Source organism: Globicephala melas, chromosome 7 (genome assembly GCF_963455315.2).
Source record: "Globicephala melas chromosome 7, mGloMel1.2, whole genome shotgun sequence".
NCBI classification, from domain to species: domain Eukaryota; kingdom Metazoa; phylum Chordata; class Mammalia; order Artiodactyla; family Delphinidae; genus Globicephala; species Globicephala melas.
The window spans coordinates 96,211,841-96,283,929 of record NC_083320.1 but is presented as its reverse complement, the minus strand read 5'-3'; the positions used below and the strand labels follow the sequence as shown (position 1 = coordinate 96,283,929).

The following is a 72,089-nucleotide window of genomic DNA, read 5'->3' as shown; positions in this document are numbered from 1 at the left end:
GATGGTTTTAGTAAATCCTAGGTGTGTGGCTATTGTTCTTTGACCTCTTTAAAGCTTTGACTGATCTTTATATAATAATAAGTATTGAAAAGATACAGGCATGATCTTAATTCCACATTCTGTATACCCCTCACCATTCAGTAGGACTAGAGAAAGTTTCCAGTATTTTCTCTGCAATTTGAAGTCTTTTGGGATTTAAATAGTTGTAGGTCAGCTCAGCAACTTGTCTATAAAACACAAAATTGAATATGTTCAAATGCTGTATTTTTCAAGACTATTAAGTTCCAATGTTATTAAACTCAAACTTGAACTAGCGCTGTAGGGTGAAATGCAAAAAACACACTCATAAATTCTCTGTGAATTCAGTAGCATTCTCTTGGACAGTCTGCATACTTCTTGAATATTCTCAACAGGCTTGTTCCTGCTTTGGATTTTTCCAATATATGTATACTTACTTATAAATTTTATGTATATGCAAGTCTACTCATATAATATACATTTTAAATACCAGAAAAAAAGATGTTTTTAAAACATGAAATAAGGATGAAATCAGCCATGTTTTAAAAAATAATTATTTTATGTATTATTGGAACAAGTAACCTTGTTATTGTCACTAAAAATGTATCACTATGATTCAAAGGTCTGGCTCTTAGTTGAACTTATTTCAACACTGGGTTTTAGTCACCAGTATAACTAAACAAGCTCTCTCTCACAACACAGAATTCTAAAAGGGGGAGAAAATGCATCATCAGCTTGCTAAATAAGTCATGATGTTCATTTACTAATCACATAGGGTCCACTTCATGTCTCGGATGTATCATTTTTAAATACCTTGCTAAAGGGATGATTTCATACAAGCTTTAGTCAATATCTCAAGGCAAAATAAACAGAATGTGGTATATTAATAACCGTACCTGTTAATCATATACCAGGTAGTTTCCTAGAAAATTTCTTTTTTTTTTTTTCCAGTTTACTTCTTCTTTGACTTGATTAGCTTGTTGTTTTTGACCTCACTGTGTACTCCAACAGGCTTGTACTGGAGGCGGAAGGAATGCGGCTCTATCATTTTCTTGTGTTTGTTTTTCTCTTGCATTACTGATATAACTTAAAATTCACGATTTCTTTGCAGTAATCAGTAATCACTTTTAACAGCTTTACTGAGGTATAATTGACATACGGTAAATTGCACATATTTAAAAGTGTACAATTTGATTAGTTTTAACATATGTATACACTCGGGAAACCATCATCACACTGTCTTGATTATGCAACTTTATATTAAGTCTTGAAATCAGGTAGGATAAGTCCTGCAACTTTATTCTTTCTCAAAAAAGTTTTGGCTATGCTAAGTCCTTTGCATTTCCATGTGAATTTTAGAATCAGTTTGTCTATTTTGACACACAGACCACTGGGGGTTTTGGCTGGGACTGCATTGGATCTATTAGATAAATTGGGGATAATTTACATCTTAATTTTGAGTCTTCTTTACCAGATTTCTGTCTATTCTCCTATCAAGTATTAAGAGAGATGTATTCAAATCTATAACTAAGGGACTTCCCTGGTGGTGCAGTGGTTAACAATCCGCCTGCCAATGCAGGGGACACGGGTTCGATCCCTGGTCTGGAAAGATCCCACATGCCATGGAGCAACTAAGCCCGTGTGCCACAACTACTGAGGCCTGCGCACCTAGAGCCTGTGCTCTGCAACAAGAGAAGCCACTTCAGTGAGAAGCCTGTGCACCACAAGGAAGAGTAGCCCCCGCTCGCCACAACTAGAGAAAGCCCGTGTGCAGCAATGAAGACCCAAAGCAGCAAAAAATAAATTTATTTATTTTTTAAAAATCTATAACTAAAATTGTGGATTTATCTATTAGTTACAATTATATCAGTTTGTAGTGACATGTATTCTGAAAATCTGTTATTAGGTGCATAAACATTTAGAATTATTATGTCCTCTTGATAAACTGACCCCTTTATCATTATGAAATCACCTTTTACCCTGGTAAAGTCTTTTCTCTGAAATTTACTTTGTCTGATATTAAAATAGTCACTCCAGATTTCTTTTAATCAATGTTAGCATGGTATATGCTTCCATTCTTTTACTTTTAACCTACTTGTTACTTGAGATAGAGTATTTACATCTAATGCTATTATTCATATGATTCGGTTTCAGTCTTACTATTTGTTTTCTATTAGTCCTATTTTTTATGTTCCTTTTCTTCTGCCTTCTTTTGTAAAAATTATTTTTATTAATCTATTTTATCCCCTTTATTGTTTTATTAGCCATAATTTTGTTTTGTTATTTTAGTGGGGTTTTTTTTTAATTGCTTTGAGGTTTATGGTATTCATCTTTATCACAGTTTACCTGCAAGTGATATTATACTCTCTATATAGTATAATATTCTTACAATAGTATACTTTCATTTCTTCACTTCCCCTTTTACACTATTGTTACCATATTTTTGTATTTTTACATGTATATTATAAACCCATACACAATTCAACTCATTCCTTCCCCAGGGAGAAGCTGGGATCTGGGGTTTTTCACCTGCTTGCTCTGTGTGGAACCTGAGGGAGGGGCTATGGTGACTGCTTGCTTTTACTTCAAACCACCATTTTTGTTCCCCCTGGCCCCCAGGGCACCTAGAATATGCCAGGTCCCATGAGCTCTCCAAGAACACAGGTGAGATAGAAGCCAGTACCTTGGGAAGCCCCCCCAAAAAGCAGGAGTGTTGGACACATCGTCCAACTCTTTCCCTCTCCACGAAGAAGTGGGCACTAGGGGTTTCCTTCTGATTGTATGGTGCTGTGCCAGGGGTAGGGATTATGGTTAGAGGATTCTCAGCTTTTCCTACTGACTTCAAAGTGGGTGCAGGAGCCTCTAGATTTGTTTCTGGATTTCTCATAAGGGGGGTTGTCCATTTACTGTTGTTGAATCAATGTGTTCATGGGGGAAAGGAGGGTCCAGGGATTCCAATTCCACCATCTTGCTGACGTCACCCCTCCTTTTCTCTTAAATGGTAATGTGAATCTTTGGGTGATGGTCAAAAAATGTACAGAAAACATTATGAACTGAGTTAAATGTTATGAAGCAATACAGTGAACCACTTAGAGCATTTAACCAAGGAAACTGTTGACTCTATGAGAAGGAAACACTTTCTTGAGAAAGTTAATAGATAAGTAGTGGAAAACTTCTCCAAGCAAAAGAAGTGTTCCTTTATAGCAGGGGTCCCCAAGCCCCGCAGTACCGGTCCACAGCCTGTTAGGAACCGGGTCACACAACAGGAGGTGAGCAGTGGGCGAGTGAGCAAAGCTTCATCTGCTGCTTGCTCCCCATCTCTCGCATTGCCGCCTGAACCATTGCTCGCATTACATCCTGAACCGTCCCCCCCCCAGCGCCCGCCCATGGAAAAATTGTCTTCCACAAAACCAGCCCCCAGTGCCAAAAAGGGAGGGGACCGCTGCTTTATAGGACCTATAACAAGAAGAAGTGTGGAGCACCGGAACAAGAGCAAGTTTGAGGCCAGGGAGGTGTCAGGGGTCTGATCATGCAAAGTTTGAAAACCTTAATAAGTCATTTTAGACTTTATTCTGAGAGCAATCAGAAACCACTAAATGACTTTAAGCAGAAAATAACACAGTAAGATATGTGTTTTGAAGAGACTTTTTTTTTCAATTCCTTCCAGAAAATCAAAAAGAAAGGGAAGAAGCAGTATGAAGATCTAGTTGTCCTTGACCTAGATTAGTATGTTGGAAAGATTCTCAAACAAATATGGGAAGGGAGAAGAAAGAATGCACCAAGTATCAGTCCACAGAATACATAGGGTTGGGAGGCCCTGACCATGGAAGGGTATGGGAGAAAATCAACATGAGGAAGTACTGTATGGGGTTAAAAGTGCCCTAGACTGTAGGGTACAACAGATTTGAATTCAATTCCTGACTTGGCCACTTACTAGTCATGAAATTCTAGGCAATTATCCCCATTCTACAGATTAAGAAGCTTAAACTCAAAGAGGCTAATCGTACCTACCTCATACAGTTGTAGTATGACATGTAAACCTCTCAGTATAATGCTAGCCTCATAATAAGTGCACCAAAAAAAAGTTAACTCTTAGGTGTGGTGGTATTGTAACTAAACTGACTTAAAAAGATTAAGTGATGTATGCTCTAGGTCACACAGCTGGTAGCTATAAAATTGTTTTTTAAAAAATTACTTTTCAATTCACATAGATTATTTGGCATAAGAATTATACTGACAGCCTTGCAAAAAATGCCAATTTCCCACTCTGATACCAATGTTAAAAACTGTCATTTAAAAAAAAAGTTATTTTATTTGACAAGATTTTAAATGGTTGTGTTCTATTTCTGGATTTCCTAACAAAAAAGATTTATTTCATACACAAATGTTAATTTCTGTTGTATTATATAAGTGTAAAATTCTAGATCAAAGGTTATGCTAAGAAACAGAATGTAGACTACAATATTATAAAGTCAAAATATTCTGTTATAATGTGCTTTATTATCTATTGTTATTTTGCTTTCATTCTTTGACTTGAGTTGGTAAGGGCTGTATTTTTATTCAAAATAACACATATTTGCAACGTTAAATAGGAAACATGGAGATTACACATATATAACATCCTTAAGGTATCATTTATATGTGGAATCTAAAAATAAAATGATACAAATGAACTTATTTACAAAAGAGAAACAGGCTCACAGACCTCGAAAACAAACTTATGGTTACCAAAGTGGATAACGGAGGGTATGGGGAGATAAATGAGGAGTTTGGGATTAACAAATAACAAATTAACAAATTAACACTACTATTATATAAAATAATCAACAAGGACCCACTGTATAGCACAAGGAACTCAATATCCTGTAATAACCTATATGGGAAGAGAATCTGAAAAAGAATGGATATATGTACATGTATAGCTGAGTCACTTGGCTGTACACCTGAAACTAACACAACATTGTAAATCAACTATACTCCAATATAAAATAAAAATTCACACACAAAAATAAACTCAAAATGGATTAGAGACCTAAATGTTAAGACCAGACACTATAAAACTCTTAGAGGAAAACATAGGAAGAACACTCTGACATAAATCACAGCAAGATCTTTTTTGATCCACCTCTTAGAGTAACAGAAATAAAAACAAAAATAAACAAATGGGACCTAATAAAACTTCAAAGGGTTTGCACAGCAAAGGAAACCATAAACAAGACGAAAAGACAACCCTGAGAATGGCGGAAAATATTTGCAAACCAATCAACAGACAAAGGATTAATCTCCAAAATATATAAAGAGCTCATGCAGCTCAACATTAAAAAAACAGGCTGGGAGCTGAGGCTCGGGCTTCAGTCGGAGCGCAGGGAGAGGACTGGGGTTGGTGGCGTGAACACAGCCTGAAAGGGTTAGTGCACCACGGCTAGCCGGGAGGGAGTCCGGGGAAAAGTCTGGAGGTGCCGAAGAGGCAAGAGACTTTTTCTTCCCTCTTTGTTTCTTGGTGCGCGAGGAGAGGGGATTAAGAGCGCTGCTTAAAGGAGCTCCAGAGAAGGGCGCGAACCGCGTCTAAAAGCGCGGACCCCAGAGACGGGCATGAGACGCTAGGGCTGCTGCTGCCGCCACCAAGAAGCCTGTGTGTGACCACAGGTCACTATCCACACCCCACTTCAGGGGAGCCTGTGCAGCCCACCACTGCCAGGGTCCCGGAATCCAGGGACAACTTCCCCGGGAGAACGCACGAAGCGCCTCAGGCTGGTGCAACGTCAGGCCGGCCTCTGCCGCCACAGGCTCGCCCCGCACTCCGTGCCCCTCCCTCCCCCAGGCCTGAGTGAGCCAGAGTCCCCGAATGAGCTGCTCCTTTAACCCCGTCCTGTCTGAGCGAAAAACAGATGCCCTCTGACGACCTACATGCAGAGGCGGGGCCAAATCCAAAGCTGAACCCCGGCAGCTGTGCGAACAAAGAAGAGAAAGGGAAATCTCTCCCAGCAGCCTCAGAAGCAGCGGATTAAATCTCCACAATCACCTTGATGTACCTGCATCTGTGGAATACATGAATAGACAACGAGTCATCCCAAATTGAGGAGGTGGACTTAGAGAGCAAGATTTATGATTTTTTCCCCTTTTCCTCTTTTGGTGAGTGTGTATGTGTATGCTTCTGTGTGAGATTTTGTCTGTATAGCTTTGCTTCCACCATTTGTCCTAGGATTCTATCTGTCCTTTTTTTTTTTTGCTGTTATTTGTTTTTACTTTAAAAAATTTTTTCCTTAATAATCATTTTTTATTTTAATAACTATTTTATCTTTATTTTATTTTATCTTCTTTCTTTCTTCCCTCCTCCTTTCTTCCTTTCTTCCTTCCTTTCTTTCTTTCTCTCTTTCTCTTTTTCTCTCTCTCTTTCTTTCTTTCTTTTTTTCTTTCTTTCTTCTTTTTCTCCCTTTTATTCTGAGCCGTGTGGATGAAAGGCTCTTGGTGCTGTAGCCAGGAGTCAGTGCTGTGCCTCTGAGGTGGGAGAGCCAACTTCAGGACACTGGTCCAGAAGAGACCTCCCAGCTCCACATAATATCAAATGGCGAAAATCTCCCAGAGATCTCCATCTCAACACCAGCATCCAGCTTCACTCAACGGCCAGCAAGCTACAGTGCTGGTCACCCTATGCCAAACAACTAGCAAGACAGGAACACAACCCCACCCATTAGCAGAGAGGCTGCCTAAAATCATAATAAGTCCACAGACACCTCAAAACACCACCAGACGTGGACCTGCCCACCAGAAAGACAAGATCCAGCCTCATCCACCAGAACACAGGCACTAGTCCCCTCCACCAGGCAGCCTACACAACCCACTGAACCAACTTTAGCCACTGGGGACAGAGAGCAAAAACAATGGAAACTACAAACCTACAGCCTGCAAAAAGGAGACCCCAAACACAGTAAAATAAGCAAAATGAGAAGACAGAAAAACACACAGCAGATGAAGGAGCAAGATAAAAATGCACCAGACCTAACAAATGAAGAGGAAATAGGCAGTCTACCTGAAAAAGAATTCAGAATAATGATAGTAAAGATGATCCAAAATCTTGGAAATAGAATAGAGAAAATGCAAGAAACATTTAACAAGGATCTAGAAGATATAAAGAAGAAACAAGCAATGATGAACAACACAATAAATGAAATTAAAAATACTCTAGGGCTTCCCTGGTGGTGCAGTGGTTGAGAGTCCGCCTACCAATGCAGGGGACACGGGTTCATGCCCCGGTCCGGGAAGATCTTACATGCCGCGGAGCGGCTGGGCCCATGAGCCATGGCCGCTGAGCCTGCATGTCCGAAGCCTGTGCTCTGCAACGGGAGAGGCCACAGCAGTGCGTACCACAAAAAAAAAAAAAAAATACTCTAGATGGGATCAATAGCAGAATAACTGAGGCAGAAGAACGGATAAGTGACCTGGAAGATAAAATAGTGGAAATAACTACTGCAGAGCAGAATAAAGAAAAAAGAATGAAAAGAAATGAAGACAGTCTGAGAGACCTCTGGGACAATATTAAACACACCAATATTCGAATTATAGGGGTTCCAGAAGAAGAGGAAAAGAAAGGGACTGAGAAAATATTTGAAGAGATTATAGTTGAAAACTTCCCTAATATGGGAAAGGAAATAGTTAATCAAGTCCAGGAAGCACAGAGAGTCCCATACAGGATAAATCCAAGGAGAAATATGCCAAGACACATAATAATCAAACTGTCAAAAGTGAAATACAAAGCAAACACATTAAAAGCAGCAAGGGAAAAACAACAAATAACACACAAGGGAATCCCCATAAGGTTAACAGCTGATCTTTCAGCAGAAACTCTGCAAGCCAGAAGGGACTGGCAGGACATATTTAAAGTGATGAAGGAGAAAAACCTGCAACCAAGATTACTCTACCCAGCAAGGATATCATTCAGATTTGATGGAGAAATTAAAACCTTTACAGACAAGCAAAAGCTGAAAGAGCTCAACACCATGAAACCAGCTTTACAACAAATGCTAAAGGAACTTCTGTAGGCAAGAAACACAAGAGAAGGAAAAGACCTACACTAACGAACCCAAAACAATTAAGAAAATGGGAAAAGGAACATACATATTTGATAATTACCTTAAATGTAAATGGACTAAATGCTCCCACCAAAAGATACAGATTGGCTGAATGGATACAAAAACGAGACCCATATATATGCTGTCTACAAGAGACCCACTTCAGACCTAGAGACACATACAGACTGAAACTAAGGGGATGGAAAAAGATATTCCATGCAAATGGAAACCAAAAGAAAGCTGGAGTAGCAATTCTCATATCAGACAAAATAGACTTTAAAATAAAGACTATTAGAAGAGGCAAAGAAGGACACTACATAATGATCAAGGGATCAATCCAAGAAGAAGGTATAACAATTGTAAATATTTATGCACCCAACATAGAAGCACCTCAATACATAAGGCAAATACTAAAAGCCATAAAAGGGGAAATCGACAGTAACACATTCATAGTTGGGGACTTGAACACCCCACTTTCACCATTGGAAAGATCATACAAAATGAAAATAAATAAGGAAACACAAGCTTTAAATGATACATTAAACAAGATGGACTTAATTGATATTTATAGGACATTCCATCCAAAAACAACAGAATACACGTTTCTCTCAAGTGCTCATGGAACATTCTCCAGGATAGATCATATCTTGGGTCACAAATCAAGCCCTGGTAAATTTAAGAAAATTGAAATTGTATCAATTATCTTTTCTGACCACAACACTATGAGACTAGATATCAAGTACAGGAAAAGATCTGTAAAAAATACAAACACATGGAGGCCAAACAATACACTACTTAATAACGAAGTGATCACTGAAGAAATCAAAGAGGAAATAAAAAAATACCTAGAGAAAAATGACAATGGAGACACGATGACCCAAAACCTATGGCATGCAGCAAAAGCAGTTCTAAGAGGGAAGTTTATAGCAATACAATCCTACCTTAAGAAACAGGAAACATCTCGAATAAACAACCTAACCTTGCACCTAAAGCAATTAGAGAAAGAAGAAAAAAAAACCCCAAAGTTAGCAGAAGGAAAGAAATTATAAAAATCAGACCAGAAATAAATGAAAAAGAAATGAAGGAAATGATAGCAAAGATCAATAAAACTAAAAGCTGGTTCTTTGAGAAGGTAAATAAAATTGATAAACCATTAGCCAGATTCATCAAGAAAAAAAGGGAGAAGACTCAAATCAATAGAATTAGAAATGAAAAAGGAGAAGTAACAACTGACACTGCAGAAATACAAAAGATCATGAGAGATTACTACAAGCAACTCTATGCCAATAAAATGGACAAACTGGAAGAAATGGACAAATTCTTAGAAATGTACAGCCTACCAAGACTGAATCAGGAAGAAATAGAAAATATGAAAGCATTTCCACTAAGATCAGGAATAAGATAAGGTTGCCCACTCTCACCACACTTATTCAACATAGTTTTGGACGTTTTAGCCACAGCAGTCAGAGAAGAAAAGGAAATAAAAGGAATCCAAATCAGAAAAGAAGAAGTAAAGCTGTCACTGTTTGCAGATGACATGATACTATACATAGAGAATCCTAAAGATGCTACCAGAAAACTACTAGAGCTAATCAATGAATTTGGTAAAGTAGCAGGATACAAAATTAATGCACAGAAATCTCTGGCATTCCTATACACTAATGATGAAAAATCTGAAAGTGAAATCAAGAAAACACTCCCATTTACCACTGCAACAGAATAAAATATAAATAAAATAAAATATCTAGGAGTAAACCTACCTAAGGAGACAAAAGACCTGTATGCAGAAAATTATAAGACGCTGATGAAAGAAATTAAAAATGATACAAATAGATGGAGAGATATACCATGTTCTTGGACTGGAAGAATCAACATTGTGAAAATGACTATACTACCCAAAGCAATCTACAGATTCAATGCAATCCCTATCAAACTACCACTGGCATTTTTCACAGAACTAGAACAAAAAATTTCACAATTTGTATGGAAACACAAAACACCCCGAATAGCCAAAGCAATCTTGAAAACGAAAAACGGAGCTGGAGGAATCAGGCTCCCTGACTTCAGACTATACTACAAAGCTACTGTAGTCAAGACAGTATGGTAGGGGCTTCCCTGGTGGCGCAGTGGTTGACAGTCTGCCTGCCGATGCAGGGGGCACGGGTTCATGCCCCAGTCCAGGGGGATCCCACATGCTGCGGAAAGGCTGGGCCCGTGAGCCATGGCCGCTGAGCCTGCGCTTCCAGAGCCTGTGCTCCATGATGGGAGAGGCCACAACAGTGACAGGCCCGCGTACCACAAAAACAAAAAAACAAAACAAAACAAAAAGACAGTATGGTACTGGCACAGAAACAGAAAGATAGATGAATGGAACAGGATACAAAGCCCAGAGATAAACCCACGCACATATGGTCACCTTATCTTTGATAAAGGAGGCAAGAATGTACAGTGGAGAAAGGACAGCCTTTTCAATAAGTGGTACTGGGAAAATTGGACAGGTACATGTAAAAGTATGAGATTAGATCACTCCCTAACACCATACACAAAAATAAGCTCAAAATGGATTAAAAACCTAAATGTAAGGCCAGAAACTATCAACCTCTTAGAGGAAAACATAGGGAGAACACTCTATGACATAAATCACAGCAAGGTCCTTTTTGACCCACCTCCTAGAGAAATGGAAATAAAAACAAAAATAAACAAATGGGACCTAATGAAACCTCAAAGCTTTTGCACAGCAAAGGAAACCGTAAACAAGACCAAAAGACAACCCTCAGAATGGGAGAAAATATTTGCAAATGAAGCAACTGACAAAAGATTAATCTCCAAAATTTATAAGCAGCTCATGCAGCTCAATAATAAAAAAACAAACAACCCAATCCAAAAATGGGCAGAAGACCTAAATAGACATTTCTCCAAAGAAGATATACAGACTGCCAACAAACACATGAAAGAATGCTCAACATCATTAATCATTAGAGAAATGCAAGTCAAAACTACAATGAGATATCATCTCACACCAGTCAGAATGGCCATCATCAAAAAATCTAGAAACAATAAATGCTGGAGAGGGTGTGGAGAAAAGGGAACACACTTGCACTGCTGGTGGGAATGTGAATTGATACAGCCACTGTGGAGAACAGTATGGAGGTTCCTTAAAAAGCTACAAATAGAACTACCATATGACCCAGCAATCCCACTACTGGGCATATATCCTGAGAAAACCATAATTCAAAAAGAGTCATGTACCAAAATGTTCATTGCAGCTCTATTTACAATAGCCCAGAGATGGAAACAACCTAAGTGTCCATCATCGGATGAATGGATAAAGAAGATGTGGCACATATATACAATGGAATATTACTCAGCCATAAAAAGAAATGAAATTGAACTCTTTGTAATGAGGTGGATAGACCTAGAGTCTGTCATACAGAGTGAAGTAAGTCAGAAAGAGAGAGACAAATACCGTATGCTAACACATATATATGGAATTTAAGGAAAAAAATGTCATGAAGAACCTAGGGGTAAGACAGGGATAAAGATACAGACCTACTAGAAAATGGACTTGAGGATATGGGGAGGGGGAAGGGTAAGCTGTGACTAAGCGAGAGAGAGGCATGGACATATATACACTACCAAACGTAAGGTAGATAGCTAGTGGGAAGCAGCCGCATAGCACAGGGAGATCAGCTTGGTGCTTTGTGACCACCTGGAAGGGTGGGATAGGGAGGGTGGGAGGGAGAGACGCAAGATGGAAAAGATATGGGAACATATGTTATGTATAACTGATTCACTTCGTTATAAAGCAGAAACTAACACACCATTGTAAAGCAGTTATACTCCAATAAAGATGTAAAACAAACAAACAAGCAAACAAACAACCTAATCCAAAAATGGGCAGAAGACCTAAACAGACATTTCTCCAAAGAAGACATAGAGATGGCCAAGACGCACATGAAAAGCTGCTCAACATGACTGATTATTAGAGAAATGCAAATCAAAACTACAGTGAGGTATCACCTCACACCAGTTAGAATGGGCATCATCAAAAAATCTACAAACAACAAATGCTGGAGAGGGTATGCAGAAAAGGGAACTCTCTTGCACTGTTGGTGGGAATATAAATTGATACAGTCACTATGGAGAACAGTATGGAGGTTCCTTAAAAAATTAAAAATAGAATTACCATATGACCCAGCAATCCCACTACTGGGCATATACCCTGAGAAAACCATAATTCAAAAAGACACATGCACTCCAACATTCACTTCAGCTCTATTTACAATAGCCAGGTCATGGAAGCAACCTAAATGCCCATCGACAGACGAATGGATAAAGTAGATGTGGTACATATATACAATGGAATATTACTCAGCCATAAAAAGAAAAGAAATTGAGTTATTTGTAGTGAGGTGGATGGACCTAGAGTCTGTCATACAGAGTAAGTAAGTTAGAAAGAGAAAAACAAACATCGTATATTAACGCATATATGTGGAACCTAGAAAAATGGTATAGATGAACCGGATTGCAGGGCAGAAATTGAGACACAGTTGTAGAGAACAAATGTATGGACACCAAGTGGGGAAAGCGGCGGGGGGTGGTGGTGGTGGTGTGATGAACTGGGCGATTGGGATCGACATGTATACACTGATGTGTATAAAGTGGATGACTAATAAGACCCTGCTGTATAAATATATATATATATAATTTAAATTTAATTTAAAAATATCCTTAAAAAGCATATGCATGTTTAATTGACCTACTCAGTGCACATTACAATTTTTCCTACTAACATGCTGCCCATCATCGAATAGACCTTCTGTGGAAGATTTGGGGGGAACAGCAGTTTCAGGTGGTGATGCTCCCAACTTTCAGTCTATCTCATCTCTATACAGTATGTCAAGTTCCTTGGAGATATTCCAGAAATTGAATACTATAAAAAATGTTTAGAATGAAAATGACTGTCATCTCTGATTAAAATCTCAGTAGATGTGCCTTTTAGGGAGAAAATTTTTTTGAGTGCAGTTATAATTGGACATGTTTTAAGTTTCTTAATAATTTACATTTCCTATGCTTTAACCAATGTAATGACAAAACTAAATGACAGCTAAACAGCTCCTTTTTATTTGAGTGTAAGGATCAAATTCCATGAGGATGAACAGGGCCCACATAGTGCCCTGTGTTTCTACTTCAACTCATTTTGCTGCCTCTTTAGACAAATCACATAAAGCCAAAAATTCACCCTGTTTGTAATCAACAGCTCAGTCTCTAATAACATCACAGTTTTCTCTGCAAATGTTGCCTGGGTACTTGAAAAATCATCTTAAAATATATTTCTTCAAGTGTCAAGCATAATTGGTGAAACATAAATTAGTCCGACTAATATTCAGACTAATGATGTTTATTTTGATCTCGTTCAGGCAGTCATCACACTCTTATGTGTAACAGGGATGTGGAAAAAGCTGATTAGTGGTAATGGGAGATCTAACTTTCAAAGTTCAATGCTGACCCTGACCCTTGAATTTTTCTTTTAGTTCGAAAAATTGACTTCAGCTCTTTGAGTCAAGGTTAAGTAAATGAGGTTATTATTTGGACCAGGTGTGGTCTAGGGAAGTTTTCAGTTGATGTTTTATGAATCCCTGACCAAGGTCATGTTGATAATAAGAGCTATGTCCCTACAATGGGGGTAATATAGGCTTATGCAAAGGTGAACCTATCCTTAAAGGTTTTTGGAAGCGAGTATGGGAGATACAAGTATATTAAAATAGATATGTCTCAAGGTGGTTTTTGAATTGTACAGGTAATTTTTTTTCTTTTAATGTGCTTTATTGCCTCAGAATTAAACATGCTCTTCAATTGTTCTATGCAAAGCCCTTCTCTTGTTTTACTTTATTTTTGTTTTTATTTTCCCTTTTATCTTCAGTGCCCATTTTCTTTCTCCTCCCTACCCACAGTCTTGCCTATATATGTAACTTTGTAAAACATATGTTATTTGATGTGTCTTTGTGTTTTCAGCTTATGTAAAGGATGCTTAATTTCCTTAATTTATAATTTAAAACTATGTATTTAAAATCTATCTCCAAGTTTTACTATATATATATCCCATTCAATGACTGTGATATTTTACTTATTTTACCAGAAATAGACATATAGGTTACCTCAGATTTTTCACTGTCACAAGTCCTCTGAATCCCAATTAAAATCTAAAAAAGATCAACAGAAAAACCATGTTAGCAGGACTTGGAGAAGGGACAGTATGCCAATGTTGGGCATATACCCTTTATAGACCTCTGTGACATTTTCAGTGGGGTAGATTCCTAGTCCATAGATCATGTCCTTCTTAATTTCATTACTAACTTCCAAACTGCTCTCCAAAATTACTTTATCATCTTTTAGTATCTCTACCAGCAATGCAAGAAGATTTGTGTTTGTCCACATCTTATCAGTTTGGTATTTTCTGACTTTTCTTTTTTTTTCAACAATAAGTGAAACTATAATAGGTGAAATGGTATCTCATTGTTTTAATTTGCCTTTTTTCCCATTATCATAATTTTGTGTATCTTTTCTTATACTTGTTTATCATTATAACAGGATAAGCTAGGCCATGCTGAAACATCAGTGGCAAAATTCAACAAACTTCTACCTTTTATGTTGGGCAAGGCTCCAGGGCAACTCTCCTTGTGGTTGCTATAGGCAGCTCCCATCTCATGACTCACTGCCTCAGCTGATAGCCTCCAATGCTGCCACTGAGCGGGAGAGAGGATGCAGGAGGCATCCCAGATCTTTCCCACCTTAGCCTAGAGGTGGCTTTGTCACTCAGAGACTGTCGGCCAGAACAAGTTATATAACTCCAAGAATGCCTAGGAAATGTAGAGGACTGGATGTACTGTCTGCCGCAGTGATTTAACTTTCCAACAAGTCTGTGTGCTTTGGGTTGTTACAATACTTTTTATGCCTTTATAATAAAGAAAAAAAACATGGCAGCAATGATCAAGAAATCAATTTTGTATGTCACTGCCAGATGTAATCATGTCAGTCCTCTGTTCACAAGCTTTCAATGGAGCCCCACTGCCTAAGAGGCTAAATAAACTTCTTGGCCTAGGTTTCTCTCCAGTAATAGCAGATAAAATTTAGGATGACCATTCAATCCCATAAATATTTGATCAGTTTTTATTCAATCTTTGTGTAAATTGGAAGATAGTGATGGTCCCTTAAGAATTGGTATAGATCTGAATGAAATTAAATAAGGTGCTTGAGGGCTTCCCTGGTGGCGCAGTGGTTGGGAGTCCGCCTGCTGACGCAGGGGATGTGGGTTCGTGCCCCAGTCCGGGAGGATTCCGCATGCCGCGGGGCAGCTGGGCCCGTGGTCCATGGCCGCTGGGCCTGCGTGTCCGGAGCCTGTGCTCCGCGTTGGGAGAGGCTGCAGCAGTGCTTGACAGTTATGTGATTGTGATTTGTAGAGCTTTCATTTTATAACCTTGAGCAATATTGACCTCAGAGAAGACTAGACAGAATGAGGGACAAAACGAATGAATACGTTATTCATCTTTGTTCTAATACTGCTACTTGCTAACTGCCCCAATAAAGTCTAAATTAATTTCTGAATTACCATTGCCAATACATTTCATACACAATACGCAAGAACAGATGATGGGTAAATGGATTTTACAATAAGCACATTGACAGATACTATGAAGGTATAGAAATGAACAAAAAATAAGTGTCATTGGGTGATTCTCAAAGGACAGCCTATGGGATTTGGGAGGTCCCTTTAACATACCTGGGTTTACTTTGAACCCCAAGAGATGGCCTTGATTCTCTCAAGCAGAAAGAACACATTTTGAAACTATGTTCTTCAATTATTTCAGTAGAGCGAATAGCTCTTAGGGTGAGCTGAAGTATCTGGAAGCTTGCAAGCCTGTTTTTAAAAAATTTACCTCTGCTAGATTTTGTGAAATGTCATGTCAATTATTTTTGCACAGTAGCACTGGAGAAACAACATTTCCTCTGATTAGCTTGACACGTGGTAATTTGGGTACAGTTTAACTTTATTTATCTTTGACTAGAACAAATTGTCTCTCTGCCCTTGTTTATACAAAATGCTGTTATGTTTCCTCCTTTCATTTGTATAATCTGTGGCTCGGTTTCATCTTAAACGTTTATAATTGTACACTGAGGCAGGCTTTCATGGCATCAAACTCATAGCTAAGAAAGCAAAATGATGTGCAGAGGAGAGGTGGGGGAAGATTCAGCACAAATGTAAGACTTGTTAACCAAAAGCCAAGGATAATTTTTTTTAATCCTCTGACAGAACAATGAACTAGCAAGGAGTTTCCAACTTAAAAAAAAAAAAACAAAAAAACAGGAAAAAGGAAAACTGAAGAGGAAGCATTTCCAATGCAACTTGGTTTCAATTCTACTTTACATTGAAGACTGTTTCCTTACTCTCAAATTTACATCTATAAGTTTAGATCAGGAAGACTCTAATAATTTGGTCTCATCCTAACAGGAAAAGTTCACATGGGAAGTTATAAGGCCTCTTTAAAGAGTGCTGGCACATTAAATGATGTTCAGAAATGGCAATTAGCCTTGAGAACATGTAAACACATATACTTATGAATATGTGTAGCATATTCCCTTAATTATGCTACATTTAATTGGATGATTCTGGAGTAGATCATAGAATCAGACAAAACCTAGATTTTAAATGTTGTCTCAGAGGCTACTTCAACCCACAAAGCCTATTTCTTTTCTCTCTCCAACACACTTTATTTTGATTCTGTTGACTTAAATTTTATTCAATGTCAATTTGGCCTTTGTATTTAATATCCAGACAAATTATTTTCATATAAGGGCTCAGCACTGAACATAGGAAATAAACAGAAAAGGAAACTTATTGAGCACCTAAAACTGGCCACTCTTTTAAGCCTTTTATATGTATTAACTCTCACAATTACCACAATATTCACAATTATCAAAATTTATACCTATTTAATTAAATAATTTTATATTTATTGCTTTTACATATTATTTTTTTATAAGATTAATAATGTTCCTCATAGAAACTGTCGAAAGATGTTCAGAGGAAACTATAAATCATTCATAATCTACAGTCTAGATATTATCGCTATTAAGCTTCTATTCATTTTCCACATGGAAGTCTTAGTTTTTAATGTAATTGGAATAACACAGGTTATATAGTTTCTTGCCCTTCAATTTTTACTGAAACTATATCATCAACATTTTCCTATGTCATTATAAACTCTCCAACCATGACTTCGAAGGGCCCACTATGTTTCATCATTGAATGCACCATAATTAGTCTAACCTCTTTGATATTGCGGGGATTGCGGCGGGGGGGGGGGTTAATTTGCTTAGAATCTTACTTTCTATGAAACCAGGTTGCATCTACAATAGTAATATCATGAACTACTGTGGCCACAGCCTCCCTCTGAGGTTACTGCTGTAACACATTTGAAATCTAAAGGTCGGCACAAAAAGTATGTTAGCAGGAGATGAAGAGCTAGGGATAGTTTAGAGAGATATTTAAGAGTCAGCAGGATATACTGTGCTCTGCTCTCTTATTTACTCTATTATTTCAGCCAGAATTTAAAAGGGTTAGGTTCAAGATATTTAGGCATTTGCATTGGGCTCCAGATCTTCCTGAAGGCTAGTCAAATTGTGCACACCTTAGTAAACTCCTAATATAAATTCTTCTTTTTTGGTTGTTGTTGTTGTTGTTTTTTTAGTTAGTTTTTTAGTTAGACTGTTTTACAACTTTCAACCAAAAGAGGTCTAATACATATTTACTAATGAACAAACATATTTAGTGTCTATAACAAAAGTGGTAACGGTCCCATTCTCTTCTGAGCAGACCACACTGGGATTAAAATAAGTTAGTTCATTTAAAACAAATATTGAAAAAGTAGGGTCCCTCTACCCCAACAAGAGACAAGCATATGATAGTTTCCAACCCAGTTCCTACAAGGAATGGTAAAAATAAATGGGATGGTTAGCATAGTGAGAATTATCCATAAATGTTGAAATGTTGTCTTAGGAGATAGATTTGCTCTGTGTGGGTGCATGGCTTAGAATTTAAACCAATGAAATATAATTTTGTTTAACAGAAGGAAGAACATTCCAAAAGAGTGGAATAAAAATGGACTGGGCTACCTCAGGAAGTACTTAGTTCTCTGTAACTGGAAAACGTAGGTATATACTTAATAACCATTTGATGGATATGTTAAGAAGAGAAATCAAAATATTGGCTTCTTAAAAAACTGCTCGGGCTTCCCTGGTGGCGCAGTGGTTAAGAATCTGCTGCCAATGCAGGGGACACGGGTTCAAGCCCTGGTCCAGGAAGATCCCACCTGCCGCAGAGCAACTAAGCCTGTGCGCCACAACTACTGAGCCTGCGTTCTAGAGCCCGCGAGCCACAACTACTGAGCCCATGTGCCACAACTACTGAAGCCCGCATGCCTAGAGCCCATGCTCCACAACGAGAAGCCACCACGATGAGAAGCCCGCGCACCGCAACGAAGAGTAGCCCCCCCTCGCCGCAACTAGAGAAAGCCCATGTGCAGCAACGAAGACCCAACGCAGCCAAAAATAAAATTAATTAATTAATTAAAAAAAAAACTGCTCTAGGGACTTCCCTGGTGGTCCAGTGGGCTAAGGCTCCACGCTCCCAATACAGGGGGTCTGGGTTCGATCCCTGGTCAGGGAGCTAGATCTCACATACCACAACTAAGAGGAGTTCGCATACTGCAACTAAAGATTCCTCATGCCGCAACTAAAAAGATCCTGCATTCCATAGCTAAAGATCTTGCGTGCTGCAACTAAGACTTGGCACAGCCAAATGAATGAATGAATGAATGAATAAGTATTTTTTTAACTGCTCTATTATTGACATTCCAACTGACATACAAATTTGATGTTTGTTTCCTTTCCTTATTATACTATAGGTTATTATAACAGGAAGTTACCTTCTTAAAGTTTAAAATTTTTTTTTGTTTTTTACTTTTTTTCAGACTGACTTTTCTTTGAGGGTCCAGGACAAAAGCTTGGTAGGAATGTTACCTACTGATGTGCCACCAAGATTATTTTTCCAAGAAAGTATGAGAAAGTGTCACTGAGTGAACACAAATTACAGTTTAGAGGGAAGGAAGTCAGTATCCAGGGAAACAGTGTCAAGTCTGAGGGTGAGAAGAAGCAAGAAATGTGAGAACTAATAACACAATCAGGAAACTTTGAGAAAAAGTCAGAAACCAGTGAAGGGAATGGGACAAGGTAAGTGGTTCAGAAATAGCATAGTGAACAGTGAGCAAGTGTTACCTTCCACGGTGCTTTAAGCCAGGCATGGGTCTTAATGGAAGAGTGACGGCCTCGAAAAAGAGGAAACGTGTTTATGGAGACCCTAGGTTGGTTGTATTTTCATCTCAAGCATTTACATAAAAGAAAACTTTAAGAAATTTGATATATCAATAAAGACAGAATATGTGACAGAAGTTCAAAATACTCAAGAAAAAAACAACTGAATTTCTTAAAATTTCAATGTAAGTGCAAACTTACAGAAATAAAAACCTGGATGAGAAAAAACAATCACACTGCAGTATTTGTCTTTTGTAGTATTTAATGCTTGAGCTCTCAATTAGAGAATCTCTTGCTAGAAGACATTTCATGCTTCTTTCAGTCAAATTGAACCCACACAACAGTCATGGGTTCATGAGACGGAGGCAAAAAGCATGAGCTTTGCAAATATACAGGCATGAGGTCAAAATCCAGCTTGGCTTTTACTACATTACCTTGTGGAAAATGGCATGACTTCTCTTGTGTTTCAACTTTCCCATTTGTAAATTGAGAGTGGTTCTGAGGGTTAAATGAGAAAATATATTTGATGTGTCTAGCATAGTTCTTGGAAAATTGTAAGTGTACATTATAAGTGTAGCTATAGTTATGAGTTCTTTAAAGGTCTGATGCATACATCTGTTCATTAATTAAAAGTTTACTGGCTCTCAAAGTTTGGCCTCATCTATTCAACCATCACCATTACAGAGGCTAGAGATTTTCACAAAATTCAAGCAAAAGGTGAACTCAATGATGGCATCCAAATAAGAAGCAACATCCCAAGTTAGAATTTGGAGCTGTGATGAACTTTTAATTCTGCCTTCTGAGGAGTAAAACCAAAATGGTCTTTGTTGTAAACAGATCTCTGTGTGTTGCAGTGTTGCAGTGTCAAGTGAGTGATGGTGTTGTCCTAGGGTTCATTGGTATAAACCAAGAGCCCAACAGAATTTGGGTTTCTCTGGATCAGCTGAGTTTCCTCTAAACCTATTACCTACAACTGAGTTAAAGAGCAGCCAAAATTTTTTAATTCAGATTATTTATTTTGATAAAATGTCTTCCTAATTCACTTCCCGGGGTTAAGACAGTCACTTTACCTAATTTACAACTCTGTTAGCTTGACAGCATACCAAAGAGAGAGCAAGACTTGGTAGGCGACCAGGGAAACTGTGCACGTGCTGGGTCAATTTTCAAAAAATGTTTTCAAATTGCAGTGAATCCATGTTGTACTTCCTGGCATATAATGATTGCAATGGACTCATAAACAGGAAATTTGGGAGGGGAGCAAGATGGAAAATGTAGGATTTGAGAGAAAATTCTTAACCTTCCACAGAAGGGTGGGATGAAAGAGGAGGAGATGTAAAAGAGGCACTTCAGCCAGAGAAAGAAGTGCACAGCCAAAATCCGAGACCCTCAACCACCATATAATCTATAAATTACTAGAATGACAGTGATGTAAATAGGTTGTTTAAATATCTAGTTCAATTTCTGTATGACAGATAAGCAAAAGGAAATCCCAAGAAGTAAAACGGCTCACTGCTTTCCAAAGTATATATCTTCTTGCAGTACCAGAGACAGAACTATAGTTTCCTCAATTTTATGCTATTTCCATGTTACATTTTAAAAGTGATATTACATCATGAAGACCATACCTTAGAAATGCACCTTCAGAAAAAAATATAGCATAGACAGAGACGTAGTAGAAAGTAGAGTCTACTGGTTAAAGCATTAATACCAGCAACAAACCAAACTAGATCTGATTTTTTTTAACATTGCTAGTTGTATGGTCTCGAGTAGTTTGCTTACTTTTTCTGAATGCTGCTTTGGTTTTATTTTTCTCGTTATTTCTAAAAGATTTGTATATTAGTTGGTTGGACGGTAAGTGTTATTAAATCCGACCATTGCAATTTTTGCCCATCTAGACCCTAAATCTGAATCAAGTGTTTGCCAGGGAAGCACAGGCTTTTGTTATTATTGTTGACGATTTTTTTTCTTTCAGTACAAACTTGGAAAAACAAAAGGAAGTGGAAAAAAAATGTTCCTTTTTTTTTTTTTTTTGAGTTACATTCCTGCTCCTCATTTGGAGAATGATCCTGAAGGAACTATGTCAATGTGTTCTCCAGAGCTAAGCCATGGAATTATCATGAGCAAAACTAAGTTTTAAAAGCCTGTATACTGGGACTTCACTAGTGACGCAATGGTTAAGAATCCACCTGCCAATGCAAGGGACACGAGTTCGAGCCCTGGTCTGGGAAGATCCCACATGTCTCGGAGCAACTAAGCCCATGCACCACAACTACTGAGCCTGTGCTCTAGAGCCCGTAAGCCACAACTACTGAGCCCACGTGCCACAACTACTGAAATCCGTGCACCTAGAACCCATGCTCTGCAACAAGGTAAGCCACCGCAATGAGAAGCCCACATGCCACAACAAAGAGTAGCCCCCACTCACCACAACTAGAGGAAGCCCACATGCAGCAACAAAGACCCAATACAGCCAAAAATAAATAAATTTATTTATTTTTTAAAAATGCCTATATACCGAAGAGAGGTTTAGAGGAATCACTCTTGATAGATGTGGAATTTTCTCTTTTTACTATTTGAAGCTGATAGGTAAAAGGGAGGAAAAAGTATATACAACCTTTGTTTTCTTAATATTCTACATTTTCAGAAGTCAAGACGGAAACAGAGGCAGGGGCAACAAATTGGTCAATGGCTCTGTTTTAGATGACATTACATAGTGACTTCTGAATTCCCTCACCTCTTTGTCTGTCCCAGCCACCAAAGCCAAAAATCCATTCTCTGAACCTCCCATCTCTGTCTCTCTAGCTTAACCCCTCATAATATTCATTTTAAAGGCTACTGACAGGAAAAAAAAAAGAAAAAAACCTCACCTCTTATTTAAAGTGGGGTTCTTAAAAAATTTTTTAAATAAAAATAAAGTGGGGTTCTTGCTTGTACATTGTTGGTTGAGAATGTAAATTGGTGCAGCCACTATGGAAAACAGCCCGGAGGTTCCTCAAAAGACTAACAGTAGAGCTACCATGTGATCCAGCAATTCCACACCTGGGTATATATCTGGAAAAAATGAAAACGCTAATTCAAAAAGACACATGCACCCCAATGTTCAAAGCAGCACTATTTATAATAGCCAAGACATAGACGCGCGTGTGCGCACACACACACACGTACACGCACGATGGAATATTACTCAGCCATAAAAAAATGAAATTATGCCATTTGCAGCAGTATGGATGGACCTAAAGAATGTTATGCTTAGTGAAATAAGCCAGCCAGAGAAAGACAAATATGGTATGACATCACTTATATGTGGAATCTAAAAAATAATACAAATGAATGTATATGCAAAATAGAAACAGACTCACAGATATAGAAAACAAACTTGTGGTTACCAAAGGGGAGAGGGAAGGGGGGAAGGACAAATTAGGGGTATGGGATTAACAGATACAAGCTACTATATATAGAACAGATAAACAACAAGGATATAGTATACAGCACAGGGAATTATACCCATTATCTTGCAATAGCCTATAATGGAGTATAATCTGCAAAAATACTAAATCACTATGCTGTACACCTGCAACTAACACAATATTATAAATCAACTATACTTCAATTAAATAAATAAATAAATTTGGCAAATTTTAATTAATTAATTAATTAAGGTGGGTTTCGTGGAATTAATTGGCAGCTTGCTAGAAATACAGATTCTTGGGCCCCACTCAGAATCTGCATTTTAACAAGATCCCCAGGTGATCCCATGCACATGAAAGGTTGAATAGCCCTATTCTAGATATTTCCATCATCCAGAGAAACACAGCAAAGTCTTCTGCCTGTTCGTCTATTATGTCCAAACAGAGCACTGGCAGCCCAAATTGCAAAATGATTATGTGCTAATCGTGCAGGCATTAGACAAGCCCAGCAAGCATCCTGATTCAAATGCATCCGAAATGACTCTGCTCATCAGTAAGAGCACAATTTGTGAATTTACACCTGGCTTGTGGAAACCGTAACTATTAATCATTTGCACATCTCTCCTATGTGGAGAGCCCTGCAAATGAGAGGCTGTGCATTCATGATGATCATGGTCTGATGGTCTGTTAACATCCATATTCTGAATTCTGAACTAACCTTACAATAGCAGGCCTATTTTTCCCAGAGTCAAGCTTGTGCCAGCAACCATCATTCTTACTCACTAACCTAGTACCTCACTTCTCGAAACATCTATCTTACGTGATACAGGATATGTCTAGGATTTGCTCACAAGCTTCGATCATGCATATGTTGTAGGTGTCTATGAAAAGGCACTCTGGAAAAAATTCCAATGCTTATAGAAGAGAAAAGGTATTACTCATACATCCCTACATTTGTTTCTTTTTTTCAATATTTACTTACTTATTTTGGCTTCACTGGGTCTTAGTTGCAGCACGCAGGACCTTCATTGCAGCATGGAGATCTTTAGTTGCGGCATGCGGACTTCTTAGTTGTGGCATGCAGACTCTTAGATGCAGCATGCGGGTTTCTTAGTTATGGTATGCATGCAGGATCTATTTCCCCAACTGGGGATCGAACCCGGGCCCCCTGCATTGGGAGCACAGAGTGTTACCCACTCTACCACCAGGGAAGTTCCCCTACATTTGTTTCTTGAATAGTAAATGTTTCTTTTTCTCTCTCTCTCTTTTTTCTCTTACTAGCTTACTTTGAATGGTAAATATTTCTTGAATGGTTTTTATATGCCATGTTGGTGACAAAACACATCCAGGCTTACAATTAACCTCGGGGAGAATAGGATAAACTAACAGACATTATGATGCTCAATTATATGCACTAACTAGGGAAAACTCAGGGTAATGTAAGTACAAAAAAAGATTCCCTAATAAAATCCTGAGAGATCAGGGCGTGTTACCTAGAGAAGAAGACATTTAGGTCAATGTGGACAAATAGCAACTATTTGATGAACACAGAGAGGAGAGAAAAGAATGTACCAGATTGGGGGGTGGGAGGCAGAATGTACAAAGGCCTAGAAGGAAGAGGGAACATTAAACAACTGGGGGAATCCCTGGCGGTCCAGTGGTTAAGACTTCATGCTTTCACAGCCAAGGGTGCGGGTTCAAACCCTGGTCAGGGAACTAAGATCCTGCAAGCCACATGGCACAGCCAAAAAATAATAACAACAACTGGGAAGCTAAATGGAGTAATCCACTATGTCTACAGTAATAGGAAGGGGTCACAGACAAGGGGCACAAAGGATGAAATCAGAGGAGTAAGCAGGAGACACATCATGAAGAACCTCCCAAGCCATATTAATGAGTTTGGATATTGAATGCAGTGGGAGTTGGTGCCTCAGACTAACTTCTTGGGTTTCTTTGGTTGCTGTTTGGGGAATATATTGGAGAAGGGTAGGACTAGAGGTAGGGAGACTAGATAAGAGACACACAGGTTCAGAGGTAAGGAGGGGCCCCTGACATCTGTCTGCAGAGCTCTACAGAAGGCTCAAGAGATAAGATCAGTAATAAGGAAATGAAGCAGAGATTCTGAAGCCCAGAGGGATCTGATTAGTGCATCCCATGAAGAGATCAGGCAAAGTCAGAATGGAAAGGGAGAAAGACCAACAATGAAGATGGTGAAGAAAAGGGAGAAGTTGGTGAAACAAGGCAACAGACACTAGCTGTTTTTTCAGGGCAATATGCACTTCTCCAGGCCACAGAAACCTTCCAAGAGGACAAAGAGGGATGAAGAGGGAGCCTAATCAATTTTTTAAAATACCACCTGTCATCACTACCAAAGGGTAATTTGAAGCATTTAGTAAAGTATACACACAAACACACTGCACTTTGGATGTAATACCAAAGCTGATGAAAATATGTTAATCTACTATGGATTAGTCTGTCATGGAACACATAGGCAAATACAAAGTATTGAATAGCCAAGGCTGAGGAAAGTTTCAGTTCCAAATATCCAAATATTTGAACCTTGCATCTTAATGGAAAGTGGAAAAAATCAAATCCAAGCAAATTCAGCATGTGGATGGACACATGTGATTTGTTAAGGTGCGCCTGATTTTCCACAGTAGAAGTTGTCTGTGAACTGAATTTAGGGCTATTGTCCAAATATTAAATACATCTTATTGGCATAAAAAACTTTGCTCATTTATTAACCCTTTGGTATTATGAATTCTCTCTAATCACACCCTCCCGCGCAGACTGGTCAGACCAACATATGTCGTGTGTGTGTGTGTGTGCATGCACGCGCCCTGTTCTGTTTGTCTTTATAGAGCAGAGAATATATGCCTTGGAATAGTTCTTGTGATGGCAGGGAGGTAAGTAGTAACTTCCAAATCCAACATTCTATAACTCTAAATTAGTCACTATCTCCTTTGGTAACATAATAAAACCAAAATTTTTGTTCTATTGCCTTAAAATATTATGAAATATTTCAGTAAGGTTTGAGAGTTAAATCTCATCCATTTTGGCTTAGTACCACATAGACAAAAACCATACATTAGGTGTTTAACTGAGGAAACCACCATGAATTTGGATAATATTTTGAAGTTTCCTTAGGTGCCTTATCTTTCCAAACCTACAGTAAGAACCAAACATCACATCTGTACTGGGTTGAATAGGGTCCCCCAAAATTCATGCCCATCCAGAACCTCAGAATGTGACCTTATTTGGAAATAGGGACTTCACTTTGTCAAGTTAAAGTGAGGTCATACTGTAGTAGGGTAACCCCTAATCCAATGATGATGTCCTTACAAGAAGAAGGAAATTTGGACACAAACATAGAGAAAGGAGAATGCCATGTGAAGACATGCAGAACACCATGTGACAACGGGGACAGAGATGAAATGATAGGTCTATAAACCAAGGAATGACAAGGTTGCCGGCAACCCCCAGGAGCTAGGAAGAGACAAGGAAAGAAGCACCCTTAAACCCTTCAGAGAGAGCAATGTCCCTATTAACACCTTGACTTCAAACTCCTAGCCTCCAAAACCAGAATAAGACATAAATTTTTTTTTTTTTTTTCCTGTACGCGGGCCTCTCACTGCTGTGGCCTCTCCCATTGCGGAGCACAGGCTCCGGACGCGCAGGCTCAGCGGCCATGGCTCACGGGCCCAGCCGCTCCGCGGCATGTGGGATCTTCCCGGACCGGGGCACGAACCCGTGCCCCCTGCCTCGGCAGGCAGACTCTCAACCACTGCGCCACCAGGGAAGTCCCAAGACATAAATTTTTGAGACAATAAATTTCTGTTGTTTTAACCACCCAGTTTGTGGTAATTTGTTACAGAAGCCCTAGGAAACTAACACACAGTCTTTTTACTATTGCACTGGACCCATCAAATAACAATTCTCTAGAGATTTCCTGAAGTACCCACTGTCCCGACTTTGAGAACTAACCTTTCAGAGTCTGCTGAGTGGAAAATAAGGTGGAGAGAAGAACCTCAGTCACGGTAAGTCCATCCAAATAAAACTCTGACTCAATGTGCATTTTATTACTCCCTCCACACTCAAACAAAATAATTGCGGCTCTTAATTGGAATCTCTGAAAAGTGATCCAAAAAGAGTGCCTCATCCTAAAACCTGAAAAAGTGAGATTGAAAATGTCACAGAAAGTCCCCATCACAAGAGATTTGTATTAATTTTCTACTGCCACAAAACAAATTACCACAAATATACTAGCTTAAAACACCACCTATTTATTATATAATGGTTCTGTAGATCAGAAACCTGATGGGCTCAGCTCTGCTTGAAGTCTTGGAAGACTGGAATCAAGGTGTCAGCAGGGCTGTGTTCCTTTCTGGGGATTCTAGGGGAGACTTGGGTCTAGGCTCATTCAGTTATTGGCTGAATTTAGTTCCATACAGTTTTCTTGTTTTCTTGGTGGCGGTCAGCGGGGGACCACCCTTAGTTTGCAGAGGCCTTTCTCTAGTCCTTGCACATAGCCCCCTACATGTTAGAACCAGCAGTGGTAAGACAAATCCTTCTCACACTGCCCGTCTCTTCTGTCTCCTATTCATCTGCAGCATCTCTCTGACTGGCTCTTCTGCCTTCCTCTTCTGCTGGCTTTTATGGGCTCATGTGATTACACTGGACCCACCCTGATACCCCCATGATAATCTCCGTATTTTAAAGTCAGCTGATTAGTAATCTTAACTGCACCTGCAAAAAATCCTTCACAGCAGTACCTAGATTCATGTTTCATTAATAAACAGAGGACAGGAATCTTGGGAGACACCTTTAGAATTCTGCCTACCACAACATAATAAAATAACTCAGACAGCATGAACAGATTCTGGCACGATGAAAGCTGTGCTGTCTATCTTGTGGTTGGTCAGGTCGGTGAATTTGAATGCCCTTGGGAATCCTGGGTTCCAGTAGCATTAATGCCAATCACACCATAGACAGCTCCAGAATTCCCTGTTAAACACTCCAGGGCCCTATCTAAGTCCTTCTGACACACTGGAGCTTCACATAATCTAACTACCAGCTATAAAAATGCAATAAACTAAGAAAATAACCAAACAAAAAAGGGCGGGAGTAATTTTCTGCAAACCTAATATGATATAGTTAGGCAGTATGCTCTCATTCCTGGATCACAAGGGCCTAGGGTTCTGCTCTGGGCCTAGGGTTCTGCTTTTCTTTCTGATACACCAGGATATCACCACCCAGGTGCTAAGAGAAGAAAACCCGATATGTGCGCTCAGGTTGTTATTACTTAACTGCAATTATGCTTTCAAGAGAGTGTTGCTTTAAGAACCGCCCATTTAATTTCTTAGACTTTGAAAACCTTCAGGTAGAGTAATTCCCTGACACAGAACACCTAGGAAGCAAACTGAAATAAAAAGCCTTTTACTGAGTGGCAAAAAGAAAGCATTAAATGCTTGATTAGAAGCTCTGTGTCGCTAATAGTGAATGCAAAAAAAAAAGCCAGGTGAATGCTCCTCTCTTACATCCCATCTTCCTAACCTGACTTTCTCTTCTCTGTCATTGTGGAATGTGCAAATTCCCATTCTACATTGGATAACCCAAACTGGCTTTGAAATTTTGTTTTCCTTACTGAAAAAAAGGCAATTCATTCAATTGGTCTGTTGAGTATTTTTCTCGCTGAAATCTCTTCCTTAAAAGATTGCTTTATAATGCTCCAGCTTCATTAATGTAAAGACTTTGAGCCTGACATACCTGGGTTCTGCCACTTTCTACCATTATGACCTTAAGAAAGTCATGGGAACTTCCTGAGCCTCAGATTTCTCAACGATGATATGGGAATAAAAACATGCATTTCTTGGATAGTTCAGAGAATTAAAACACAGAAAATTATCTGGTACCTATTTGATGCTCAAATGTTACATCTCTCTTCCCTGTTCTCCTGCATCCTTGTTTATGCTCTAATTAATCTCTGGCTTGTGCTTGCAGGAGTACTGCAAATAGATCATAAGTCCTCTAAAAGCAAGAACAATACCAATGGGATTCCATGAAGAGATTCTTTGATTGGCATTGAGGAGATTTAAGCCCAGGAGTGCAAACGCGACCTTGATTAAGCCAATTGCCCTCTCTATGTTACAATTTCCGCAGGTATAAAAGGCTATTTAACCAAATGGATTGCCCAGCTCTAAAATGTCATGTTAACACCTATTTTTTTACCTCTTTAAAGACCCTCCTGAGCAGGCAGTGGGCATTCAATTAATGCTTGCTTACTGTTGCCGAATGAAAGTACTCAATATGTTAGGCTTAGTGGCAATAGATAGTGGGTAGTAATGGGAATAGATCCAAGGCAAATCACTCTTAATTTTAACTAAATATTTCTAAGAGAATCTGAAAACAAAACAAAATTTCGCTGTGGGAGTTAGAAGATAATGAATTGTAGCTAATGCACAATTTTCTCACAAACTGGGTTTGGATACAGCCCTGTATCTCCAGCTTCTTTTTGCTCCCAGTGATGTCATTGATCATTTCTCACTTCAGACATGAATTGCTATTCACCACAGAGAATTACACATAGGAAGAAACGATGAAGAATTCCTAAAGGTTATGAAATCTTATACAAAGTTCTTATAGATTGTGATCTCACATGAACTTCTGAGATAGTAAGGAGGAGACCTGGCGCATTTTCTTGGGAGTTATTTTTTATTGAATTTTAATTTACGTAAAATTAAATGCTCATTTTTTAAGTGTTTATTTTGATGTGTTTTGACACTGTATACACTTTTGTAACTACCATTCCAATCAAGATATAGAATATTTCCCGTCATCCCAAAGTTCCCAGCGCACCTCTCCAGTGAACCCTCCCCCTAAGGCAACTACTGCTCCAATTTCTATTACATTAGCTTAGTTTTGTCAGTTTCAGAAATTCATTTACAGACTATACAATAAGCAACTTTTGTGTGTGGTTTCTTTTGCTCAACATAATGTTTTGAGATATATCCATGTTATTGTACACATCAGGAGTTCATTCCTTTTTATTACTGATTAATATCTTATTGTATGAAAATATCACAATTTGTATGTCCATTCACGTGTTGGTAGACATCTGAGTTGTTTCAAGTTTTAGGCTTTTATGAATAAAGCTGTGAGGAAAATTCTTGCCCATTTTGGACATATTTTGTATTTCTCATTGGTGAATGACCAGGACTAAAATTGCTAGGTCATAGGGTGGATATATGTCCCAACGCATTTTTGTTCTTTTATTCCTCAGAATGAAGTTCACAAAACATTTTTCCTTCTTCTGGCCTCCATCCCATTACAAGAAAGTTCATATTAATCTCCAAAAATAAGTAATACGTATTTAGTGTTCACTATGTGCTAGGACCAGGGATAAGCTTTCTGTATGCATTACCTCATTTAATCTTAATAAAACCCTTTAATGATCATCATTTACAAGGCCCTAGGAGGTTAATAAGGCTGTTAATAAGGCTGTTGATCTTATGTAAGAGTTGAGAGCCAATAGAAAATAAATCCAGGACCAGCATTCTCTCCCATTTTACTGTATTACCACCTGCTTTCTTCCACAAAGTATTTTCTTCTCAGCAAGAAGAACTATGGAGGGTTTTGGAGATCAAGATGGTGAAGTAGGAGGATACTGGGCTCACCTCCCCTCGTGTACACACCAAAACTACCCACAGAGAGATTCTCACTGAAATAGACCTGGGAACTGGCTAAACAGCTCTTCTACAACCAAGGCTGTAAAGAAAGATATACACAGATTCTGCTAGGAAGCACGGAGAAAGAAACTGGTTGGGAGACAGAGAAGTGCAGGAGGATATCACAGGATCGGAGCTCTTCCCTGGGGAGCGAGGGGTTTGAGCCACATATTAGGCACCCCAGCCTTGGAGTCTGACACCAGGAAGATGAGACCCCTTATCTGGTTTGAAAACCAGTGGGGCTTACCAAAGGACTGTGCTCCTGAAGAGCACACGCACTGACTTACAGTCACAGTGTGGTGGCAGCAGACTGAAATCTGCCTGGGGCTCTGGCCAGCTTGCCAGAACCACCCCAGGACACATCCCAGGCTCCTGCCCCAGCCCCTCTTGCTCCAGCACTGCTCCCCACTAAGGTGGAGATTTCCGTTGCCAACAAGAGTGCGCAGAACTGGAGGAAACAAAGACAGCCCGAACCCCAGCCCTGACTCTGACCAGGACAGACACAAGCATTGCCAGCTCACATGTCCCTGCACACAACCTGAAGCTAGCTCCAGGGCAGAGACCACCTTTGCTGGAGAACCTGTTCCCATACACACTTGGGAAGGGGTATGGCCAGCTCAGTGATGTGGCACCAACCCCTCCAGCCCTGACCCAGCCTCTAACCAAGGCACACACACTGGGGAAAAAGTGAAACCAGCACAGAAGTGCAGCCCCAAGCCCTCAGGCTCTGCCACATACCCAGAAGAAACCCAACTCCCTCAAGGCTCCTGCTCCAGCCCCTCAGCCCCCAACCCCACCCCAACAGGGTGGTGGCAGCCACTGAACATAGGAGAAGCCCCAGCTTGCTCCTGGCTCTGGCTGTGGCCCCTCCATCTCCAGCCCTATCTCCCACCAAGATGGTGGCTGCAGCACTCCCTGGGGGAAGACACAGTCCATGCTCACTTCAGATCCAGCTCTCCCACCAAAGCCACTGGGTACATGCAGACTACATGGGACACTAGTTCACTGTTGGTGGGATGTAAATTGGTACAACCACTACGGAAAACAGTATGAAGGTTCCTCAAAATGTTAAAAATAGAACTACATATTATCCAGAACTCCACTCCTGGGTAGATATCCAAAGAAAACAAAAATACTAATTTGAAAAGATATATACACCCCTATGTTCATAGTAGCATTATTTACAATAGCCCAGATATGGAAACAATCTAAGTGTCCATCAACAGATGAATGGATAAAGAAGATGTGGTATAAAAGGGGAAATATGGGGGGGAGGGATAAACTAGGAGCTTGGGATTAACATACACACACTACCATATATAAGATAGATAACCAACAAGGACCTACTATATAGCACAGGGAACTCTACTCAATATTCTCTAATAACCTATATGGGAAATGAATCTGAAAAAGAATGAATATATGTATATGTATAACTAAATCACTATGGTGTATACCTGAAACAAACACAACATTGTAAATCAACTATACTCCAATAAAATTTTTTTAAAAAAGAAGGTGTGGTATATATATAATGGAATGTTGGAATATAATGGAATATTACTCAGCCATAATTTTGCCATTTGCAGTAACATAGATGGACCTAGAGGATATTATGCTTAGTGAAGTAAGTCAGAGAAATACAATACTATATATTATCACTTCTATGTGGAATCTAAAAAATAAAACAAACAAATGAATAAAACAAAAATAAAAAACAGACTCATAGACACAGAGAACAAATCAGTGGTTACCAATGGGGAGAAGGGTGGGGAAGGGGCACGATAGGGAAAAGGGATTAAGAGGTACAAACTACTAGGTATAAAATAAATAAGATAGAAGGATGTAATGTACAGAACAGGGAATATAACCAACATTTTTGTAATAACATTAAATGGAGTATAATTTATAAAAATATTGAATCACTGTATTATACTCCTGAAACTAATATAACATTGTAAATCAACTATACTTTAATTAAAAAAAAACAAAAAAAACTACTGATTCTTTGAGGCAAAACAATTAGTGCCTTCTCACCAAGTGGGAATGTTTCATCTCCCAGAGCCTCCAAACTGAAAGGCACCAAGGTCCACAAGAAGTTGACCCACAAAGAGCCATTTACTCCCCCAGATATTATGGTTACCAAGTGAGAGAGTATTGATAGCTCAGTGGGATACCCAATTCCTCTAACAAGAGTAAAATTTACAATGAAATACTCTGGTTCTAAATCAAGAGCATCATTTCTGTGGGACAGATTAGTACTAATACCCAATCTTTAGAGTGTATCAGAATCACCTGGAGAACTTGCTAAACTACATGTATGTGGGCCCCTCCATCAGAATATCTAACTCAGTAGGTCTGGGGTGGAGCCTGAGATCTTGCATTTTTAATAAGCTCCTAAGTGATGTTGATGTTGCTGGTCCTCAGACCTTTGTGTAGCACTGGGCCGGACTATCCACATCACTGTATTAAATCTCTGGTGAGAAACTGAGTTTTAGTTAGAGAAAATGACTAAGAAGGTTATCTAGCCAATTAACAGTAGGCCTGGAGCTGCAAGGTAATCTTTGAAGTCTTGACTCTACATCACTGGTATATAGAATTAGAGTTTCAAGGACCAATTAAATTGCAAAGTTAAATGAGAATGATCTAGACTTGTCTCTGCATTTTGAGATAAACAGGTAGATGATGATGATGATGAAGAAGATACATAGGTAGTGATGAAATAACATTCATATTTTATAGCAAGACAAGACAAATTTAAACATAAAATTTTTCTCTGCCTGTTTGGGTCTCCTCCCTCCCCTTTACTGTGTATTGTGAATCTGCATTAACCAGAACTCCTTAGAAGGTAACATTCCTTCTTAATCTTGTAAGGAATCAGGTTGACCCACTACTTGCTTTGTACATGAGGATCTGGATTGTGTAAAGTATCAATATGTCATCTGACATATAACCCTTTGTCTCAAAAACTTATATAACTGTACTTTGACCTCTAATGGGTGGAACAGTCCTCAGAGCTTTCTGGAAGACTGTCTCCTAGGTTATAATCCTCAGGTTGGCTCAAATAAAATTTTCCATATCTTTCTTAGATCAACCACTGATTTTTTTTTTCACTTATAGTAGATAGATGATAGACGGACAGATACATATAGAATGTTATAATTTCAGAATGTGTGCCTTTTAAATAAATCAAAAATCGTTTTCAGAAAAAGTCACTACGCTGCTCTAATTTTTATGCTTTTACCACAAAACAGGGAAACCTCTAAGGGGATTCAGCGTTCTATGGGACCATACATCAATATTCCTTTCTGAAATGCTTTTTCAGTGGCCACATAGACCCAGCTCTACATGAACCCTTAATCTGATTTCCAGATTGAATATTTAATTTCTTTACCAAAGCAAAAGTTGGCAATTGCTTGATTAATTTAACCTCATTCTTCTTTGTCATTAGAACAAATCTAAACGTCTCAGCTGACAACACCACTTTAGAAACATCCTGATTCTGATAAATGGCTTCCTTAAATGCCTTAAAAGTATTATTAGCGTAGATGCTTGTTTGATTCTGAACTCCTGCTCTCCTGAGAGCCATGGGGTGGGAACTGAATTCAGATTGGGAGGGGATTGCCCTGCCCTCAGGCAGAGTTTTAGATTAGTATGCAGAACCTGTATGTGTGACTGTGTGAATTTTTTAAGTTTTTTTTTTTCCTACTTTTCCATTTTCAGGTTCCAAAAGGGGAGCTCAATTATTCACTGTTCAAAAATGGCCATTGAGGGCTTCCCTGGTGGCGCAGTGGTTGAGAGTCCGCCTGCCGATGCAGGGGACACGAGTTCGTGCCCCGGTCCGGGACAGTCCCGCAAGCCGCAGAGCGTGGCCTCTGAGCCGTGGCCTCTTGGCCTGCGCGTCTGGAGCTTGTGCTCCACAAAGGGAGAGGCTGCAGCATTGAGAGGCCCGCGTACCGCAAAAAAAAAAAAAAAAAATGGCCATTGATTATCTTGAAAATCCAGGCCAAGTAAAGGTAAAGATACTGATGCTCAGCTGCTTAAGTAGTCAGTTTTTGTTAATAGATATAATTATTTGTCACACCTTACTAAAGAACATGAAGAGCAGTAAAGAAACAGTATTATTGGTAATTTTTAATCAGGTTTCTATAAGACCCAGTCAGAAAGTAATTATTCAAACAAATGAAGACAGCATAATCCATCACTGTACTAAATATCTATTAAATTAATAACGTCTCATTTTAAGATAAAGTACATAAGTGATATACAATTCAAGTAAAGCATCTTTTTTTTTTTTGTGGTACGCCTGCCTCTCACTGTTGTGGCCTCCCCCGTTGCGGAGCACGGGCTGCGGACGCGCAGGCTCAGCAGCCATGGCTCACAGGCCTAGCCGCTCCACGGCATGTGGTATCTTCCCGGACCGGGGCACAAACCTGTGTCCCCTGCATCGGCAGGCGGACTCTCAATCACTGTGCCACCAGGGAAGCCCCAAGTAAAGCATCTTTGTTATGCACTTTACCACTTCATAAAAAGCAAATTACAAGTAATTCTATTTAATGATTACATGTTATGTATAAAATAATGCACCATTACTACTTCTAATATCTTTATCATTACAAAGACATTAGAAATATTTTTAATCATTACAAATTATTATTGTTAACATTAATAATATTATTAACTATAACTATAGCTCATTTTATAAAGCACCTTTTTCTGTGTAAAGCGTTTTGCAGCATTACTGAAGTTAGTCCACAAAACACTAGAGTTAGATATTCTTCATTTCTTATTGAAGAAACTGAAACCAAGCAAGACCCTGAGTCCCAAAGGGCAGATTTGAACAGTTCCTAATCAGGGAAGGGAGGGGATGCAGAGACAAGGGAGGAGCAGTCAAGAAACAATAGTGCAGCTTTGGGGGGGGGGGTCCTGGTTCCACCTCAAGGGATACACATAACAATATCTTTGAGCTCTTTACAAAACTAAAACCCCAAAAACGGAAGATGTTAGCATTCTTCATTCCAAATTAAAGGATCCAGAGAAGCTCTTCAAGAGACCACCTGAGGCCAAATTAAAGGAACCACAGAAACTCAACAGGCCACCTGAGGCCAGATTAAAGGAGTGCAGGCCCTACACACACCTTGATCCTTATCAGCAACCCCACCCTTGAACTATTGTTATAAAACTCTTCATCAAATCCCCCTGGGTTGGGACACACAGTTTTCAGAGGCACGAGCTCACTGTGTCCCCCTTTGCCTGGCAAAGCAATAAAGCTATTCTTTTCTACTTCACCCAAAACTCTGACATTTGATTTGGCACTGGTACACAGAGGCTGAGTTTTCGGCATCAAAACTGAGGCTAAGAGAGTTTAAAGGCCAAAGTATCAATCAGCTAGTAACTAGAAGACCTGCCTAGGAAATCAATTTGTGTCTGCCTGTCTCCAAAGCCCATGATTCTGGTCCCTCCCACACTACCACCAGCTATAAGGGTCAAAGATAACACACTTGGTATAATAGGGTTCACTGCTCAATACAATGATAGAGGTGTTTCTCTACATGTGCTAGCCCAAAATGGCATTTGAGAGCAGAACAATTTTGCATTCAGTGTCCTCTACAATCAGTTTCTTATTTTCCTTTTTCATTTACTAGAAGTAGTATGTTCCTATTTCTATATCCTAATTCCTGTTTCTCTTATTTTACTGGAAGAGAAAAGCATACTTTTGCTTTGTCTAGGGTAACTTATTTACTACTAAAATACCATTCAACCTCTTGTTCTCTCAAGAGTCTATCAAAATAGATTTTGTCCACAATAGCCAGAGCTAATACAATTATCCCAGGACTAGCAATGGGATGCACTAAAGGAAAGAAACTCATGACCTCCACCTTGTGCAAACATCTTTCTTAACCACTTCTAAAGTCAGTCCCTATTCCTTCACCTCTTCCCTTCCATAAGAAATGTTTCTGATTATTTCATCAATACAGGTCACTCTGGTACAATGGAAAGAAGACAGCCTCTGGAATCAGATAGACCTGGGTTGCAATGCTGGTTCTATGTTTTAATACTTTTGACTACACCATTAACTTCTCTGACCTCAAAGTTCATGTCTGTAAACTGCTATGAAGAGATGTTTTGAGGATTTAAGGGGCAATTATATGTAAGAACCTGGTACATCAGAAATGGAAGCTAAATTTTTGGTGGTGAGCATGCTATAGGGTATACAGAAGTCAAAATATAATGCTGTACACATGAAGCTTATATAATGTTATAAACCAAATAATTATGATGTGTTCATTTTCCCTCTCCATCTTCTGGAGATGTAATGGAAAAAAGGCACATGCTTAACATCAATAATATCTCGAAGAACAGTAGGGGAGGGAGACGTCTATGCAAATCAGTATAAAAATTATGCTAAATAGGCCAGTAACTCATGTGCCTCTGTTTCTTTCCTTTATTCAGAAAGTATTTATTGGTTGTCTACTATACTCCAGGTACAAAGGATGACAGTAATCCAAACATTTAAAGTAATCCAAACATTTAAAGAAGAAAGTTCCAGAAAGTAGGGGCAGAGATAGGTAGGAGGACCCAGAGAGGGAAATATTTGATAAATTCAAAGATCAGGAATCAAATTAACACAATTGCAGTATGGTGACCCTGGGGAGTGGTAAGAAATGGCACTGAAGCCAGGCAAATCCTAGGCTATGGGAAATCTAATACAGTCCCTTCACTCACACTCAACTGGTCATTTTCTTTTTTTTTTCTTTTAAAGTCTTTATTGAATGTTACAATATTGCTTCTGTTTTTTATGTTTTGGTTTTTTGGCCATGAGGTATGTGGGATCTCAGCTCCCCGACCAGGGATTGAACCTGCACCCCCTTCATTTGAAGGAGAAGTCTTAGCCACTGGACTGCCAGGGAAGTCCTTAAGTTATTCAATCTTGAATGACACCATCTCTAAGACTTCCATCCTTTCTTTTTTTTTTTTCTTTTTTACCCTTCCCCCTCCCCATAGCCTCAAGTCCATTCTCTAGTAAGTCTGTGTCTTTATTCCTGTTTCACCCCTAGGTTTTTCATGACATTTTTTTTCTTAAATTCCATATATATGTGTTAGCATACGGTATTTGTCTCTCTCTTTCTGACTTACTTCACTCTGTATGACAGACTCTAGGTCTATCCACCTCATTACAAATAGCTCAATTTTGTTTCTTTTTATGGCTGAGTAATATTCCATTGTATATATGTGCCACATCTTCTTTATCCATTCATCCGATGATGGACACTTAGGTTGTTTCCATCTCTGGGCTATTGTAAATAGAGCTGCAATGAACATTTTGGTACATGACTCTTTTTGAATTATGGTTTTCTCAGGGCATATGCCCAGTAGTGGGATTGCTGGGTCATATGGTAGTTCTATTTGTAGTTTTTTAAGGAACCTCCATACTGTTCTCCACAGTGGCTGTATCAATTTACATTCCAACCAACAGTGTAAGACGGTTCCCTTTTCTCCACACCCTCTCCAGCATTTATTGTTTCTAGATTTTTTGATGATGGCCATTCTGACTGGTGTGAGATGATATCTCATTGTAGTTTTGATTTGCATTTCTCTAATGATTAGTGATGTTGAGCATTCTTTCATGTGTTTGTTGGCAGTCTGTATATCTTCTTTGGAGAAATGTCTATTTAGGTCTTCTGCCCATTTTTGGATTGGGTTTTTTGTTTTCTTGTTATTAAGCTGCATGAGCTGCTTATAAATTTTGGAGATTAATCCTTTGTCAGTTGCTTCATTTGCAAATATTTTCTCCCATTCTGAGGGTTGACTTTTGGTCTTCTTTATGGTTTCCTTTGCTGCGCAAAAGCTTTTAAGTTTCATTAGGTCCCATTTGTTTATTTTTGTTTTTATTTCCATTTCTCTAGGAGGTGGGTCAAAAAGGACCTTGCTGTGATTTATGTCATAGAGTGTCCTGCCTATTCAACTGGTCATTTTCTTAAATTAAGACAACTTAACTTTTTACAGAACTACATGATATGAATCTTGCTTTACTTCCAGATGATCCTGCATCTATTGGCTACTTGTTACAGAGGTTATTTGCTTTTTTTTTCCTACTGTTGCTACAGAGATTCTGACTTAAGTGCGTGTCATAAACAAAATGTATGACTAAAGCATTTTAGACTTTTCAGATGACCAAATCTGGCAGGGTTGCAGAATGGTTAGAAGCATAGCTTTCAGAATAGCAGCAGCCAAGTTTAGATCCCCAGCTGAGGCATGTACTGGCTCTGGGGCAGACAGCAAGCCCCTTCACTTTTCTAACCCTGTCTCCCCTTCTATAATGGAAGCAGATGGTTCTAAGAATTAAATTCTGCTCCAGTGCACCTAGCACAGCACCTAACACATAAGGGCCTAGCACAAGACACTGGTATTATTAACATGTAGTGTCACATTTCAAAATAAACATATCACTTGACTCTTTCTCTCCAAAACCAGAAGGTAAAGAATAGACTGTTTTATTAAGTTTAGTTTGTAACTGCCAACATGTTTACCTGTGCCTTCTCTAAATTAGGTAAAATAATGACTTAATCAAATTTAATGAATGAAGAGTTTCTGTCTTCATAAAGACTCATCTTACAGTAACAGGCATGATTCTAAAGAAAGTCATGCAGAAGATGGTGGAGGAGTAAGACGTGGATATCACCTTCCTCCCCCAAAATACAGCAAAACTACATCTACATGTGGAACAACTCTTACAGAGCACCTACTGAAGACTGGCAGAAGACCTCAGACCTCCCAAAAGGCAAGAAACTCCTCACGTACCCGGGTAGGGCAAAAGAAAAAAGAAAAAACAGAGACAAAAGAATAGGGATGCGACCTGCACCTCGGGGAGGGACCTGTGAAGGAAGAAAAGTTTCCACACACTAAGAAGCCCCTTCACTGGTGGAGACAGGTTGGGGGGGGAGCATTGGAGCCACGGAGGACAGCACAGCAACAGGGGTGCAGAGGGAAAAGCAGAGAGATTCCCAGACAGAGGATTGGTGCCGACCAGCACTAAACAGCCAGAGAGGCTTGTCTGCTCACCCGCCGGGGTAAGTGGGGGCTGGGAGCTGAGGCTCTGGTTTTAGAGTTGCTATGAGACTAGATATCAATTACAGGAAAAAAACTGTAAAAAATACAAACACAAGGAGGCTAAACAATACACTACTAAATAACCAAGAGATCATTGAAGAAATCAAAGAAGAAATAAAAAAATACCTAGAAACAAACAGCAATGAAAACACAACGACCCAAAACCTATGGGATGCAGCAAAAGCACATCTAAGAGGGAAGTTTATAGCAATACAATCCTACCTCAAGAAATAAGAAACATCTCAAATAAACAACCTAACCTTACACCTAAAGCATTCAGAGAAAGAAGAACAAAAAAACCCCAGAGTTAGCAGAAGGAAAGAAATCGGAACCATCAGATCAGAAATAAATGAGAAAGAAATGAAGGAAACAATAGCAAAGACCAATAAAACTAAAAGCTGGTTCTTTGAGAAGATAAACAAAATTGATAAAACCATTAGCCAGACTCATCAAGAAAAAAAAGGGAGAAGACTCAAATCAATAGAATTAGAAATGAAAAAGGAGAAGTAACAACTGACACTGCAGAAATACAAAGGATCATGAGAGATGACTACAAGTAACTCTATGCCAATAAAATGGACAACTTGGAAGAAATGGACAAATTCTTAGAAAAGCACAACCTTCCAAGTCTGAACCAGGAAAAAATAGAAAATACAAACAGTTCAATCAAAGCACTGAAATTGAAACTGTGATTAAAAATCTTCCAACAAACAAAAGCCCAGGACCAGATAGATCCACAGGAGATTTCTATCAAACATTTAGAGAGGAGCTAACAACAAACAACCCAATCAAGAAATGGGCAGAAGACCTAAACAGACATTTCTCTAAGAAGACATACAGATGGCCAAGGAGCACATGAAAAGCTGCTCAACATCACTAATTATTAGAGAAATGCAAATCAAAACTACAGTGAGAAATCACCTCATACCAGTTAGAATGGGCATCATCAGAAAATCTACAAACAACAAATGCTGGAGAGGGTGTGCAGAAAAAGGAACCCTCCTGCACTGTTGGTGGGAATGTACATTGATACAGCCACTATGGAGAACAGTATGGAGGTTTCTTAAAAAACTAAAAATAGAATTACCATATGACCCAGCAATCCACTACTGGGCATATACCCAGAGAAAACCATAATTCAAAAAGACACGTGAACCCCAATGTTCACTGCAGCACTATTTACAATAACCAGGTCAAGGAAGTAACCTAAATGTTCACCGACAGACGAATGGATAAAGAAGATGTGGTACATATATACAATGGAATATCACTCAGCCATAAAAAGGAACGAAATTGGGTCATTTGTAGAGATGTGGATGAACCTAGAGACTGTCATACAGAGTGAAGTAAGTCAGTAAGAGAAAAACAAATATCGTATATTAACACATACATGTGGAACCTAGAAAAATGGTGCAGATGAACTGGTTTGCATGGCAGAAACTGAAACACAGATGTAGAGAACAAACGTATGGACACCAAGGGGGGAAAGCAGCGGGAGGGGTGGTGGTGGTGGGATGAATCCGGAGATTGGGATTGACATGTATACACTGATGTGTATAAAGTGGACGGCTAATAAGAACCTGCTCTATAAAAAATAAATAAAATAACATTCAAAAAAAAAAAAAAAGAGCACAACCTTCTGAGACTGAACCAGGAAGAAACAGAAAATATAACCAGATCAATCACAAGCACTGAAATTGAGATTGTGACTAAAAATCTTCCAACAAACAAAGCCCAGGACCAGATGGCTTCACAGATGAATTCTATCAAACATTTAGAGAAGAGCTAAAACCTACCCTTCTCAAACTCCTCCAAATTATATAGAGGGAGGAACACTCCCAACTCATTCTATGAGGCCACCATCATCCTGATACCAAAGCCAGACAAAGATGTCACAAAGAAAGAAAACTACAGGCCAATATCACCGATGAACATAGATGCAAAAATCCACAGCAAAATACTAGCAAACAGAATCCAACAGCACATTAAAAGGATCATACACCATGATCAAGTGGGGTTTATCCCAGGAATGCAAGGATTCTTCAGTATATGTAAATCTATCAATGTGATAAACCATATCAAAAAATTGAAGGACAAAAACCATATAATTATCTCAATAGATGCAGAAAAAGCTTTCGACAAAATTCAACACCCAATTATGATAAAAAACCCTCCAGAAAGTAGGCATAGAGGGAACTTACCTCAACATAATAAAGGCCATATATGACAAATCCACAGCCAACATCGTTCTCAATGGTGAAAAACTGAAACCATTTCCTCTCAGATCGGGAAGAAGACAAGGTTGCCCACTCTCACCACTATTATTCAACAGAGTTTTGGAAGTTTTAGCCACAGCAATCAGAGAAGAAAAAGAAATAAAAGGAATCCAAATTGGAAAAGGAAACGTAAAACTGTCACTGTTTGCAGATGACATGATACTATACATAGAGAATCCTAAAGATGGTACCAGAAAACTACTAGAGCTAATCAATGAATTTGGTAAAGTAGCAGGATAAAAAATTAATGCACAGAAATCCCTTGCATTCCTATACACTAATGAGGAAAAATCTGAAACAGAAATTAAGGAAACACTCCCATTTACTATTGCAACAAAAAGAATAAAATACCTAGGAAAAAACCTACCTAAAGAGACAAAAGACCTGTATGCAGAAAACTATAAGACACTGATGAAAGAAGTTAAAGATGATACAAACAGATGGAGAGATATACCATGTTCTTGGATTGGAAGAATCAACATTGTGAAAATGACTATACTACCCAAAGCAATCTACAGATTCAATGCAGTCCCTATCAAACTACCACTGGCATTTTTCACAGAACTAGAACAAAAAATTTCACAATTTATAAGGAAACACAAAAGACCCTGAATAGCAAAAGCAATCTTGAGAAAGAAAAACAGAGCTGGAGGAATCTGGCTTCCTGACTTCAGACCATACTAAAAAACCTCAGTAATCAAGACAGTATGGTACTGACACAAAAACAGAAATATTGTACAATAGAACAGGATAGAAACCCAGAGATAAACCCACGCACCTATGGTCACCTTATTTTTGATAAAGGAAGCAAGAATATACAATGGAGAAAAGACAGTCTCTTCAATAAGTGGTGCTGGGAAAACTGGACAGCTACATGTAAAAGAATGAAATTAGAACACTCCCTAACACCATACACAAAAATAAACTCAAAATGGATTAAAGACCTAAATGACATTATAAAAACTCTTAGAGGAAAACATAGGCAGAACACTCTGTGACATAAATCACACCAAAATCCTTTTTGATCCACCTCCTAGAGAAATGGAAATAAAAACAAAAATAAACAAATGGGACCTAATGAAACTTAAAAGCTTTTGCACAGCAAAGGAAACCATAAGCAAGATGAAAAGACAATCCTCGGAATGGGAGAAAATATTTGCAAATGAAGCAACTGACAAAGGATTAATTTCCAAAATATAGAAGCAACTCATGCAGCTCAATATCAAAAAGCAAACAATCCAATCCAAAAATGGGCAGAAGACCTAAATAGACATTTCTCCAAAGAAGATATACAGGTGCTTCCCTGCTGGCGCAGTGGTTGAGAGTCCGCCTGCCAGTGCAGGGGACACGGGTTTGTGCCCTGGTCCGGGAGGATCCCACATGCCGTGGAGCGGCTGGGCCTGTGAGCCATGGCCGCTGAGCCTGTGCGTCCGGAGCAACTTTAAACGGAGTATTGTAAATAAAAATTAAAAAAAAAAAAGAAGATATACAGATTGTCAACAAACACATGAAAGGATGTTCAATATCACTAATCATTAGAGAAATGCAAATCAAAACTACAATGAGGTATCACCTCACGCCAGTCAGAATGGCCATCATCAAAATATCTACAAACAATAAATGCTGGAGATGGTGTGGAGAAAGGGGAACCCTCTTGCACTGTTGGTGGGAATGTAAATTGATACAGCCACTATGGAGAACAGTATGGATGTCCCTCAAAAAACTAAAAATAGAACTACCATATGACCCAGCCATCCCACTACTGGGCATATACCCTGAGAAAACCATAATTCAAAAAGAATCATGTACCACAATGTTCACTGCAGCTCTATTTACAATAGCCAGGACATGGATGCAACCTAAGTGTCCATCGACAGATGGATGGATAAAGAAGATGTGGCACATATATACTATGGAATATTACTCAGCCATAAAAAGAAATGAAATTGAGTTATTTGTAGCGAAGTGGATGGACCTAGAGTCTGTCATACAGAGTGAAGTAAATCAGAATGAGAAAAACAAATACCATATGCTAAGACATATATATGGAATCTAAAAAAAAAATGGTACTGATGAACCTAGGGGCAGGACAGGAATAAACACACAGACATAGAGAACGGACTTGAGGACACGGGGAGGGGGAAGGGTAAGCTTGGACAAAGTGAGAGAGTGGCGTGGACATATATACACTACCAAATGTAAAACAGATAGCTAGTGGGAAGCAGCCACATAGCACAGGGAGATCAGCTCTGTGCTTTGTGTCCACCTAGAGGGGTGGGATAGGGAGGGTGGGAGGGACATACAAGAGAGAGGAGATATGGGGATGTATGTATATGTATAGCTGATTCACTTTGTTATACAGCAGAAACTAACACACCATTGTAAAGAAATTATACTCCAATAAAGATGTTTAAAAAAAATGTCATGCAGTTATCTTTCAGCAGAACAGCCTTGGGCTGGAATAGCTCTTGTGTGTTCATTTACTCATTCCTTCATTCACATATTTATTATCATGTGCAGGACCCTATGTCATGTACTGAGCATAATATGGAAAGGTATAAGTCACACTTCTTATCCTCACAGTCTTACAGGTTTAAAAAACAGTAAACAAACACTTCTATTAAATTGGTTATGATACAAAAAAGCACAAAATGCCAAAAGAAGCATTTTAGAAGTGAAGACGGAGGTCATGACTTACATCACAGTAGGCTTTGGGAAAACCTTCCTGAAGGAAATCACACATGCACCAAACTTTCAAGGGTAATTATGAATTTATAAGATAATGAAAGGAGAAAGTGTATTCTAGGTGGCCCTGGTTGGAGACCTATTTAGCGGATGAGTGGTGGTCAAAGGGGTTCTTAGGGTTGTACTCAGAAGGCTTAGCCTGAGTATAGCACTCACAGGCGGCATGCGAGGGGCAGTTCAGAACAGAGAACTAAGGTTTCCCATGGTGGTGGTGGTCTTCTCGTCTGCTGGGCTCAGATGTGGGTCCAGCAACTGAAGAGCTTCATGTGGTACCCACATGAAGACCAATCAATCGGCAAAATTCTGGAGAATCCAGCAATGCGGGATCATTCTAGCTCCCACCATACTTAATTCTCTCCTTTTTTATTTTGGAGGGTCCAGAATATAAGGCTGTCTCCTCTCCTCTCAGTCCACATATGAAGCAGAACCAAAATACTGGGAAGCCCCATTCTCTGGTTTTCTTTCTCCTTTTCATGCTGGGCTCGCTTTGAGGGACATTGTGAAGTCTCAGTGTAGATCACTCATCCTCTCTTCTTATAAGTCATGAAACTGTGCCTCGTGATAAACTCAGGAGTATCTAGTTGAGCCAAGAGGTCTATGCCCTCAAGGAACATGTACTCCGTGTGGTTATGACTACACCCGGAAAGAGGCAACTGCTTCAGAGTCTCTGTTCTCATTGAGGGGGATCCTGCAACATTTCTCTTAGATTCTCAGATTATATTGTGTATCTGGTAGGCTGTCTTGTCCCTCAGGCATTCAGGAAAACAAAACAAGAAGCACCTCAAATTGCACAGTTGCCCCTTCTAGCTTTAAAATTCAAGGAATCAAGATGGATCTTATTTCCCTAATCTTTACAAACAAATTCACAGAAGCCCTCTCTCCTGAAGACTTGTATAAGGCTGGTCTCTTAGTCATAAACCTGAGCATATGGCTTGTTAATATTAAAAAGAGGGGGAAAATAAAGTTATAACTAGCATTAGAAAGAGGACTAGCCTTGTTATTTCTTGGTTTATACCCGCATCTCACATCAGCATGATGTGTCCTAGCCTATAGAATATACATACAATAGTTCGCCTTCAGGCAGTACTTTTAGAGAACTTTTAAAAAAACAAGACAAGCCATCTGTTTCAAATGGGTTTCTTTCAAAAGAAACCTTAAATCGTATTCTTAATTAATCCACATGACTCTATCATCCATTAATGTACCTAATTGCATTTTCCCAGAATGCAGGTTAATTGCAGAAAAGAAAATAAAGTTATACAAAATTAGTTGATGTCTCACTCTGCTGAGCATTTCTTTCTTTTTTTTTTTTTTTTGCGGTATGCCAGCCTCTCACCGCTGTGGCCTCTCCCGTTGTGGAGCACAGGCTCCAGACACGCAGGCCCAGCGGCCATGGCTCACGGGCCCAGCCACTCCGCGGCATGTGGGATCCTCCCAGACCGGGGCACGAACCCATGTCCCCTGCATCAGCAGGCAGACTCTCAACCACTGCGCCACCAGGGAAGCGCTGCTGAGCATTTCTGATAACAGTATTTCTGATTCTTTTTCTATGTTCTTTATATTAACTACCTGAACTAGCTCATCAGATAATGTGGTAGCGAGAATAATGGCTCCTCAAAGATGTCCACATCCTAATCTCTGAAACCTGCAAACGTAAAAGAACTTTGTAGACATAATTAAGGATCTTGAGGTGAGAATATCATCCTAGATTATCTAGGTGGGCCCAATATAATCACAAGGACTTAAACCAAGCAGGACCCTGTGGGGCTCCTGGGCACGGAAGCCTTTCTGTCCCCGTTACTAGACTCCAGCCTCTACGACCTTCCCTGAGTTCCAAAGGGCAGATTCAAACAGTTGCTAATCCAGGAAGGGAAGGGGATGCAAAGACAAGGGATGGGCAGCCAGGAAACAATAGTGAAGCCTTGGGGCACAGTCCTGGCTCCACCTCAAGGGATACAGTAACAATGTCTTTAAGTTCTTTACGATATCAGCATTCTTCAGACCAGAGAAAGATCACCTGAGGCTACATTAAAGGAAGCAGAGAAGCTCATCAAGAAGATTACCTGAGACCAGATTAGAGGATTGGAGGCCCTGCACACACCCTAATCTTATCAGCAACCCCACCCTTGAACCGTTGCTCTAAAACCCCTCATCAAATCCTCCTGGGTTGGGACACATAGTTTTTTGGGGCTGGAGCCCACTGTGTCCCCGTTTGCCTGGCAAAGCAATAAAGCTATTCTTTTCTACTTCACCCAATGTCTTCAAGATTTGAGTCGGCACCAGTGCACAGAGGCCAAACTTTCAGCATCAGGATCATTATAAGACTGAGGCAGGAGGGAGGGGGAGAAGAGGAGTTGTTATTCAATGGGTATAGAGTTTCAGTGTTCCAAGATGAAAAAGTTCTAGAGTTCTGTTGCAAAACAAATGTACATATAGTTAACACTACTGTACACTTAAAAATAGTTAAGATGGTAAATTGTATGTTGTGTGTTTTTTACATAATAAAAAAAAGGGAGTGGAGAGACACGAGTGTTAAGAGAAGGCAATGAGACAACAGAGGCAGAGGTTGGAGTGATGTGGGGTTAGAAGCCAGGGAATACGGGCAGCCTCTCTAAGTTACAATGGGCAAGGAACGGATTCTCTCCTAGAGGCTCCAAAAGATACATGGCCCTGCCTACATCTTAATTTTAGCCTTGAAGACTCATTGTGGACTTCCGACCTCCAGAATATAAGATAATAAATTTGTATTGTTTTAAGCTAGTAAGTTTGTAGTAATTTGTTGTTGAGGCAACAATAGGAAACTAATACAGACAATAATTCCTTCCATTTGCCCATTGGTTGACACCACTTTTATATACATTACACAATTTACTTTTATGATTTCCATTTTTCAGATAAGGAAACTGAGCTGTAGAGCACTGAATAGATGTGTCCAAGAACAAATGATGAGTTAAGGCTATAAGGCAAATCTGATTCCTTGTCCTTTCTCTTCAGTGTGGCGGCTGTCTGTGATAACAGATCCCATTTGCATCAATTTTTGTATCGATACTTCTTTTTATTGCCATGTAACTCTCACAAGCTATAAAATGGTAGTAAGAGACATCTTGGCTCCTCTTTGTATAACTGTCATGATTTATAGGCTTTAAGGATATGCCCTCATATCCCTTGTTATAGACTGACTGTTCATAGGTTGAAGACCTAACTCCCATTAGGATGATTTTAAAAGGTAGGGCCTTTGAGAGATAATTAGATTTAGATGAAGTCATGAGGATGGGGCCCTCATGATGAGATCTGTGTCCTTATAAAAAGAGGAAGTGACACCAGAGCTCAGCCTTCTTTGATTGGCAACAATCTCCCCAGAGGATAGAGAGGTTCTTCACTGGATGCCTTTATCCTAAGCAGACAAAGGTCAATTGACTGACCACCACACAACTAACTCTGGGTCAACACCTTAAATGATACTTTCCAGACAGAACAAACACAAGATTCGGTTTTTTTCCATACTTCATTTCATCTACTTTTCACAACCATCTGGTGAGGCAGGTACTCCAGGAACGCTGGATTGATTGATCAAGTAATCAATTGATTTTACAATTTTCACCACTTTAAGACAAACTGCTTTTTGAGAACATCAGATTCTTAGCTGCCTTCATATATCTATGGCTTATCCATCAGCATTAGCCACTTTTGTAAGTTTGAGGCCTTACCTGCTTCAGCCTTTATAGTTAAGAGTTGGAGGAATGGAAGATATGTCTTGCAATTAGATTTTTACATCAGAATGGATTTGATTTTTGACATCAAAGAACAAATTAATTTGTCTATCTCTGCACTGCAGGACTAGAAATCCATCATGATTATCTGCCAGCTGTTGGTTCACCCCAGTCATGGTTTCTTATTCAAAAATACTTCCTTACCTCCAGAAAGTCCTCACTGAATTTATAGTTTGCAGGTATCTAAAAGGCTTGCATTTTTAATGAATTCCTAATGTACTCACTTAAGGAAACAAGGAAATTATAACCATGGAACATTACATTTCAGACATTAATCATAATTGCTTAATAATACCAAACAAGGAGATTTTATTACAAACTGAGACTTCTTATTTAACTTCAGAATCAGAATAATTGTCACATTCGCACATATTCTAAATGATACCACATATTCCATATGCCTACACTGTAAACAGTTTAGTCATAAAGAAATATTTTGTCAGTTAATTTAATTTAATTGCATGGCATAATCATTTCACCTATTTCTCTAAAAGCAGATATTTTAATAAGCGAACTACAAGGAGGTTATAAAAATCTCACTTTCTCAATTGCTAGTAAAGGTTTCCACTGAAAGTTGCCAGACAATTACACATTCGGGGGGTTTCTATAGTTCCTCAGTTTGTTATATATCATTAGTCACCAGTGAAGCCCTTCACTAATAGCAATACCCTTCAACAATAACCCCAGAGAATTTAACACTGATTGATGGCAGGTCACCTGGAACTGGCTGGCAGAATTTCCAATTTTCTGTTGGGAAATTGCTTATTTCTCCAAGTCTAGTCCCATTTTTACAAGTGGACAGTGAGCTGAGATTATACATTATTATATGTCTAAATATAAATTGTGATGGATGGTGTCACACATTTAAAAGAGTTAAGCATTGAATTTAAGATTTAAAAAGTTTAAAGAAGTTTAAAATGTATTTTTAATCTTTCTCAGAAGTTCATGGGCTGATCCATATTGGGGGAAATACTAAGAGATTGCCTAAGGACTGTCATTTATATGGAGCATTATTATCATAAAATTACCCTTTTAGACTCTCATAGCAGTAGCACCATAACTTTCTTGTAAATACTGTCTCTAAGGATCTCAGGCTTATCAAAAGACTGAAGGGATAAATAGGTTCTTTTTGTAACAGTAGTAACATTAAATTTGCCAGAGAAAAGAGGAAAGTAAGCAACCAAAACTCAAAAGCCACATTAAAAACAGAAGACAAAGTTTGCTATTTACATTAAACTATCATTTGTTTAAAAACGTATAGTAGGGGTCGATTTTAAAAGTGTGTATTTAGGATGCTAAAATATCACTGCAATATATTACTGTATACCTTTGCACATAGAAACTCTACCAAATTCTTGAATTAAGCATTAAGTCACTGGCTGCTTATATAAAGATATTAGAGATAACAGGTAACAATCCAATGACAACTTTGAAATTTAGTCAATATGGGTCACTCCGGAGAGACAAACTAGCAAATCCCCCAAAATCTGCAATGCTCAACACAAGTGCTTCATCTATTTGGGGATTAAAAATGCCTTTATTACTTTGGATTTTCTGTACACACACACACACCCAAAAACTTGTTAAAAAATAGAAACAGAAGGAACAAAGTTTAAAAATGCATAGAAAATTCAAAGAACAAATTAAACTGATTTCTCTCCACTCAGAAATAATTAACATTAACATTTTCTTTTTTCATATGCACATAAAAACACACAAAGATGCTACGTATATGCAGAAAGAGAGAGAGAGGAAGAGAGAGAATAATACTGGACAGTGAAAGGCCTGCTTTGCAAACTATACATTTTCTTACACTCTATTATGAACATTTTACCACATTAAAAAATATATATACATATATTTTTTTCTAAAAATGCCATTTTAAAGGCTGCATAGAGTTTCAGTATATGGCTACCTAATGCACTGGTGAATAACCTACTGATGGACATTTAGCTTGTTTTGTTTATGTTATTTATTTGTTAAAGGATTATTTACGGAATATGTGTTCACTGCTTATATCTACCTTGTCCCAGATTGGGAATACAAAGCCTCTGTTCTCACAGAGCTTATATTTCTGGGACTGAGGGATAAAGACAGACAAGAAAAACAATGCACACAAATAAATATAACAGCTGGTGATTAAGTCTTACAATAAAACTATAATAATCATAATAAAGCAGGTTAAGAAGACAAAGAGTGACAAGAAGTAGTAGATGGTCTCTATGATAGGAAGACCTTTGAACAGGGATCTGAATGACGGTATGGCATTGGCCCAGTGGAAATCTGGGCGACAAGCCTTCCAGATTCAGTAAAACAAGAGGTAGAAAAGGGAGTATGCTTGGCATGTTGATATAATAAAAAGGAAAGAAGCATAAAAAAAACCCAAAAAACTTTTGTGTCTGAATCTTTACACATATATCTTCAGAAAATATTCCCAGAAGTATATTTGTAAGGTCAAAAATATGTTCATTTTTTAATCAGGATTTTCTCAATATCTTATGAAAGGAAACTTTTTTTATTGAAATAGTTCTTTTAAAACCCCTCTATGTTACATCTCATTACTTAGTGAAGTATTAAGAATCTCTAAGAATTAGTACACTCCCAAGAATCTGCTAATGTTAACAGCTGAGAACAAACCTCCCCACAAAGAGCAAGTTGACCTCCATGGAGTAAATCCCAAGGTATGAGCCTAGGGATGGGTAGGACAAGCTGTAGGAGCCAGTCCCATGATAGTTCATCAAAAACCAGGACACACATGACCCAACAGAAAACAGTACCCTATCAATCAGGAGGCCTTCTGGACACTGCCCCTGTTATACAGGGCCTAAACGACCAGGACCTAATTAGACCAAGCTAATAAGCCTGTCATACCACCCATCCTCCCTGTAAGGAAACCCAATGGGGAGTATCAGATGGTGTAGGACCTCAGGGCAGTCAATGAAGCCCCCAAGGATATACATCCAGTCCTCCCTAACCCTTACACCCTGCAGGCCACTCTATTTCCCCCAAGTCCTGGTATTCTGTATTCGATTTAAAAGATGACTTCTTCTGTATTCCATTAGCCCCAGACTCACAAGAAAGTTTTGCTTTTCAGTGGCAGGACCCGAACACGTAAAAAAAAAAATACTGCTGGACAGTCCTGCCCCAAAGGTTCAAAAATTCCCCCACCATCTTTGGAGAAACTTTAGCTAAAGACCTGAAAGATCGACATCTGGAGGAGGGAACCTTCCTCCACTATGTAGACAACATTCTGATCGCCAGGCTTATTAAGGAAGGCTCTGAACCATCCTGAAACACCTAGCCAATAAAGGATATGAGGTGTCCAAGAAAAAGGCTCAAATAGCACAAACTAGGGTGACCCACTCAGGCTTCATTCTCACAGAAGGTCAGAGAAGCCTACCCCAGGAAAGGAAAGAAGCCATTTGCAGCCTCACCTTCTCCTAAAGCTAGAAGACAACTTAAGGGTTTCCCAGGGATGGCCAGGTTTTGCCACATCTGGATCCCTAACTATGGTCCATTAGCTAGGCCTCTATATGAAAAGTTCAAAGGAAAGGATGATGATCGTTTTGAATGGAATTCAGAAAGTGAAGGGGCCTTTCAAGAATGGAAAAAGCAATTACTTCAGGCCCCTGCCCTAGCCCCCCCACCAGATTTAGTTCAACCCTTTGACCTTTACATTCATGAGAGAAGGAGGATCTCCTTGGGGTATTAGGTCAAAACGTGGGACCCTTACTCGGGTGGTTGCTTATTTCTCTAAACAATTAGGTCAAGCCACAAAGGGATGGCCTCCTTGCCTTCGGGCTGAGGAAGCTACTGCAGCCCTGATAAAGGAGGCTGAAAAGTTAATGTTTGGTCAGCCACTCACTATATGGACTCCACAGCAGATTCACATTTTAGTAAGTTCTAAGGGAACAGAATGGCTATCCCCTGGAAGGTCGACTCAAGTTCAGACTATGCTTTTAGACAATCCAGTGGCTATCGTAATAACCTGTCACGCACTAAATCCTGCCACCCTGATACCCACAGAAATGGGGTCCCTGGAGCATGACTGTATAGAAACCACAGACGCCATCTATTCCAGTTGCCCCAAGCTAGGAAGTGAGCCTCTTCCAGATGCCAAAAAGGAATGGGTCACAAACAGGCGCAGTTTTATGAGAGGGGGAGACGTCTGGCAGGATACACTGTAACCTCCTGGACCCAAGTCACAGAAGCAAGAGGGCTACCCTCCAGGGACTTCTGTCCAAAAGCCTTAGAGTTCAGGACTGGGAGGATCTTCAATGTTTACACAGATTCCCAGTACGCATATGCCATCCTCCATGCACATGGGGCTATTTGGAAGGAAAGAGGTATGCTTACTGAGGAGAACGAACAGCTGGAACGTGGCTTAAGCATACTGAAGCTCTTAGAAGTAGTACAGCTTCCCAGAGGTCTCTCTGAGTGGGCTGGAGCGTGGCCGCGGCTGCTCGCTCCAGACGGCCACACTGTGGCAGAGGAGGAGCTTGAGGCGCTGAGGAAGCACAGGCGGGCCGAGCTGCAGGCGAAGCACGGGGACCCTGGCGATGTAGCACAACAGGAAGCAAAGCATAGGGAAGCAGAAATGAGAAACAGTATCTTAGCCCAAGTTCTGGATCCATCTGCCCGGGCCCGATTAAGTAACTTAGCACTTGTAAAGCCTGAGAAAACTAAAACAGTAGAGAATTACCTTATACAGATAGCACGGTATGGACAACTAAGTGGCAAGGTATCAGAACAAGGTTTAATAGAAATCCTCGAAAAAGTAAACCAACAAACAGAAAAGAAAACAACAGTTAAATTCAACAGAAGAAAAGTAATGGACTCTGATGAAGATGACGATTATTGAATTTAAGACGTCTAGACACTGGGACTTAATGGAGCAATTTTAGGACAGATAACACTTGGCAGAAGTTAAGATCTTGATGGGATGTTTACTTTGTTTATTGTCTATATGCCTTTTAGAAATAAACTTGTTATGCAAAATTAAAAAAATAATAAAAAAGAAGTAGTACAGCTTCCAAAAAAGGTGGTAGTAACTCATTGTAGGGGTCGGCAAAAGGGGGATGCAGAGGGAAACAACAAGGCAGATGTGATTGCCAAAAGGGTGGCCAGGGAACCAGTAACTTGGCAACTACCCCTCATACCTCGAAGGCCAGATCCATCCAATTATTCCCCAATCTGCATAAAGGAAGAATTAGACAAAGTGCAAAAACGGGGCTTCATTAGAGATGTAGGAGGCCATGGGTAGCTAGTTAATGAACAAGAACCATACTTCTTTCCCCAACTGCAGCTTGTCAAGCCATCAGGGAGACTCATCAAGAAACTCACTATGGGAGGAAAGCCCTATATAATTGGTTAGTTGAGGTCATGGTAACTCCTGGCATGAAAAGTATAATCAGTCAGATAGTTGAGACATGCTGCTCTTGCTAATATGTCGGCCATGTACCTTGACTTGACTGGTGTCCTTGTCACCCATGCTATGCGGCCCAGGCCCTGGGTGCAGAAACTGCTTTTAACTATAGAAGCTAGTTGTGGTCTATCAACAGGATGCCACAAAAGCCCACAACAAAACCAGACCAAACTGGCTAGATCCAAGATAGCAGGCAAAATAAAGGTCACCACTTTCCTTCCCCTCATTTATCTCTGTGTTTCCATACCAACTCCTGAGAGCTGAACAACACTTGCCCAGATTCATTTCTGTGTTTGTTTCAAAAGCACCTGGTGTTTGGCAGAGATGTTTTGCAGCTGTGCTTTGAGAGGTATATGTTTTGAGAGATATACAGTGGTCAACTGCCCCAAACCGGCTCTGAATTGACCACAGGAACACACCTGCGCAGATGAAATCTGGAGGTGTCTGAAAGTTACCTTTACTTCATTACCACACTACGATCTCCACCGAAAGGGGCATTTGTACTCTGCTAGACACAGTTTGTGCATGTGCAAGAGGGCCTTGCGTGTGCAAGAGGGCCTGAGGGACTGCGCATACCCGGGCTGTTCCTGGAAATCTCTATCCTTTTCCCCAATTTCTGATGACGCACTTTCCTCCTTTCAGGAATAATGTGCCTTTAGAGCATGAGCTACCCTTCTCCATTCCCTGGCCATTGAATAAAACCCGGTCTTGCTTGAGCCAAACTCAGTTTCATTATTGGCAGCACGAACCTGAGGGGGAAAGAACACCCTGACCGAGCCGGGGGACTTCGGTTCAGCTAGGACCCCAAGAGGGGGGGCCTCACGTCTAAGTCGGTAACATCCTCTGTCGCCAAAAGGTTAAATTGTCTCACTCAGGGATACGAACAGTTAGAGCCAAAGCCTGGTGACATACATAGCTAAAGGGAGCTGGGACGTTCTGCTCCTCTACCCCGGGTTATGACGACGCCCGAAATCAGGAGGCAGTAGTTACAGAAAATGAACTTGCGCCCTTCAGCGCCCCTCGAGAATGAAGAGCAGGACAAAAGGCAGAGGAGGGATTTGCCACCGGTAAAGCCCATTAACAATTCCCAGGAAATAAAAATAGAAGCTGGGTAATAGTGTCTAACCTTTTTTTTTCTTCTCCTTTGTGCTTATTCTAGTTTCACCTGCCCATAGGCTGCCACACGCAGAGGCCCTGTACCCAGCCCTTTGGACCAGAGCTCCTAGAGCCACACAGCCGCGCCTGACACCACAGCTCCACGCAGAGGCTCGACGCACTGCACTGCGATTCAAGATGGGGGCGGCGGGCCCGTGTGCGGAGACGCTGTGCGTGACACCGTGACCTGGAGTGTGAGCAATACGCCTGCGCCAGACCCGCGAGAACTCGGCGCCCCTCCCCGCTAGGAGAGCCCTAGCAGCCCTGCCCACTGCCTATGGGGAGAGTGCGAGCTCGCACCTCTCCATTTTTTGATCAAAGAATAAAACTTTCCTTTGCTTCTGAACCGAACTCAGTATATCATTCTATTTGGCTCCAATGACACTGGGCTGGAGGACCCTGCTGGGGCCGAATCGAAAGGGTTGTTAACATTTTTGTTGATCAGTTTCTTGTTTACTTGTTGTCAGGTTCCCCCACTAGAATATGCGCTCCAGTTACCACGTCTCTCCTGCTCAATTCAGTGCCCCAAACTGCACCTGCCCGATAAGGCACTCAGTAAATGTGAGAATAAAGATTAAACTAAAGGAATGAGAGAATGCATGAGCAGACTTTGATTACAGATATCCCACGACAGACTAGTCTCCAAGGGTGACCTACAGCATGTAACTCGAAGTACATTCCATAGAAAGAAGCATGCCCTGGGAATTCCCTGCCGGTCCGGTGGTTAGGACTCCACACTTTCACTACCGAGGGCAGGTCGGGGAACTAAGATCTGGCAAGTCGAGCAGTGGCCAAAAAAAAAAAAAAAAAGCATGTCCTGAAGAAGTTCTTAATCCCTGATCTAGAGTTATCACATATTTGAGCACACACTCAGCCTACTAAAATGAATGATACAGAATATGTGATGATATGCTTTTAATCTTTTATGCAAAGTTAAATATAGGATAGTATACACAACCATTTTCTTCCTTTCAAAACATCACAATTCATCATTCTAATCAGGGCAGGCATGCACCAAGCCCTGCTGGCAATGTGTTTCCAATTTCTTTATCCACCGCTCCTTTGCTGTACCGCCATCCACCTGCTAACTACACAGTCCTCAGTATCATATTTAGGAGTTTAATTCTGGTAAGAAGTGGATGTTTACTTTTTCTTTGGCAATTATGGCAAGTTGCTGGTGCTCTGAGTAACTATTAGCATTGTAATTAGTCACGTAGATGTCTATTTTATTCAACGTATTATCATTTGAAATTATTTATTTTGTCTCTCCAATAACATGCCAACTGCATGACAACAGAAATCTTGTCATAATTGTTCTCCTTATATCCCTCTCCCTACCCCATCCCCAGTGCACAAACACTACTAAACTCAACACTGGCACTTAGTAAATATTTGGATGAAAGTACAAATGATTGAATAAATGAATGAACCAATGAACTGTGTCTCACTGTTAGCTATGGATTTCATGTGTAAGATGTCTTTCTATTCTTGTCTGTTTCATCAGCTTTAGCTGCACTGAGTTACCCATGTAAACACAGGCAGAATATAGAAACCTAGCTTCAGTCAATGGTCATTATTTCTAGAATAAATCCAAACTGAATGATGTTAATTTTGTGTCCCATGTTCCTCATATGCAAACTCAGTGAAGCAGATGCTGTCATTGCTCTGACACCATCTGCAGCTCCTTATATATCAAAGACTGCTTCTCTTCCTGATGATGTCTTGGAATATGATAACATGACAGTGCCTAGGAATTAATGCCTCAGAAGCAATCCTCAACTAATGAAAGGTAGGAGCTGGCGGATAAAATCTAACGCTTCCCTGTCCCTCAGTGGAACAATGCTGAGGCATATTCTATACAGCATTTCCATTGGCATTTGGAGCCCTGGTTGCCCATGGCAGACACCACTAATTAACAGAACTTATTTGGTTTTCCTCCCTTCCTTGACTGACTTCTCCACTCTCTCATAGAAGACAGAGCACCTGATATCATTGCCCGGGGATTGAATCCAAATCCTTGTCCCCAGGTCTCCTTTTGGGATGATACGAGGTAAGACATTGGGGAATAATGTAAGTACCTATCACATAAAGTTGTTGAAAGGATTCACTGAGTTAATACAAGTAAAGTGATTAGAAGAGTGCCTGGGATGTAGTCTATGGTTCATAAATGTTATTTGTGCGTTGTTATCTCGCATTATTTGTCTCCTCTGACCTACTTCCCCTTAATTTTGCCAGTATTGGTTCTCTGTTTGGGTCCACACCTTTCCTCTTGATAGTTGTCTCAATCCCCAATCAATCTCTGAAATTTCTAGATGAAGTTCATCTACCTCCTTTTGAACCCACTTTTCTTTATTGCTCTATGCATTTATTAGCTGATATTAATGCAGCAGAGGGGACAAAAGCTCACAAACACTACACACATTCCACAAGATGCACTGCAGGAAAAATGTGACTAAGAAGGATCAATAGTATCCTAGGGTCTTGTGGCCACATTCATGGTGGAGGTGGACTTCTTATTCCTGGAGAAGGGGGTCTCATTCCTGGAGGGGGCATGCCTATTGGAGTCCCTCAAGTAGGGGAAGCCTAATTGGTGGGCCCATGGGTGGTCCCATACCAGGTGCAGGAGCCATAATTCCTGGAGGTAGGGTTGCTCAACCAACAGGTGTGGGGACAGTCCCCTGTCCTGGTGGTTACTGAGCTGGGGCTCCAGCAGTGCTGGCAGTAGCAGCACCTGCAGCAGCTGCTACAGTGCCTCTTCCCTGTAGGGTCATTACCTGTTGGGATGCCTCACCCCCAACCCCTCAGACAGGGCAGGAGCCTGGGGAATTGGAACACCAGGTGGAACACCTCTGCCAGCTGCTCTGCTGACCTCAGGGCCTCCTCCACCTCCAGCAAGTGATATCCAAGCAATGCCAGTATCTTTGGGGGGTGGTCCCTCCACAGTCATGGAAACCAAGTTCTCCTGGCACAGCAACACCAGATCCAAAGCCCGCTTTTCTTCACGCTCTGGCTGCTTGGAATTCTTTGGCTTGATCTTCCTGAACTCATCACAATCACAGAGCATCAAGTTCGTATGCTTGTCAAAAGCCTTAAAGGTGCCAGTGAAGATCCAATCATCTTGCAGGACACATCTCATCCTATAGTCAATGTGCTGCAGCATCTTGCTGCTCTTCCCCACAGTCATGATTGCTGCTCCACCAAATCCAATGTCCACAGGAAAGTTTCAGGATCCTTAAGACCTAAGGGAAGGCTACAGATTAAGGTAAGTCGAAGGTTCTCCACCAAACAATGCAAGCTGGGGCAGAAGCTTCAAACAGCAGATAGAGCCTGTTTTTATTTTGTTTGTTTGTTTTCTCTTGAAATCAGCTACCTGGGTGTTCCAATACTGCTTTAACCACCTCTTGGTATCTCAGCTTAGAATGCCTGTCTCAATTCTGCATGGAAATCCACCACAGGGACTTGCTGCTGCTGCTGAGATCGCCTCGGGTACAGGTGACACTCTTGGTTGCTCAGTGAGGCTATCCTTCTATGTTTGACTGGGACTTCTACCTCTGGTACGTGCTGTTCCACAGTCTATCTCAGGTGTATATGGTCCCTGGCCTGCTCCATCACACCGCTGGCCTCAGAACAGAACAAAACAGGTCAGGCACCTTCAGCGGCCACCCCACTCTGCACTGCTCCTGCCACGGCAGCACCATCCAATCACCCGGCTCAGGCTGCACATGTGTGGCCACCCCCCTGAACCCACTTTCGATAGCTGCCTTTCAACTTGCCTTTCTCTAGGCCATCCCCAACAGCTTCAGAGGTAGGAACGTGAAACTCGACAGATCTGATTTAAAAGACTTACATCACTGCTGAGAAATAGCTGAGGACACTCAGGTTTTCCTGCTTGGCCATTTTTCCCCTGGAGAAGTATATTGCTAAAGCAACTGCTAGGTGAGCATTTAAGAACAATTATAGTAGATCCAACTGACCTAGTATGTTGCTGGAAAGCTCATTCTCCTTTCTTACTGGTGTCAGTGCTCTGAATTTCTTGAGTTAATTTTCAGCTAAGATTTATTCTAGAACAATTCCAGAATGTCTGACTTTACAAAGCAACTGTGTCAATTCCCTTAATGTGTTATGAGCTATGACTTCACTATATAAAAACCCTTAGAATACAGTCAGGTAGTCACCTTTTTGATATTCATTTTTATCCTTTCTCCCAATGACTAAAGGTTATGAAACGCTGTGAATATGCAATAAATTCATCTTATTGGATTGGTATTAAAATTATAAAACAGTAAATTCTCTTTTGCATGTGGATATCTCTGCAACAACAGGATAATCTCTATTTAAACTAGCTGCCCCAAGAACCCTCCTACACTGTTGGTGGGAATGTATGTTGGTGTAGCTACTATGGAAAACAGTATGGAGGTTCCTCAGAAAACTAAAAGTAAAACTGCCATATGATCCAGCAATTCTACTCCTGGGCATATACCCAGACAAAACTATAATTCAAAAAGATACATGCACCCCTATGTTTATAGCAGCACTATTCACAATAGCCAAAACATGGAAGCAACCTACGTGACCATCGACCGATAAATGGGTAAAGAAGATGTGGTACATATATACAATGGAATAAGACTCAGCCATAAAAAAATAAGGAAATAATACCATTTGCAGCAACATGGATGCAACTAGAAATTATCATGCTAAGTGAAGCAAGTCAGAAAGAGAAAGACAAATAACATGTGATATCGCTTATATGTGGAATGTAAAATATGGCAAAAATGAACCTATCTACAAAACAGACTCACAGTAAAAGGGAACACACTTGTGGTTGCCAAGGGGATGGGGGGAGAGAGAGAGGGATGGACTGGGAGTTCTGGGTTAGTAGATGCAAACTATTACATTCAGAATGGATAAAAAAGAAGGTCCTACTGTATAGCACAGGAAACTATATCTAATCGCCTGGGATAAAGGCTAATGGAACAGAATATAAAAAGAGAATGTATATATGTGTATAACTGAGTCACTTCACTGTACAGCAGAAATTAGCACAACATGGTATATCAACTATACTTAAAACATTAAAAGTATTCTATCAAATATTTAGGGAAGAGCTAACACCTATCCTTATCAAACTTCCAAAATATAACAAAGGGAGGAACACTCCCAAACTCATTCTACAAGGCCATCATCACCCTGATACCAAAACTAGACAAAGATGTCACAAAAAAAGAAAACTACAGGCCAATATCACCGATGAACATAGATGCAAAAATCCTCAACAAAAGACTAGGAAACAGAATCCAGCAGCACATTAAAAGGATCATACACCATGATCAAGTGGGGTTTATCCCAGGAATGCAAGGATTCTTCAATATATGCAAATCAATCAATGTGATAAACCATATTAAAACATTGAAGGAGAAAAACCATATGATCATCTCAATAGATGCAGGAAAAACTTTCGACAAAATTCAACACCCATTTATGATAAAAACCCTCCAGAAAATAGGCATAGAGGGAACTTACATCAACATAATACAGGCCATATATGACAAACCCACAGCCAACATCATTCTCAATGACGAAAAACTGAAAACATTCCCTCTCAGATCAGGAACAACACAAGGTTGCCCACTCTCACCACTGTTATTCAAAACAGTTTTGGAAGTCCTAGCCACTGCAATCAGAGAAGAAAAAGAAATAAAAGGAATCCAAATTGGAAAAGAAGAAGTAAAACTGTCACTGTTGGCAGATGACATGATACTATACATAGGTAATCCTAAAGATGTTACCAGAAAACTACTAGAGCTAATCAATGAATTCAGTAAAGTAGCAGGTTACAAAATTAATGCACAGAAATCTCTTGCATTCCTATACACTAATGATGAAAAATTGGAAAGAGAAATTAAGGAAACACTCCCTTTAACATTGCAACAGAAAGAATAAAATACCTAAGAATAAACCTCCTAAAGAGGCACAAGACTTGTATGCAGAAAACTATAAGACACTGATGGAAGGAATTAAAGATTATATAAACAGATGGAGAGATATACCATGTTCTTGGATTGGAAGAATCAATATTGTAAAAATGACTATACTACCCAAAGCAATCTACAGATTCAATGCAAGCCCTATCAAACTACCACTGGCATTTTTCACAGAACTAGAACAAAAAAACTCACAATTTGTATGGAAACACAAAAGACCCCGAAAAGCCAAAGCAATCTTGAGAAAGAAAAACAGAGCCAAGGAATCAGACTCTCTGACTTCAGACTATACGACAAAGCTACAGTAATCAAGATAGTATGGTACTGGCACAAAAACAGACATATAGATCAAAGGAACAGGATAGAAATCTCAGAGATAAATCCACACACATATGGTCACCTTATTTTTGATAAAGGAGGCAAGAGTACACAATGGAGAAAAGACAGCCTCTTCAATAAGTGGTGCTAGGAAAACTGGACAGCTACATGTACAAGAATGAAATTATAACACTCCCTAACACCATACACAAAAATAAACTCAAAATGGATTAAAGACCTAAATGTAAGGCCAGACACTATAAAACTCTAAGAGGAAAACATAGGGAGAACACTCTGTGACATAAATCACACCAAAATCCTTTTTGATCCACCTCCTAGAGAAATGGAAATAAAAACAAAAATAAACAAATGGGACCTAATGAAACTTAAATGCTTTTACACAGCAAAGCAAACCATAAACAAGACGAAAACATAAACATTCTCCATCAGAATGGGAGAAAATATTTGCAGATGAAGCAACTGACATAGGATTAATCTCCAAAATATACAAGCAACTCATGCAGCTCAATATCAAAAAACTCAATCCAAAAATGGGCAGAAGACATAAATAGACATTTCTCCAAAGAAGATATACAGATTGCCAACAAACACATGAAAGGATGCTCAACATCACTAATCATTAGTGAAATGCAAATCAAAAGTACAATGAGGTATCACCTCACACAAGTCAGATTGGCCATCATCAAAAACTCTACAAACAATAAATTCTGGAGAGGGTGTGGAGAAAAGGGAACCCTCCTGCACTGTTAGTGGGAATGTAAATTGATACAGCCGCTATGGAAAACAGTATGGAGGTTCCTTAAAAAATTAAAAACAGAGCTACCATATGACCCAGCAATCCCACTACTGGGCATATACCCTGAGAAAACCATACTTAAAAAAGAGTCACGTACCACGATGTTCATTGCAGCACTATTTACAAAAACCAGAACATGGAAGCAACCTAAGTGTCCATCGACAGATGAATGGATAAAGAAGATGTGGCACATATATACAATGGAATATAATCCAGCCATAAAAAGAAACGAAATTGAGTTTTTTGTAGTGAGGTGGATGGACCTAGAGTCTGTCATACAGAGTGAAGTAAGTCAGAAAGAGAAAAAACAATACCATATGCTAACACATATATATGGAATCTAAAAAGAAAAACAGGTTCTGGTGAACTTAGGGTCAGGACAGGAATAAAGACCCAGACGTAGAGAATGGACTTGAGGACATGGAGAGGGGGAAGGGTAAGCTGGGACGAAGTGAGAGAGTGGCATGGACATATATACACCACCAAATGTAAAATAGATAGCTAGTGGGAAGCAGCCACATAGCACAGGGAGATCGGCTCTGTGCTTTGTGTCCACCTAGAGGGGTGGGATAGGGAGGGTGGGAGGGAGATGCAAGAGAGAGGAGATATGGGGATATATGTATATGTATAGCTGATTCACTTGGTTATAAAGCAGAAACTAACACACCATTGTAAACAATTATACTCCAATAAAGATGTTAAAAAAATTAAAAATAAAATAAACTCGCTACCCCGAAATTTATAACCAAAATTATAGATATTAAAATACCTTTGTGATGAATTAGTCTGACATAATTGTGATATATATAATGAGGATGATTTCTCTTTATCAGTTATTTTAAAGTGTGGTGAAATATACATAAGATAAAATTTACCATCTTTACCATTTTGAGGTTAATACAGTTCAGTAGTGTTAAGTACACTCACATTTTGGGACAAGCAATCTCAAAATTTCTATTCATCTTGCAAAACTGAAATGCTACACCCATTAAACAACTCATTTCCCCTTCCCCTGAGTCACTGGCAACTAACCTCCTTTCTTTCTCTATGAATTTTTTTACTCTAGGTACTTCATAGAAATGGAATCACACAGCATTTGTCTTTTTGCATCTGTCTTATTTCACTTAGCAGAATGTCCTCAAGGTTCATCCATGTTGTAGCGTGCATTAGAATTCCCCTCTTTTTTAAGGCTGAATAATACGCCATTGTATGTACACACCACATTTTGTTTATTCATTCATCCATCAACGGACACCTTGATTGTGCCAACTTTTTGGCAATTATGTATAACGCTGCTATGAACATGTTGTGCAAACACCTCTTTGAGACCCTGCTTTCAATCCTGTTAGGTATATACACAGAAGTGGGATTGCTGAATCATATAGTAATTACATTCTTAATTTGGGGTGAACTGTTATACTGTTTTCCATGGCAGCTGCACCATTTTATATTTCCACAAACAGTGCACAAGGACCACAATTTCTCTACAAGGTGACTCCATTTCTTCAACTATCTCTGAATGTTACCACATCTTGGTCTCCATTTTCTTTTAGCCTTTCTTAGAAATTGTAAATATCCTATTAACATACTCTTATTTACCTTTGAACAATTTTTTAAACAGAAAAGCCCAACTGAGATTTACTACATCAGAGTTTTTACACATATTTTAACCAGGTCCTCAAGGTGATTCTAATGCACACCTGGGCTAGATAATGGTAAATATTTTCTCCTGGATTTAAAAAGCATATGCATTATATCCAGACAAAACTATAATTCGTAAAGATACATGCGCCCCTATGTTCATAGCAGCACTATTTACAATAGCCAAGACACAGAGACAACCTAAATGTACATCAACAGATGAATGGATAAAGAAGATACACACACACACACACACACACACACACACACACACACACACACTGGAGTATTACTCTGCCATAAAGAAGACTGAAATAATGCCATTTGCAGCTACATGGATGGACATAGAGATTATCATACGAAGTGACGTTAAGCCAGAAAGAGACAAATTCCATATGATATCACTTATATGTGGAATCTAAAATATGACACAAATGAACTTATCTACGAAAGAGAAAAAGACTCACAGACATAGAGAGAACAGACTTGTGGTTGCCAAGGAGGAGGGGGCCAGGGAGGGGTTGGATTGGGAGTTTGGGTCTAGCAGATGGAAACTAATATATATAGAATGCATAAACAGCAAGGTCCTATTGTATAGCACAGGGAACTGTATTCAACATCCTATAATAAACCATAATGGGAAAAAAATAAATAAAAAGCATATGCATTAGTGTTCCCTAGGTTTAAGGTGATTCTTTTCCTTTGAGGGAAAAATGTTTATTTCCTCCAAGATGGACTAGTCTATGCTCCATCCCAGCATCCTGCCTCAGTCAGTGAGTCCTACCTAGTACGGGGAGAATACAGGAGAATCTAGGCAGGGTGAACTGTCCCCTAATAAAGTAAGTTTTGCCTTCAGTTCTTGATCAGTTACGAGGGAGAAAGAAGAGAAGGGTAATTTGTCAAGAAAAAATGGTAGAACACAGGAAAAATGCTAAAACTCCTGACATCCTAATTTTTGTCACATGATAGGCACTCTAGAGACATGGTCTCTTTAACTTTATTTCTATAAGAGGTAATATTTACCTATTTAAAGATAATGAAACTAAGAGCATAAATTTTAACATTTTCAGATGAGAGGATTCGATCTAATGTCTGCCTGTCTTCTTGTACTATTTATTATTTTACCCACTCCAATACAGATAGTAAGATTTTTGAGAAAAAGGACCACATGTGTCCATTTAACCCAAGTGCTTGACAGACACAAGGTACACAATAAATGTTTATGAAATATGTCTTAAATGAATAATTGTTCACAGGAGTGTGCTGCCTCCTTTTGCTAGATTAACTCCAGTAGAAAGTGGAGAAACAGTTAATATTCCTGATATTTTTATGCAATTCACTTTTTGACATTTTTTTTACACCTTTATTGGAGTATAATTGCTTTACAATGGTGTGTTAGTTTCTGCTTTATAACAAAGTGAATCAGTTATACATATACATATGTTCCCATATCTCTTCCCTCCTGCGTCTCCCTCCCTCCCACCCTCCCTATCCCACCCCTCTAGGTGGACACAAAGCACCGAGCTGATCTCCCTGTGCTATGCGGCTGCTTCCCACTAGCTGTCTATTTTACGTTTGGTAGTGTATATATATATGTCCATGCCTCTCTCTCGCTTTGTCACATCTTACCTTTCTCCCTCCCCATATCCTCAAGTCCATTCTCTAGTAGGTCTGTGTCTTTATTCCTGTCTTACCCCTAGGTTCTTCATGACATTTTTTTCCTTAAATTCCATATATATGTGTTAGCATACGGTATTTGTCTTTCTCTTTCTGACTTACTTCACTCTGTATGACAGACTCTAGGTCTATCCACCTCATTACAAATAGCTCATTTTCATTTCTTTTTATTGACATTTTTTGATAGCACAAGCCTCAGACTGAGATATCTCTTAAAGCTGTAGATGATTCAGGAAAGCCTGTTAAACCTCAGATTCATAATCACAGTAGGCAATGGTGGTTCATTTCCTAAGCTCAACTTGTCACACCTTTTGATCAAGGAGAGCCAGGCTAATGGTGACTATGATTTATCACCCTTCCAGAAGAACCACAGATCCTATTCTACTGTGCCTTGAACACATTTATAGCTTCTTTAGACTAAGCATCAATTACCTCAATGTTAAAAAAAAACAGTCAACAATGAATAAAAAAAGTGGGTTTGCTTCTAAGTACATAAAATGTGTTTCTTTATAAATCCTCTCCAAGGGCTCCTAATGACATATAGCTCATATTGTAGTCATAGAATGAGCTGTATTTGCCCCTGGACCTTCTCAGGCTAGTAACACATTAGACAGTTGTGATGTGCATTAATTCTCTCGTACCATTCACTGCCTTATATTTCCAAAGAGCTAGTAGCTCAGTGCTAATGAGGTCAAGGTCCCAGGTTTGATTCCTCATGGGCACAGATGATTATCACTCTCATGTTTAGACATATAAATATCACTGAACCTTGCCAGCTTGGACTACTTTTTCTTCATGGACAAATTCTTATAGAGAAAAGTGGGTCATTTCAACCTCTGGGTCTCAATGTTCTACTGAATAAAATGAGAATAATAATAATAGATCCTTATTACCTACCTATCCTGCCTATACTCCATGCTAAGCCACATGCAGAGGTCTCCCCAGAGACATTGGGGGGCCAATTTGGACAGACACAGAGAACTTCTGGAAGGACAGCATGCATGCAATGATTTTCAAGATCCCGGATCTGTGGTGATTTTGCTCATTGTGATTATGGACTGAGGTACCCATTTAGTCCTAATACAACCAGAGATAACACATTGTGAGAGAGATGAAAAATGACGTGTAACACTAACTGTGTGTGTTTCCTCCAAGGGGCTTTTTTCGATTTCTGCTGCGTAAGAGAAGCTCAGGGGAAAGTGAGAGTCAGGTAAATTTGAGGAGGATAAAGTACTGTGGCCAGAGAAAGCAGGGTAGATGCAGAATTAATATTTCCCTTTCTGTGTTCTAGGAGGGCTTTTTCGGGAGAAGGCGGCCACTTTGACTTAGGAATACGTATAGGCCTCTCAACGCCACATGCAAGGAAAACATGGCACAAAAGCTACACGACAGGGAGTCTTCTGATGAGGATGAGATATTCTATAAGGATGCAGGGTAAATGATAGGGGACAGTATAAAATTCTCATCTAAAATGAGGAAATAATGAAAACTATAATTGTTCCTTTCAAAAGTAAAAGCCTTGGCATTATTCGTCTTACCCCAGGGAAGTCATCAAAGCCCCAGCAGAGAAGCTTCTGGCTGCATATTGGATTGATGAAGAGGCGGGTGAGGAAAGTGAGACAGCAGATGAGACTGCCACAGAGTGAGCGCTGTTCTGCCTCAAGCCACCTGCAGATTTTATTTTTTAATATTGGCTTTCAGCATTGCTTGTAAAATACTTCTTTTTCTCATATTAAAATGTATAAATTCATAACCAAGTCTAACCATGTGGTAAGGAATTAAAATGTAAATAGTTGAATATTTATATACCAATAACAAGGGCCTGCAAGAAGGAGCAGAGCTGAAACTAGAATCCTTCATGGTAGCCAGTACTTCCACAAGAGGAAATGTGGGCAAAGGAGGATGAGTAGAAGGATGAAGAGGGGCTTCCCTGCGTTGTTTCCCCAGCATCATCCGTCCCTGGGAACTGGAAAACATACCATCCTCAAGGGGCGTAGATCATTCAATCAAATAACAATGTATCCTGGTTCTCTGTCTCCTGGTTCATCAAGTACCAGTTATTTACAACATGCTCCACCTCCTGCCCATAGAGGATCATCTACTTCTGGCCCCTCTCGTACGGTCATTGTGGTTGCCGGAATATTTGGATCACTGGGCCTCCCTCCACTGTGGAGCCAAGGCCTGACTTTTCTTCCAGGTTCTCAAACTCATGACAAATGTGTACCCTGTCTTGGTAGGGGGTTCTCCACCATTTCAAGCTGGTGGAAAATTCCCATTAGGTTGTTTTTTTTCTTTAAAAAAAATCCCAACCTTTGGATAACTAGCAGGGAGGTGCCAGAAAGGGTAAAGAAGAACGTGTGAGAGCAGCCATTGCCCAAGACGGCCCTCCTCAGGCCCTGGCCTCTCCTGACCCCACTGCGGGTCAGCTGTGTGCTGCTCGGCTCCCTACAGCTCAGCCCAGCACCAAACCTACCCACCTCCTGCCTCACCCAGCACAGGCCCCGGGCTGCATGATTCCAAGTGATTATATAAAGACAGTGCCACCTGAGGAAGGTGCAAAGGCTCTTCCGCTCCTGCCAAGAAAGTCATTAATCACATTTATTAAGTCAGTGAGAGTTAAATACATTAATGAGTAAAAGAAATTCTGGATGAACACGATTTGATAATGTACCTAAATGACCACAGAGAGTGCTGGCGGTTTAGTAATGTGAGGTGAAGAACGGTGCAAGCCATGGGGTGATAGCACACGGTCCCCCAGAGGATCAGTGGGCCTGGGAGACAGCCCAGAAGGTTCTGCCGGTTGGGTGGGGTTCCGAGAAAAGTGAACGGCCCATCAGTTCTTCTGATTTATTAGTTTGCTGATGCTTCATGAGAGACATCTGTTCTCTCAGTGCCTGCCCAAGTCACCTCCCAAAGTTTCTTACTGAGAATGAAAAACAAGTGTTTTTCTCTGGGTGGTGACTTCAGTGAGGCAACAAGTATTTACTGTGTTTAAGGCGCATGACTAATACTACTAACAATAGGAAGCAGCAGCAGCTAACATTTACCACTTGCTTGCTTGGTGCCAAGACCTGGGTTAGGCATCTTATGGTCTTATTTAGCCCAACAATCCGTGGAAGCATATCTTGTTATCCTCGTTTGACAGATAGGAAACAGGGTTTAAAGAATGTAGGTAATCTGCTCAAGGGCCCAAGGCCCCATGTCCAAAAGTGTGAGTTAAGGTTGGAGCCCAGAACTGTTAGCCTCCAACAGGGATGCAGAGAAGTATAAGCTGTGTTTGCCACCAAAGAGTTGATAACAATGATAATAATGAGGAGAAGGAGGCAGCTGCTGTGTATTGAGCACCTGCTATGGACCAGGTACAGTACTAGGCACTTTGGTTACACTATTAGGTCACAAGAGCGGAAGGTCCCCATGCCCGCTCAAACTCTGTAATGAGTGGGGGTCCGATTTCAATAAGAGAGGTGATCACAAAGACAGGGAGCTGACGAGAAACCAGGGGTAGAGATCCTTGTACTGCTGGGCTTCCCAGCGTGCCGACCAGGATTCTGGGTACCTCCAGGTTCCTATTTTGGGAGATTTCCATTATGTCAAAGTCAGTACATAAATGAGGCTTAGATAATATTTTTCGTATCATACTACCACAGATTTGTACAATTTTTTATTAGTCTCAAATGCTACCCTACCGTATTTGTAAATTGAAATTCCCAAGAGTAAGATTCTGCTTTGCCCAGCTTGACCTAGATTGGGCAGTGTTTTTGCCAGAGCCAGAGACTTCACCTGGGCAGCCTGTGAGTGAGCTGTCTCTCCTTGCATCAGGGACTCATCCCTGGCCGTGGCCCAGAAGCAGGAGGGGTGCCCAGGGTCAGGTGGTACAAAACATGGCCGCCTGGGGCTGCCTCTGTCACCATCTTATGATGGACAAACTAGCTCAGAGTCCAACTCCTTACTGAGACCTGAGAGATAGAAGGGGAGAGGGAGATACAAGGCCAACAGCTACTAAATGAATGAAAATTTTGATTCCGATGAAATCTGTCGGAGAAATGAGTCACTTTTTAAAAGATAATAAATGAGACCATATATGATTAGGGCAAAAGTGATACAGAGAAGAAAATTGTAGGATTTAGAGGAGGGAAGGTTAGGAAACTGGGGAGGGTCCATGAAAAAGGTAGAACTTGTTCTGGGCCTGGATTATATGCCAGACACTGTGCCTGGTGCTGGGGAAAGAGTTGGTTAGGACAAAGTCCCTGCTCTTGTGGGGCCCTAAGACTGAGAGAAGGCACAGACACCTGAAGACATATTATACATAGAAGACAGTGTGTTGACATGACAATGGCAGTGTACCAAGAAGTGGTTCACTTCTTGGTTGGCTGGAAAGGAGTAAATGTGAGGGATGTCTTAGAGGAGGGGAAGAAGAAGGAAGCCAAACAGAAGTTTCTTGGGAGGATGAAATGAAGGAAAGGCATTCTAGACGGAGGACAGTACAGAGGCAAGAGGCATGAAATTTGGGGTGGGCTTGAAGCGTGTGCAGTCCGGTGTTCCCAAGCATGAAGCACAAGGAGGAAAGGGCAGTAGGTGAGGCTGTGCGGGCGAGCAGAGAACAAATCCCAAAGGGCCTGGTCAAGGCACATGGCCTTGAGCGAACAGAGCACAAACTACAATGTTTTAAAGAGAGAAGAGACATGACCAAGCTCGAGTTTTATAAAGAGTACTTTGATGGTGGCCTAAAAGTAGAGAGGCCGAGAGGTCAACTTGGGTGTTTAGACCAAGTAGGAACTGGGAGAAAATGGGGCACCAGACCAGAGGTTTTGATGCAACTGAAGACCATGTATGGTGGATACACATGAGTGAGAACTGAAAGGACAAGAGCTTATGTTCAGAGAATGAAAGATTGTACTTTTAAGATATTTTATGACAAATTCCAGATGATGATAAGGTCCAAATGTAACCTGGGAATGGAGATCAGTGAGGTGTTGGGAATCCAGAAGGTGATGAGAAATAATTCGGGTAGTCCTGGACACTCATTCCTTTCCCCTTTCAGTAGCTCAGCAAAAAGCTAGCTCAGCAGGTACCAGCGAGAGCAATGGAGAAATAGGCTCCCCCTCCTACTGTGACCATTTCTGTCACCAAGCAGTTGCCATTTTTAGTAGTACAGACGTTCCCTGCCTCACCATCCCTGTAACTGTGATGCACTCCTGGCTGTCTCCTCCTCTATGGGAACTCAACACGTCATGGGATACACAATCCAGGTAAGTCTGGTCTAATCCCCTTCTCTGAAAGCTTGGGGGATTGAGTGCACTCTGTTACTCTTCTGCTTATAAGTTCCCCCACGAACAATAAAACCCTACTGTATATTTGCACAGTAGGGGGTTGAGGAATTTCGTGTCCAGGAAAATCTGTGGGTTGTTGGCATGGCAAGTATTGTGGTAGAGGATAAGACTTGGAGCCCAGGACCGAAGTCCCCAATCGTTACGAGGGCATCATTCATTAATATGCCAGTTCAGTATATTGAGGGTCTCAAGTCTGTCTGTTTCAACCCCTGAATCAGACAGTGTATTGATTATCTGGTGGTATGTAACAGATCACACCAAAATAGTGGCTCAAAACAACAATAAACATTTATTGCTCACAGTTTCTGTGTCAAACCTTTAGGAATATCTTGGGCAGTTCTGGCTCTGGGTCTCTCATGAGGTCCTCAAGATATCGGCCAGGGCTGCAGTCATCTGACGGCTGGACTGAGGCTGCAGGGCCCACTTCCAAGATGGTTCACTCCCTTACCTGGCTGCCAGGGTGGTGCTGGTTGTTAGAGGGAGGCCTCATTTCCTCCCTGCATGGGGCTGTCTGTCCACCTGCTACTTGATTGATTGTCCTCACTACATGATGGCTGGCTTCCTCCAGAGGGAGCTGTCCAAGAGAGAGACAGAGGTTATTATTCCTCTTATGGCCTGGCCTCAGAAGGCACATAGCACCACTTCTGCCACATAGCATGGTTAGAAGTCAGTCACTCGTTCCAGCTCACATTCAAGATGAGGGGATTTGGACGCCACCTTTTGAGGAAAGAAGAGTCAAAGAATTTGCGGATATATTTTAAAACTACCATAGACAAGAAAATAGAAAGCACTCTAGATATTTCAAGCAAAAAAAAAAAAGCCAGAAAGAGAGAAAGATTATATCCAAACAGTTGGTGCTTAGCATTGAAGGGGCTAATGGTGGTGAAAGTTGGGGATGGGGGCATTGTAGCACTAGCCTTCAGGTTACTTCATCACAGCTGCTTTCCATAGACTCAAAACTGCTGCTGCCACTCAGAAGTCAGGAAACTTTGGGAAACCACTGATGAGGTCATTGCAGCCCCAAAGCCCCAAGGGTGGTGACTAGATGGGGAATATGGAGTCTGCTGCAGAGGAGGAAAGAATGATTTCCATCTGCTTTCCACCTTCCAAATTTCACACAAGTACATTTTATTGGCAGAACCTTGCTGTCGAGGGGATCTGTGAAATATGGTTCCCAGGCTTCCAGCACCTGCAGAGAAGGGGGTAGAAATGGGTGTCAAGAGCCAACCAACACTATCCAACATGCGTCCAT

At 40.1% G+C, this 72,089-nt stretch overlaps 3 pseudogenes; 1 reads left to right on the top strand and 2 right to left on the bottom strand.

Moving 5' to 3' along the window:
- Positions 1–52,838: 52,838 nt before the first annotated feature.
- LOC115850167 (programmed cell death protein 5 pseudogene) lies at positions 52,839–53,400 on the top strand (annotated as a pseudogene).
- Positions 53,401–57,563: 4,163 nt separating this feature from the next.
- LOC115850165 (small nuclear ribonucleoprotein-associated protein N pseudogene) lies at positions 57,564–58,329 on the bottom strand (annotated as a pseudogene).
- A 131-nt stretch (positions 58,330–58,460) lies between these two features.
- On the bottom strand, positions 58,461–58,679 carry LOC115850166 (SNRPN upstream reading frame protein-like; annotated as a pseudogene).
- Positions 58,680–72,089: the final 13,410 nt, after the last annotated feature.